The 70762-nt window shown below is 42.1% G+C and overlaps 3 protein-coding genes across 5 annotated transcripts in view; all 3 read left to right on the top strand.

The window, feature by feature from the left end:
• Positions 1–11181, top strand: part of LOC308227181 (myosin heavy chain, skeletal muscle, adult-like) — a gene marked incomplete at both ends in the record, with an annotated part of 16176 nt that extends 4995 nt beyond the window's left edge. Inside the window, 26 exons of the mRNA XM_080629564.1 lie at positions 38–208; positions 1345–1651; positions 1760–1836; positions 2276–2363; positions 2455–2572; positions 3105–3228; positions 3314–3450; positions 3547–3802; positions 5029–5271; positions 5482–5658; positions 5736–5881; positions 5971–6061; positions 6150–6539; positions 6657–6783; positions 7024–7142; positions 7426–7622; positions 7902–8085; positions 8172–8337; positions 8510–8634; positions 8834–9142; positions 9297–9500; positions 9862–9987; positions 10083–10253; positions 10340–10444; positions 10587–10682; positions 11023–11181. Coding sequence (XP_080485690.1) covers positions 38–208; positions 1345–1651; positions 1760–1836; positions 2276–2363; positions 2455–2572; positions 3105–3228; positions 3314–3450; positions 3547–3802; positions 5029–5271; positions 5482–5658; positions 5736–5881; positions 5971–6061; positions 6150–6539; positions 6657–6783; positions 7024–7142; positions 7426–7622; positions 7902–8085; positions 8172–8337; positions 8510–8634; positions 8834–9142; positions 9297–9500; positions 9862–9987; positions 10083–10253; positions 10340–10444; positions 10587–10682; positions 11023–11181 — 4413 coding nt within the window. The remainder of the gene's footprint in view (positions 1–37; positions 209–1344; positions 1652–1759; positions 1837–2275; positions 2364–2454; positions 2573–3104; positions 3229–3313; positions 3451–3546; positions 3803–5028; positions 5272–5481; positions 5659–5735; positions 5882–5970; positions 6062–6149; positions 6540–6656; positions 6784–7023; positions 7143–7425; positions 7623–7901; positions 8086–8171; positions 8338–8509; positions 8635–8833; positions 9143–9296; positions 9501–9861; positions 9988–10082; positions 10254–10339; positions 10445–10586; positions 10683–11022) is intronic.
• Positions 11182–39241: 28060 nt separating this feature from the next.
• LOC308227182 (myosin-1B) lies at positions 39242–57727 on the top strand (the record flags this gene model as incomplete). 2 transcript variants are annotated; one of them, XM_080629565.1, is made up of 38 exons in its annotated part: positions 39242–39445; positions 39534–39677; positions 39771–39927; positions 42038–42065; positions 42164–42278; positions 42358–42450; positions 42563–42626; positions 42708–42806; positions 42911–43014; positions 43091–43229; positions 44057–44175; positions 44265–44414; positions 45033–45203; positions 45458–45764; positions 46091–46170; positions 48065–48152; positions 48249–48366; positions 49650–49773; positions 49859–49995; positions 50092–50347; positions 51274–51516; positions 51623–51799; positions 51885–52030; positions 52120–52210; positions 52299–52688; positions 52806–52932; positions 53037–53155; positions 53374–53570; positions 53857–54040; positions 54127–54292; positions 54465–54589; positions 54844–55152; positions 55295–55498; positions 56164–56289; positions 56386–56556; positions 56643–56747; positions 56982–57077; positions 57572–57727. In XM_080629565.1, the coding sequence occupies 38 exons, from the start codon at positions 39242–39244 to the stop codon at positions 57725–57727; spliced, it is 5829 nt and encodes a 1942-aa protein (XP_080485691.1). The 2 variants fall into 2 exon arrangements, with proteins under 2 accessions (XP_080485691.1, XP_080485692.1); XM_080629566.1 differs by having other exon boundaries at positions 45458–45768; positions 46098–46170.
• A 6850-nt stretch (positions 57728–64577) lies between these two features.
• LOC308226943 (myosin-1B-like) overlaps positions 64578–70762 on the top strand; it is a gene marked incomplete at both ends in the record, with an annotated part of 18686 nt that continues 12501 nt past the window's right edge. Inside the window, 14 exons of one of the 2 annotated variants that reach the window (XM_080629105.1) lie at positions 64578–64781; positions 64875–65018; positions 65112–65268; positions 65870–65897; positions 65996–66113; positions 66193–66285; positions 66398–66461; positions 66543–66641; positions 66746–66849; positions 66931–67069; positions 68506–68624; positions 68722–68871; positions 69495–69665; positions 70321–70615. In XM_080629105.1, coding sequence (XP_080485231.1) covers positions 64578–64781; positions 64875–65018; positions 65112–65268; positions 65870–65897; positions 65996–66113; positions 66193–66285; positions 66398–66461; positions 66543–66641; positions 66746–66849; positions 66931–67069; positions 68506–68624; positions 68722–68871; positions 69495–69665; positions 70321–70615 — 1885 coding nt within the window. Of the gene's footprint in view, positions 64782–64874; positions 65019–65111; positions 65269–65869; positions 65898–65995; positions 66114–66192; positions 66286–66397; positions 66462–66542; positions 66642–66745; positions 66850–66930; positions 67070–68505; positions 68625–68721; positions 68872–69494; positions 69666–70320; positions 70631–70762 lie in introns of both variants that reach the window. The other variant, XM_080629104.1, reaches the window with a different exon arrangement.

Here is a 70762-nt window from a genome sequence, read left to right as displayed (position 1 = left end):
CTTGAGAATGAGTAAATCTTGTCTTTGCACTGAGCAGTTCAACAGCCTGGAGCAGCTGTGCATCAACTTCACCAATGAGAAACTGCAACAGTTCTTCAACCACCACATGTTTGTGCTGGAGCAAGAGGAGTACAAGAAGGAAGGAATTGAATGGACATTCATTGACTTTGGGATGGACCTGGCTGCCTGCATTGAGCTCATTGAAAAGGTATCCTTCCTGTTCACGTGCATTGTGCATTTGGGAATTTTTTTACTACTTGGCATCAGTTTTCAGAGGACTCTTCCACATTCCTGTCCAAATGAGTTATTCAAAATACCTGAATATGTAAGTTATTATCTGTGAGCTCATTGAAAAAGTGTGTTGATTACATTTAAGATTTTGTTATTTCTTCTTTGTGACAGAATTATAGGATTTTTCTTCAGCTTTATTTTTTCTTGCTCTAATGCTTCACAAAACTACCTATCATTATCCATCGTAGCCGTATCTGGCTCTTTGACTTCAAAAAAGCTTTGGGTACCTTTTAATTTCAAATACTGTTTTCATTCAGAAAGTAATTTCTGCGGACCCTTCTGATTAGGCTACAAATGAAATAACTTTAGATTACTTATTAGCTACATTATTATGCATTTAAAAAGGAAAAATAGCTATAATTTTTCTTGTTTGGCAAAGGCAATAGAAGAAATAATGTGATCACACATAATGTGATGACAAGGATTCATTGTAGGTGTGTTTTCTAGTCTACAAAGATGAAAGATCTCTTTTCAGAAATCCAGACACAGTTTTCAGTATTATGATAATAAGACTAATACTGTGATTTCTGAAACACAATTTCAGGTTGAAATCATAGGTGTATATAGAAAAAGGTACCGGATGAACTGGGATGAATAAAACCATCACTATGAGCTGACATCATTTTGTGTAACATCATTCTGTACAGGAATAAAGAGGCAAAGATATCTCATAAGAAATAACATCTCAGGAAGTAGCTGAAAAATCTGTTGATCTGTTGAACAAAGGACAGTTTTAGTATGACAGTTTCATCTACAAAAATCTACATCATGAAAGAATTAATGCAGAAAATAAAAATCTTTCTATTCATCAGTTTCTAAATTATTTAGAAAACTTTGTGTGATGATTGTGACACTATCACTTCTCAAATGCATTAGTTTCAGACACAAATTCATATCTTATCTAGAACTGCATATGCAAAGCTAAACAAAGATTTGATCCACTTTTTGGTCCAAAAATGTAATCTGTTTCTCAGTTCCCTGTGCTTTACTGCAGTCTCCTTCCAAAGGCAAATCTATATTTTATTGCTGCCATTTTTTTGCTGCTTCTCCCAGCCCATGGGCATCTTCTCCATCCTGGAAGAGGAGTGCATGTTCCCCAAGGCAACTGACACCTCTTTCAAGAACAAGCTCTATGACCAGCACCTGGGCAAGTCCAACAACTTCCAGAAGCCAAAGCCTGGCAAAGGCAAGGCTGAGGCTCACTTCTCTCTGGTGCACTATGCTGGCACAGTGGACTACAACATCACTGGCTGGCTTGAGAAGAACAAAGACCCCCTAAATGAAACAGTCATTGGGCTGTATCAGAAATCATCTGTAAAGACACTGGCTTTACTTTTCGCTTCTGTTGGTGGAGAGGCAGGTGAGTTTTCTAAAATCTCATCTTCTTGTTGCACAGTGGTTCTTCAAAATTGTGGAATCATGAATGAGTTCCAGAGCCATAAATGTTTCATTATCTTTACTTTATCAGAGGCTAGTGGTGGTGGAGGCAAGAAAGGTGGCAAGAAGAAGGGCTCTTCTTTCCAGACTGTGTCAGCTCTTTTCCGGGTAAGTAAACACTTCATCTTTTCAGCTATGCAATGAACAGCACTTTGAAATTACTCAACAACAGTAAAAAAAAAAAAAAAAAAAAAAAAAAAAAAAAAAAAATTTTGCTCGCATTATCATTAAAATAACCCACTCATGGACAGCAAAATGACTCTGTACTTTCCTAAACTTCCACTTGAAATGCACAAGAATTTTCTCATAAAACTAAGAAGTACACACCCTCTGTCATTCATTGGGTTGATAGTAACTTTTTTTCTTACTCTAAAAGATCATGTTCAATGTTCAGAATCAGAGGGCCTTGAGCTATTTTTCTGAGGTATCAGTTGATAATTTTAATCACAGTGCATCTTCACTGATAGCCTTTATGCTAAGTTCCCAGAATTTAAGAGTTAGTTTTTCCATATTTCATATAAACACACAATAAATAATGGTCCAACAGGAGAACCTAAACAAGCTGATGACCAATCTACGGAGCACTCACCCTCATTTTGTGCGTTGCATCATCCCAAATGAAACAAAAACACCTGGTAAGACACTCAGACAGAAAGAGAACTTGGTTGATACAGCTATTCCCCTCTGCACTGGAAACTGGTATTCATTTATGGTCTACACTGCTAGGTGCCATGGAGCATGAACTGGTACTTCACCAGCTGCGCTGTAACGGTGTGCTGGAAGGCATCAGGATTTGCAGGAAAGGTTTCCCCAGCAGAGTGCTCTATGCTGACTTCAAGCAGAGGTAGGAGTTATAAAATGAAGAGGTAAGTCAGTTTGCTATTCATCACACAGCCTTATCAGTGTCTTTGAATATGGAAGCACAATAAAGCTGTACAAACCAGGGATCACAAGATTTAAAAATGCAGATTGGCATGTGGCTACAACAAGTTCTCAAATAAAATTTCCAAACTCAGTATAGTGCTTTGGCCATTTGGTCAGCTGCAAGTTTCAGGGGAAGATGCTTTCTTCCTATACACATAGTAGCGATGTTCCTCTCTAGATGTTTTCTACAGCATAGGTTAAGTGAAAATGATCTCAGAATGAAACGGCTGGATATCTGTGTCCTCATCTATGATGGATTACCTAAAGACAATACAAGTTTCCTTAACTTTGTTATCAGATTAGAACTTCAGTATAACTGTACCTCTAAACAAGAAATGAATTTCCAACTTCCTCAGCCCGATTCTGCTGCACAGACTAATGGTAACTTCAATAAAATTTATACCATTGTGACTTGAGATTATCCTTATTCATATTTCCTCCTCATTCCACAGGTACAAGGTGCTTAATGCCAGTGCGATCCCAGAGGGACAGTTCATTGACAGCAAGAAGGCTTCTGAGAAGCTTCTTGCATCAATTGATGTGGACCATACCCAGTACAAATTTGGTCACACAAAGGTACAAATCTTTCTTGAGTCATTCACTGCATCTCTGTGCTCTGCTCTACCTGCCAGTGATGCGCAGCAACATTCCCTTTCTCAAGGTGTTCTTCAAAGCTGGGCTGCTGGGACTCCTGGAAGAGATGAGGGATGAGAAGCTGGCACAGCTCATCACCCGCACACAGGCTAGATGTAGGGGCTTCCTGATGAGAGTGGAGTACCAGAGAATGGTGGAGAGAAGGTAGACATTTCTCATCTTCAGTTGAAGTCACTTAGGGGAAAGTGTTGATGCTCATCCCCCTGAAAATATTTGATGTACATTTTCATTATTCTTCAGGGAGTCCATCTTCTGCATCCAGTACAATGTTAGGTCTTTCATGAATGTGAAGCACTGGCCCTGGATGAAGCTGTTCTTCAAGATCAAGCCCTTGCTGAAGAGTGCAGAATCTGAGAAGGAGATGGCCAACATGAAGGAAGAGTTTGAGAAAACCAAGGAAGAGCTTGCAAAGTCTGAGGCAAAGAGGAAGGAGCTGGAGGAGAAAATGGTGAAACTGGTGCAGGAGAAAAACGATCTGCAGCTCCAAGTGCAGGCTGTGAGTAACATTTTTATTTTTACAAAATATTTTACATTGCATACCATGTAAATAAAGGTAAAATTCAGGCCACCTTCTTTCCCACTCAGTCTCACTATTACAAAGTGGAGTTTAAGCCGAAGAATCACTTTTTCATCCTAATGCCTATACATCTTCATTCGAGTTCATGACATAAAGCCTCAGTGCAGTCACTGTTGTGCATTTAGTGGAGTAGGGACAGTGACTGGATTCACCAATTATGCCTTAATTCAATTGTCAACATGAAGATCCTAGTACCATTTCTTACAGCATATCTCACTCGGGCTCTTGTAGCTATTGCTCCAACAAGACTTGAAATATCGTGTGCTCAACATAAAAAGGACATGGAACTGTTGGAACAAGTCCAGAGGAGGCCACGAGGATGATCAGGAGACTGGAGCACCTCCCGTATGGAGATAGGCTGAGAAAGTTGCGGCTGTTCAGCCTGGAGAAGAGAAGGCTGCGTGGAGACCTCAGAGCAGCCTTCCAGTATCTGAAGGGGGCTACAAGGATGCTGGGGAGGGACTCTTCATTGGGGACTGTAGTGACAGGACAAGGGGTAAGGGGTTAAAACTTAAACAGGGGAAGTTTAGATTGGATCTAAGGAAGAAATTCTTTACTGAGAGGGTGGTGAGGCACTGGAATGGGTTGCCCAGGGAGGTTGTGAATGCTCCATCTTTGGCGGTGTTCAAGGCCAGGTTGGATGAGGCCTTGGGTGGCATGGTTTAGTGTGAGGTGTCCCTGCCCATGGCAGGGGGGTTGGAAGTAGATGATCTTAAGGTCCTTTCCAACCCTGACTGTTCCATGATTCAATTGACCAGGTACAAATCTACTAATAGGAGTTTCAAATATTTTCTCAGGGGTGGAATTATTTACATTTATCAGTGCTTTTATATAAAATTGAATATGTGGAATTATAAAATGCTATCACTCATAACTTTCTCAAGGAGAAAAGGAAAACATCAATTAAATCCAAGTAAGACACCCACATACCTGCAATAAACAAGGTGAAATGTAATGTACCTAGACACAGTATGTGATGATGAAAAAGGTCAGGTAAAACTAAAAGTGATCAAAACAATATTCAAAATTGCAAATTTGCAATGTAATTATGCAGTAATCTTTTCCCAAAAAGTAATCCCAAAGGTCTTGCTGATGCACACATGTTCCTTCAACATAAAATAAACTTCCTTGTATTTTCCCACCAGGAAGCTGATGCTTTAGCTGATGCTGAGGAAAGATGTGACCAGCTCATCAAAACAAAAATCCAGCTGGAAGCCAAAGTGAAGGAGGTGACTGAAAGGGCTGAGGATGAAGAAGAAATTAATGCTGAGTTGACAGCCAAGAAGAGGAAACTGGAGGATGAATGTTCAGAGCTGAAGAAAGATATTGATGACCTTGAGTTAACATTGGCCAAAGTGGAGAAGGAAAAGCATGCCACTGAAAACAAGGTACACACACAGGGAATCACATGAGGGATCAAAAAATCATTGCTTCTTGAAGCAAAAGAGACTGCTACCCAGGACATATTACCTTTGGAAGATCTTAGCTGGCCCTCACTTGAGTAGCAAAAGAAAAAATGAAACTCATGGCTAAGTACTCAAAGTGAATATTTCACTGCATGCTTTCCACCCCATTTTGACAATTGCTTATATCTGTAGGTGAAAAACCTCACAGAGGAGATGGCAGCCCTGGATGAGACCATTGTCAAGCTGACAAAAGAGAAGAAAGCCCTCCAAGAGGCTCATCAGCAGACACTGGATGACCTGCAGGCAGAAGAGGATAAAGTCAATACGCTGACCAAAGCTAAAACCAAGCTGGAGCAGCAAGTGGACGATGTAAGTAAAGATGCATATGAGAAGATTAAATACACAGTCAGACACTACCAGCAGAACACTGATGGTCTTTGCTTTAGCTGGAAGGGTCCCTGGAGCAAGAGAAGAAACTGCGCATGGACCTTGAGAGAGCCAAGAGGAAACTCGAAGGAGACCTGAAGCTGGCCCAGGACAACATCATGGATTTGGAAAATGATAAGCAGCAACTGGATGAGAAACTCAAGAAGTAAGTGTGGCTGTGGGGCACCTGAGCGCTGGCCTGTTGCACTTGTCTTTTTTTTCTTTCAGCTCTAACATGGTTTTCTTTGCCCAAAGGAAAGACTTTGAAATCAGCCAGATCCAGAGCAAAATTGAGGATGAGCAAACCCTGGGCATGCAATTGCAGAAGAAGATTAAAGAATTGCAGGCAAGTCTCTGTTCCTTCCGCTCTCTCAGCCATCCTCAGGTCGGGTAAGAGGAGGGGATGGGTGTGAATGGTCCCCGATGTTCCCCAGGCTCGTATTGAGGAACTGGAGGAGGAAATTGAGGCAGAGCGAACCTCTCGAGCAAAAGCAGAGAAGCATCGGTCTGACCTCTCGAGGGAGCTGGAGGAGATCAGCGAGCGCCTGGAAGAAGCAGGAGGGGCTACAGCAGCTCAGATCGAGATGAACAAGAAGCGTGAGGCCGAGTTCCAGAAGATGCGTCGTGACCTCGAAGAGGCCACGCTGCAGCACGAAGCCACGGCTGCTGCCCTGCGCAAGAAGCACGCGGACAGCACTGCTGAGCTTGGGGAGCAGATCGACAACCTGCAGCGAGTGAAGCAGAAGCTGGAGAAGGAGAAGAGTGAGCTGAAGATGGAGATTGACGACCTGGCCAGTAACATGGAGTCCGTCTCCAAAGCCAAGGTACACAAATACCTTTTAGATATTTCTGCCCCAACTGAATTCCATTAAATTTAAGGGTTTGCAGCTCCTATTATTAAGAATTAGCATCATTAACTACTTTCATGTATTTCCACACAGGCAAATCTGGAGAAGATGTGTCGCGCTCTGGAAGACCAGCTGAGTGAGATTAAGACAAAGGAAGAAGAGCATCAGCGCATGATCAATGACCTCAGTGCTCAAAGAGCTCGCCTGCAGACAGAAGCAGGTAAGACATACACATCACTGATGTGCAAATTAACAATGTCAGACAGTTAATTTAGAATGACCTTTCTGGGAACATAATTTGTTAAAGATGTTTTGTCTCCTTTGTAATGTTGAATGTGTGAAATGGCATCATAATGATTACCTTCTACAAGGTCTTCTAAGTGTCTGGTTTGTAGCCCCAAATGGCCACAATACTGTCATCGATGCAATAAAAAGCTTCTTTATCTGCTAACTTGTGCAGGTGAATATTCACGCCATTTGGAGGAGAAGGATGGTCTGGTTTCTCAGCTGTCAAGAGGAAAGCAGGCTTTCACCCAACAGATTGAGGAGCTCAAAAGGCACTTAGAGGAAGAGATAAAGGTGAGAAGGCATTCTGTATTCATTCTTATCTTTTAGATTCCTATTCTCTAACAGACTTTTTAGGCACACAACTGTAGAACTATCATAAAACCTCTTAGTTAATTCTTAGTGCTTCTTAGCTATTCACTGGAGTGTAAACATTATTTCTTTTGTCAATACAGCTTCTTTCTACATTCAACATACTGTTGCCATTTTGCATAGAAGAATAATCCAGTGTACAACATGCCAGTCAAGATATTTGCCTCGATGTGCATTCATTGTCACAATACTCTTGTTGCTGCAGGCCAAGAATGCGCTGGCCCACGCCTTGCAGTCTGCTCGCCATGACTGTGACTTGCTCCGGGAACAATATGAGGAGGAGCAGGAAGCCAAGGGGGAGCTGCAGCGTGCCCTGTCCAAGGCCAACAGCGAAGTGGCCCAGTGGAGAACCAAATATGAGACGGACGCTATTCAGCGCACGGAGGAGCTGGAGGAGGCCAAGTACGTGGCAAGTGGGATATAGAGAGAGAAGCGGAGAACACTGAGACTCTGCAGGGAGATGGAAGTCTCCAAAAACGGGTTAGGTCAGGGGAGGAAAAAAGTCTGGGAAGTACTATCTTTGTGGTAGAAGGCAGAGAAGGAAAAATGCATAGACTGGAAGGAGAAATGTCACCTTTATGGCTAGAATGGTTAAGACAGGCCTAATAATCAGTAGGTGCTGGGACACAGCTGTGGCAAACCTTTTACCCCTAACCTGCAGCTGTACTTACCACATTGCAGGAAGAAGCTGGCACAGCGCCTGCAGGATGCAGAGGAACATGTTGAAGCTGTCAATGCCAAATGTGCCTCCCTGGAAAAGACAAAGCAGAGGCTGCAGAATGAAGTGGAGGACTTGATGATTGATGTGGAGAGATCAAATGCTGCCTGTGCAGCTCTGGATAAGAAGCAGAAGAACTTTGACAAGGTCTTTCGGGCTCCAGACTGGGGGCCCCTGGGCAGAGCATCCCCTCCTCATTGTCACATCCATACTGACACCCCGTTTCTCTTCAGATCCTGGCAGAATGGAAGCAGAAGTATGAGGAAACACAGGCTGAGCTGGAAGCCTCCCAGAAGGAGGCCCGCTCTCTCAGCACGGAGCTGTTTAAGATGAAGAATGCCTATGAGGAGTCCTTGGACCACCTGGAAACGCTGAAGCGCGAGAACAAGAACTTGCAGCGTAAGTCCCTGGCCCTCTGCTCCTGGCAGGGCTTTCTCAGCACCCACCAGTACCTGCTGCTTCACATGGGTCTGTGCCTGCAGGTGGGCAAAGATGCCTGTCACGTTGGTGTGTGAGGGCCCTTCCCATTCTGCTCTGTGGCCAACCATGCCATTGGTCCTTGTTCCTACAGAGGAGATCTCCGACCTCACGGAGCAGATTGCCGAGGGAGGAAAAGCGATTCATGAGCTGGAGAAAGTCAAGAAGCAGATTGAGCAGGAGAAATTTGAAATCCAAGCCTCACTGGAGGAAGCTGAGGTACACACACATATTCATTGTTTTAGGGACAGGTCTACTGACAAGCAGTTTAAGATTGGGACGTCAAGGAACGTCAAAGCCTTCAGGTTCCACATCATCCAAAGAAAAACAGCCCCATTTTTGTTCATAAGAGGTAGTTTGAAATAGAACAAGTGCATATAAAATTATTTTATTGACACTCTGCTTGTTTCTTATTCAGGCTTCCCTAGAACATGAAGAAGGGAAGATCCTGCGCCTTCAACTTGAGCTCAACCAGGTCAAGGCTGAGATTGACAGGAAGATAGCAGAGAAAGATGAGGAAATTGACCAGATGAAGAGAAATCACCTCCGAATTGTGGAGTCCATGCAGAGCACCCTGGATGCTGAGATCAGGAGCAGGAATGAAGCCCTGCGGCTGAAGAAGAAGATGGAGGGAGACCTGAATGAAATGGAGATCCAGCTCAGCCATGCCAACCGCTTGGCTGCTGAGGCACAGAAGAACCTGAGAAACACACAAGGAGTGCTCAAGGTACAGCACAATGAAACAGATGCTCACTGGTTTATGAATCAACTAAATATTTCCCTGTTGTGCAATTCTGTCAGATCTATACTGATATAAAACCAGGAAATAGGAAAATAGGAAAGAAAAACCACCTCCCAATCTTTCTTATTTCCCTGTCCAGGATACACAGATACACTTGGACGATGCTTTGAGGACACAGGAGGACCTGAAGGAGCAGGTGGCCATGGTGGAGCGCAGAGCAAACCTGTTGCAGGCTGAAGTTGAGGAGCTACGGGCAGCCCTGGAGCAGACGGAGCGGTCAAGGAAGTTGGCTGAGCAGGAGCTTCTGGATGCCACTGAACGTGTGCAGCTCCTCCACACTCAGGTTGATTAATGCAATTCAGAATCTGAAGAGCCTTTTTTATTTCACTTTCCACATTTTTCATCTGTGTGAATTCTTGAATCACCTCTTGTAGCAAAAAGCTTAACCTGAACCAGAACTGCTACCCTTGTACAAAGAATTGGGTTATTGATAAATGAGTAGGATTGTACATACAGGAGTTAGAAATGTTTCTTAAAATTTCAAGAACACTCTGCTCTCTAGCTTTGTAAGACCTCACAGGATGCATCATTTGAAGGACAATGCTAATATTAGATACATAGATGATAACCTTAAATTTACACAATTACTAAACCCAGTGTTTGGTTCTGGAACTAAAGGGACAATATTTGTTGTTCTTCAACAGAACACCAGCTTGATCAACACCAAGAAAAAGCTGGAAACAGACATTGCCCAAATCCAGGGGGAAATGGAGGATACTATCCAGGAAGCCCGCAATGCTGAAGAGAAGGCCAAGAAGGCCATCACAGATGTGAGTTGGGGGCTCCTTTCATTGCTGATGATGGCTGTATTCTTCCCAAAAATGTCTCCAGCCCCAAAATGGCTTTGACCCTTTGCTCTCCTCAGGCAGCCATGATGGCAGAAGAGCTGAAGAAGGAGCAGGACACCAGCGCCCACCTGGAGAGGATGAAGAAGAACCTGGACCAGACGGTGAAGGACCTGCAGCTCCGTCTGGATGAGGCTGAGCAGTTGGCACTGAAAGGAGGCAAGAAGCAAATCCAGAAGCTGGAGGCCAGAGTGCGTAGGCCTGGTGTTTGTGCAAGAGTGAGCATGTCCCTTGGAGAGATAGCAGGGAAGCTCCAAAGATGGGCTTGTGATTGCAGGTGCGGGAGCTGGAAGGGGAGGTTGATGCTGAGCAGAAGCGCAGCGCTGAAGCCGTGAAGGGTGTGCGCAAGTATGAGAGGAGGGTGAAGGAGCTGACCTACCAGGTAAGGCAGGAGGTATCCATGGGGGCATACACCCTCATCCTGGAAAACCAAAGCTTTTCCAATGCTATCCAGGACTAAATGTTGTTCTGTGGTGTGGAGAAACTAGTAATTCACTTTCTTTTTTGTTTGCCAACCACTCTAGTCTGAGGAAGATCGAAAGAATATTCTCAGGCTCCAGGATCTGGTGGACAAGCTGCAAATGAAAGTGAAATCCTACAAGAGGCAAGCTGAGGAAGCTGTAAGTATTGCTTGGAGAATAGTCAAGCACTGCTTTCTGTGGATGTCTCATATGTGCTGAGGAGATGAATACCAGATATTTAGAAAATGCAAGTCATCAACATTCTAAGGTTTTGGGGTCTTTACATCCAGATAAGTGGGACAGTAAGTACACAAATGACTTGAGCAAGTGTGATACACTGCTGGTGAAGCTTGTCACAGTGGGATTCTGAATAAGGGACGTTGAGAAGGTCTGTGTAAGGCTTTTGTGTGGTGGGTTGGGGATGGAAGTTTGTGCCTTTCTGCAGAAGAGCCACAGCTCTGCAAGGCCTCCTCACCACCAGCTCCCTCTCTCCGCACAGGAGGAGCTGTCCAATGTCAACCTCTCCAAGTTCCGCAAGATCCAGCACGAGCTGGAGGAAGCTGAGGAGCGGGCTGACATTGCAGAGTCCCAGGTCAACAAGCTCCGAGTGAAAAGCCGGGAGGTATTTCACATCAAGAAGATAGGAGAGGAAGAGTGAGGCTGTCATGAAGCATCAAAGTGACCTGAGGGCTGCACAAGATGTGTACCCTCAGTCTTTTCTGTAGTTAGTCTTTTTAACCATGTCAATGTCTAGAGAATAAAGATTGTAGATTCCCTTGCATACACAGCAGAAGCAATGCTTTTGGTTGTTACAGTTCAATTTTGCAGTTACCTAAGTATTGGTTGTTTATAAGCAATTAATTTTCATAGTATCATAGAATCATAGAATACCATGTTGGAAGGGAAATCATGGATCACCTGGTTCAACTTTCATGGCAAATTCACAGTCTAGACTAGAAGTCCCAGCACCCTGTCCAGCCAAATCTTTAAAGTGTTCGATGTTGGGGAATCCATCACTTCCGTGGGGAGATTTTTCCCATGGCTCATTGTTCTCATTGTAGAAATTTTCTTCATGTGTCCAACCAGAACCTCACCAGGAGTAACTTGTACCCATTAACCCTCTTATTTTCCTTGTGACTCCCTGTAAAAAGGGAGTCTCTATCTTCATTAGGGATATCCATTAAATACTGGAGCAAGGGGATAAGGTCTTCCCTGAGCCTTCTTTTCTCTAGGCTGAACAAACACAATTCTCCCAGCCTTTCCTCACACAGCTTTCCAGTCCTTGGACCATCTTTGCGGCCCTCCTTTAGACCCTCTCCAGCCTGTTCACATAATTTTTGAATAGCAGGAACCAAAACTGAACACAATATTCCTGGTGTAGACTGCCAAGAGCCGAGTAGAATTGGACAATGACATCTTTATCTCTTCTGGTGATGCCCTTGTTGATGTAATCCAGAATCCTGTTGGCTTTCTTTACTGCAGCAGCACAGTAAGCTATTTAGCTTACTGTCCACCAGGACCCCACATTCCTTTCCACAGAGCAGCTCCCCAGCCAAGTAGATCCCAGCCTGTGCTGCACTCCTGGATTGGGTTTACCCAAGTGCAAGACCTTACATTTGTCCTTGTTGAACTTAATAAGTTCTTGTTAGCCCACTCATACAACCTATCCTGGTTATGCTCCAGAGAGACTGTTTCTTCCTAAGTGTCGACTTCTCCACTCCACTCTACTCAGTTCGATATCATTGTCAAACCTGGTCAGAGTGCACTTGATCCCACTTTCCAGATCATTTATGAAGATCTGAAAAGGTGCTAGGCCCCATATCAATCCCTGGGTAACCCCTCTAGTGAGAGGTCACCAGTTGGAATATAAGCATTGTGTGCAGCCGGTTAACCAGCTCCCCACCTACCACACAAACCATTTGTCTAGACCATAACACATCAGTTTCTCTAGGAGGAGGCTGTGTGAAACTGTATCAAAAGCATTGGAGAAGTCCAGGTGGATGATGGCCACTGCTCATCCCCACCAGCTGAACAGGTTACTTATTGTAGAAGGCGATCAGGTTTGTCAAGCACAATTTGCCCCTCATGAATCCATGCTGGCTTTTCCTAACATGTGCTTCATTTGACTTGTGATAGCCCCATGAGAATTTGCTTCATTACCTTCATGGAGACTGAAACACGACTGATGGGTCTGCAGCTTCCTGGATCCTTTTCTGAGCCTTTGTTGGGGTGATCGGGTGATATTTGCCTTCTTCCAGTCTTCTGGGACATACCCCTCTCTCCACAAATACTCAAAGATTATGGAAAGTGGCCTCACAACAACATCAGCCAGCTTTCTTAACACCCTTGCGTGGATATTGTTTGGGCCCATCAATCTGCAGGGATCAGGCTCCTTTAATAGTTCATATACCAACTCTTCCTTCACTGATGTTAGGTCTGTGTGTGCATCAACCCGAATTTTTGCTCCCAGGGCCTGGAGCTCAACGGTTGTGGTAAAGACAGAATTGGAGGAAGTGTTGAGAATCTCTGCTTTTTCAGTGCTGTTAAGCAGGTTCCCCCTACGTGCTTAACAGCAGCCGTTAATTTCCTTCTGTTTCTGCTTGCTTACATATCTGAAGTAGGAGTAAGCTCAAGAAATTAACTTATTTTCTAGAGTAAGATCCAGAAACTGTACTACTGTACTACAGCTGCTGTAACAGTTACAACCATCAGAGCAAACAAACTCTTTTTGCTCTACACTACAGTGTTTCCTAGCAACAGGATTACAATTTAAAGTTAGAATTATTTCCTGTAAAAACAGAAATTGTAAACCTGTGTTTTACAGGGTTTACAAAGGATATATAGCAAGAGGAACTGCTTTTGACTATCTAAGTATGGAAATGAGAAAACCTCTGGGATCACAACATCATGAGAGAAATCACAGGGTCTGACACTGTAATAGTACAGGGAAGAATTAAACATGGTAGCTCAACACTTCCAACCAGTGCTTCTTGTCTGCCTTTTGCAGCAATGGATGAGGTTTTTTGTGTAAGTGAACTGAACATTGGGAGGACAGAAATAGCCAACAGTCACTGACGGCTGTCTTTTGTTATCCTACATGGGGTAACTATACAAACAATTAAAACCAGAATAGCATGTGTGAACAGGATAAAAATAAGGAAAAGCTAACCATTAGGAAGAGTTTCAAGGCAGAAAGGATGGCTCCCAAACCCAGCTATTCTCATCAGTGCCACAAGGGGGCTGTGCAGCCTGAGCAGATGGCAACTGGCTACCACTGATACTTCCACCCAGAAGCAAAGACTGTTGTACCCACTAGGGAGATCGCAAAGACACATTAGTGCTTCGTTTATCTGGAAGAGGTGTTTAACAGACACAACTGCCTAACTAACTGCACAGGAACAAACAGTGCATCTTACAGTACGGAACAGCCATTCTGGCAGTACTGGACCACTCTGCATCACATAGCTGCTCAGGGCAGATTCTACAGCCAGATGTCAGGAATGGTAAAGGAGATTCTTCTCTCACACTGCAGGGACACTTATGGGTCTCTCGAGGTTCCTGGCTAGCTCTACGCTGCTGCATTTCCAGGGAGTACTTCAAGAAGCTGTGAAGTTGCTGGGGAAAGGGGCTGGGGTTGGAATTGCAGGAGGGGAGCTGCAGAGGAGGCAGCAGGAAGCAAATGTTTTGCAACTGATCACAGCTGTCAGCGTGTTTGCAGGATTAGGAGGTCCTCCTTCTCACAAACATGCTGAGGTTCAGACCCAAGGAATCCTCCCATGTTCTAAATATGGAAGTAGTTTGCTGGGCAACAGCTAAATATATTAAAGGAAAAGATGACACCCTGTGTTGATTCCTGCGTCACCTTAAGTGATGCTCTTGAGAGAGACCATCTTTATGGGTGAAGCTGTGAAAGCTGCATCAATGCCAGCAGTATCTGGGCATCAAAGGGAAACAACCTCTCTCCTCTCCCTCTTCACACACTATGATACCGTGAAGTAGGTGAGATCTTTTCTTTCCAGACAAAATCTCTGTTGTCAGAACTGGAAAGGAAGCAAAGGATTTTGTTTTACTACAGCACATAATCCTTCAAACAAACAAATGACCCCAAAAGCTTAATTTGGTGTATTGCAACTGTGGCTCAGTAAAAGACGAACAAGCATTTCTAACTCCATGGGTACCTTCTTTAACCTGTTGGCTGACTAGCAAATATCACAACAACTCTGGAGACCATGTTTTTGACCTAAAATCGCTGTTCACTTTGGAGAATATTGCAAGAACTATCTAAAATCAGCAGCCTGGTCTGACTGTGGAAGAATCAGGATGCTCGTGAAGCACTTGAAAATGCAGGGGTTCATCTCTCACCTGTAAGAAATCATGGCGTGAGAATTTGTTCCTAAATCATGTTCCAACTGATGAAAGGTGAGGCTACAGGTTCCTTACATGACACCATATTGGTCAGGTTATCTACTTCAAAATGCATGTGTGGGAAATGAAGAGAAGTCCCACATATTGCACTGGGCTGACCTGGCCTTGCCAACAGACATTCTAGAAATCATGACTGGAAACTTCTTGGAATCAGAGTGCAATATTAATGGGAGGGGTAAGGAAAGCAAGTTTCTCCTCACTTTGTGATTTGCTGCCTTAGCTGAGGACAGGAGTCATTTTGCATTGAGACACTATTTCTGGACTCAGAGGGCTTGTGACCTGATACATGCTGATGCACAAGTAACTGATCTTGGGAAAAACATGGATCCATAATAGGCATAAAGGAGCATTGCTAAGAGAAGGTTTAAAATAGATGCAGCTGATGAGCTCCACTAGAGCTGCTGCCGCATGCGGACTATGGAGTTCTCTGACCTTAAACAGCTTGGGCATGAAAGAGTGCAGTGTGTCTCCTGAGCACAAAAGCATCAGCCCTGTGAGAGGTGCTAAGACATGGAGAAAGTATTTCTGCCCTGCAGAAAGAAGCTCCTTAAGAGATTTCTTGCCAACAATGCCGAAGTCAGTTTTCAGTTCTGTAAGTACTTACAAGCTATGCCACAGAAACACCAAAATGTGCATTCTTACCCAGTGACAGAAAAGGAGAAGGACAGAGAGTGAACAATTACATGAACATCATCTAGCTTTTGGTACCTAACCTTGCTCCTTTTCATTCAGCTTTCCAGCTCTCTGAGTACTTACAGGCCATGCACTCCGGCCACAGAAACATTGACTTGACCAAGAAGTGCATTCCTCACTCTTGACAGAAAAGTGAGAAAGGGAGAGCAAGGAAGAGAGTGAAGGAGACTTCAGGAGATGTTTTGTGTGTTCAAACTGGTGTTTGGATCATAAGTAATTTGTGACAGTGCCTAAGAAAGGTACGGCCACAGCTCAGACAAAGGATGATATACATGTTCTTTCCACTCACAGCATTCAAGAGCAAGGCATCAAAACTTTGTTAATTAGCTGATATTATGGTACCTCTGTTACCTGTGTCACCTGTTGCATCTGATCCACATGTTCTCAGACCTTCTCTGGGGGAGTAGTCACTTTCTCAAGCTTAGACTATGCTAGTAACCCTGATTTCCCTTCACTCCAAATCCTCATTTTTCACATCTTTCTACCACCTGTTGTCTCTCTTCTTGCACTTTCTACCCAAAGAACACCCAGCTTACTCATCCCACTAACCTGCTCTGTAAGAGGAGCTCCTCAGCTGCTTTAGTGGGTGATGGAAAGGGCATCCTGAATGTCGCATCGTCATCCAAGACTCACTCTCCAGTTCTCTTCCACTGATGCTTGCCGGAAAGCTAGGAAGAGCCTAACTTCAACTTTGACATTCATTCAACACCTGCCCAGGTATTATTTTTTACCTTCTTCTCCACAATTAGGTGATGCTGAGCTATCTCTGGAGTTCCAGTTGCTCTCCTCCTGGTCTCTCTTCTGAAAGACATTTTAAGTGTGAAATACTGTACATACTTAGGTGGCATGCTTCTCCTTACTATTAAGCTATACCACAAATGCATTGGAAAAACTAACCCAGGAGCAGAGTCACAAGAGTACAACTAGGAGATAGAAAGATCTTCACAGTCTCTCCATGCTTTGGTGCATAGGGCAGGTCAGCCTTTACAAGTAACTTCTGGTCCCAGAAATGTTAGTCTACCTTTGCCATTGGCCAATGTCATGAAAAGCCAAAATTGCCCTTAACCCACCATGTATGTCTCCCCCCAGTAGTTCTGTTCATCAATCTGTTTCCCTCAAAGATACTTAATACCGCTAATTTTATTCCATGTTCATTAGAGGATTTTTTTTAACTACATAGCACATCACCACTTGGGACTAGATACTTCCTGAAGGGAATATTATAAGCATGCATTTCATTTGTCAACAGAAGAAACGGAGGTTTTCATAAGGGAAGTGTGTCCTACCATCTCCAGAGTCCAGTGGCCAGCTTCATCTTAGTGTTGGGAAGTCCTGGGATGAGAAAACTTGCTCTGAGCGATCAGTGTTTCAACAATTCTGTTTCTTTGGTGCTAACATTGCTGGGAGCTCTCATTTTACACAGAGGGCAGCAGAAATGCTGCTGTGGCAGAGGCTGGGCATTCTCTGTTAGGCAGCTCATCAGCGTTCACAGAGTGTACTGATCCCTTCAGCATGCCCTGCTCATACTGAGAGAATGGCCAACAATAGCATTTGCAAACTGCAAATCTCATGGGGAATGTTTCTCAAATAAAGTGTTGTACTGACAATCCATAGATTCATAAGATCTCACCACTTTACTTGATTTGGGTTTTTTTGTTTGGTTTTGTGTTTTTTTTTTTTCTGGAGATCTTGATAGTTTTATTTCCTTCTGAATCGCAGTATAGTCTTTATCTGGAAAGATTCATACCTGGTTTGGCTACTTAGCTAATTGCAAAGAAGGCAAAACATTGTTCATAGAAGGGAGTAAAATTGCTTCTGTGAGTAAGGTTAGCCATTACAAAGGTGCTGCAGCAAGAATAATTTTTATCAATATGACTTAAAGAAAATGATTTTTATATTAAAAGCAACTTTTGGCGCTAAGTCTAGATTATGAGAAACCCTCTGAAGTTGCTCGTAAGATTTTCAGTTGCAGTGAAGATTTCAGGAGAATTTAAAAAGCCAACAGACTATTAGGCTGAAAAAGAGCACAGAAGAAAATAAGACCTCTGCAGGAAAGCTGATTTTTCACTACAGAGAAATTAAGGATAGTCCCATTTTTTATACAAGATATTTTGAAATAAACAGAAGAGGAACAATGCACCAGGAATAGATGGTGTTCACCCAATATTGCTAAATGAATTAAAATCTTAAGAAACTGAATTATTTTCTGTGGTATATAACCAGTGCATAAATCAGTGCCGAAGAAACTGAAATGGCAAATACAGCATTAGGCTTTGAGAAGAATTCAGGAGTGAATCTGAGAACACATCCCAGCTTGTGTGATTTCTATATCAACAGATACTGCTAAAAAAGGAAGAAAGAAAATATACCACATAAATACCAGCACAGCTTTTGTAGAATAAAGTAATTTTTTAGAAGCCATTAGCTGTGGTAAAGACAAATTTGCACTTCTCTCACTAATAAGCCTCTGGATCCATGAAAGCTGGCTTTGCGCCTTGCACACTTCTGTATTGTTACGCCAGCTTTCAAGAAAGCGTTACTTATCTCACTTTTCTGCCACTAATGCAGGCATACAAATCAGAGCAATGCAAGGCATGGAAGAAGGTGCCCTGGGTTCAGCAGTAGCATTTTTCTCTTAGTAGCTGGTGCAGAGCTGTGGTTTTGACTTTCAGCCTGGGAACAATGCTGATAACACCGATGTTTTTGGTTGTTGCTCAGTAATGTTTACTCTGACCAAGGACTTTCTGAGTCTCATGCTCTGCCAGGGAAGAGGGGAAGCCGGGAAGAAGCAGAGACAGGACACTTGACCCAAACTGGCCAAAGAGGTATTCCATACCACAGCACATCATGCTCAGTATATAGACTGGGAGTAGTTACCCGGAAGGGCTAGATCACAGCTCAGGTCGGGCTGGGTATCAGTCAGTGGGTGGTGAGCAGTTGTATTCTCTTCCCTTGTTATTTCCCTTATCATTATTATTATTTGTGGTAGCAGCAGTGATTTGTGTTATACCTTAGTTACTGGACTGTTCTTATCTCAACCTGTGGGAGTTACATTCTTTGGATTCTCCTCCCCATCCTTCCAGGAGCAGGAGCAGGAAGGGGGGGAGTGAGTGAGTGGCTGCGTGGTTCTGGGTTGCCAGTTGGGTTAAACAAGGACAGAAGGTCATTGTTAGTCAGTACTTTCTGAAAATATGCCTCTGCTGGAAAAATTTGGTGGCAGCTGCATAAGGTTGCTGCCACCTTGAGTTGGCAGTAACCAGCTTACTTGGTTAAGGCCAGATCTCAGTCTGGTTGAGACCAGATCCACTCCAGAGCACAGCTGTGCCTGTTTAGATCTAAAATAAATTAAAAAGGTTATCAAGGAAAACAGAATTGTCCATTGATGGTAACTCATTATCACTCTATTTAGATGAGAAAGATTTGTGCACACTACTGTTATTTTCATCCCAGGCCTAAGATCCTTCTATTTGCTAGGACAGTAGGATTCAATGACAGCAGTCCAATTGTGAAGGAAGTAGAAAAGGTTATGAAAGATAAGCACCTTTTTTTTTTGGGGGGGGGCAAAGTTGTTTTTAACTATTTTAATCAGTTCATTTGCAGTATCAGAAATAAATAGCTCTTTTTACCTACACAGGAGAGCACAAGAATTTGCTTAACCAATATTGCTACCAAAGCACTTCACAACCATTATCAAAGTCTTGAGTGTGGATCAACCTAAGTAACTCCAAATCAGTGTTCCTAACATTATCATGGATTTCTATCCTGATTAGCACATGGGAAAGATTTGCAGGAAGGGGTTCCCAGTGGAATAACATCAGAAAGGATATGGGTATAAGAAGCTCAAAAAGAAAGAAGAAAAAAAAAGAAAGAAAAAAAGTGACATAGTTCACACTTCAAACTGTAAATCAACTGTAAGAAATCAACTGCATTTTAACAAAGGAATTAAGACATAAAGCAAATAAATAAAACAAAAATAGATATTTAGTCTCTCTCTGTAAAACGAAACCAGGCAGAAATTAAATGTAAGTTAGTGCAGCCTCTGGGTTGAAGAGCAGCAATAGGCTTGCAGTGCCAAAAAACCTTCTGACACCAAGGAAAAGTTTGTTGGGCACAGTGTAGCCACAGCAAAAATTTGCTATACAATTTCTGTAACCAGACATCACCATTAAAGACCTGGGAGAGAAAATCCTATGGGATACTCATGCAGGGATTGCCCAAAGGCAGTGATTTCAAATTCACAGATGTGTCCAGGTAGTCCCATTCTTTTTCTGAACTAAGGAAATAAGTAATGTTGTAATATTTAGGGGATCAGGGACAAGAAAGATGCCAATACACATCAGGCACCAACGCAGGAATAAGACTGACCTCCATCAAGAACGTACACACTGAAGCCAAGTCCAATGCAAGGGAAGGAATATGCAGCCCATGTTCATTTACTCCTCTGCATGATCCAGTAATCTAGCTCTTGCTGAACAATGTGGAAGAGTTTTACCCACAGGAATGAGAGCAACTGCCCCATCAGGTAGTACAGATAAGCAACGGCATGTCTCTTTTCATTCTAGAAAGGCGTTCCTAGAACAACAACCGATCTGATGATGACTGTAAAAAAAGTTCAGTCATCAGAGAACTGGAGCTGCTGGTGCTCAGACATACAAAATACTTGTGGAAACATCACAGGCTGCAGGTTCTGCAGACTTCAACAAGGTGTAACTCAAAGGAGCTGGGAAAGTCAGGGGTTTGCATGAGGAAAAAAATGACAAAAAAACCCCAAAATATATTTGAGGTGACCTGAAGGAAACAGGGAAGTCCTCCCATTCCTTTGGATATTTAACAGCTGTCCAGTCCACCTTCAGGAAGGATTTCCAGAGCTGCCTTCTTACAAACCATGAGGAACACATCATGGGGTCTGGGGGAGACTGGGAGCCAGGGATAGTTACTGGGCACACCGGGCATCTGTGCCCAGGTACTGGCAGGCTGGCTTTGTACTTATCTGTATCTATATTGCCACTACTGGAACTTCACCCTGAACTGTCAGATGGGAACAGGATGAGGCTGTTTGTTCTGTTTGTATTTGTGCGAGTGCTGAGTGTTCTTGTCTGTGCTGATCTGTGTGGCCAGCTGTGTATATATGTACATACATGTTATATATGTGTGCTCTATGTGCATTGTGCCTTCTGGGCACATGCTCAGCCTCACTGCTTGGCTGGACCTGGGCTTGGAACCGTGGCAGTCTTGCCCCTGTCACACTGCCAGATTCACCCTGTTGCCTTGCAAGAGCCACATCTGGAATAAAGCTGGCAGGGAAACTGCTGTTACAGTAGAAAACAGTCAGGTATTAAGCACTGTGAGGTGGGTAAAGGAGTGTTTCCCTACTGAAGAGCCAGCCTGCCAGCTGGCCCCCTCCAACTGATGCTTGAAATATTCTGGCAGTGTCTGAGATAACAAATGAATGATGAGACAAGAATATTTGGCAAGTTCCTCTGGCTGACCTGTCTGGGAGGGCACAAACCTCATTATTCCTTTGCTTTATTAGCCATGTTGTTACTTGCTCGGTGTTGACAAGGAGTAAGCTTGATGGAAAGCAAATCAATCAAAATAAAATGGAGAGGACCCAACCAAAATGGCACGTTTGTGATTAAATTATCTAGCTCAATATGCCCTCAAAGGATTATTTGTAAAAGCCCTTTTCCATAGGCCAACCAGCCTTGATCACTTGGGATATTTCCCAGTAGGAGAGATGGCACAGCATTTGGCTCAAAACAATAAAAAATGCAGGTGTCTGTGGGAATCCCTGCACATTGTCACAGAGACACACACACACATGCACACACTCTCTCGCACACTTTTGTATAGCCTGAAAAGATCTCTTTTTGGCACCTGCAATTTGACAGCCACAATTCAGGAAACACCTTTCCAGCATTTTCTCCTCTAAATCTTGAGGTCAACCCCCTCCCTTTCCCTTCTCCCTTCCGAGAAGACAGAGCTCACAAAGTCTGTACCCTGTCCTGGCTCTGAACTACTTATTCCATGCATGTCTCCCTGCTACCACACTGTATGGTTGGCCTGTGCTGGAAGTACCCTGGATGCTTTGCATAATGTGGAAGCCAAACTCCTAGGTGCCAAACTTCCTTGATATGCAGATAATCCACTGTTTAATAGATGCCATGCCACAGGCTATTCCCAAACAATCCAATAGCCCTTGCATGTGTGGATTGTTTCCTGAGCATGTTAACAAGCCCTTAGCTATTGGTGGACTGCCGCATGAACATCTCAGCTGAGGATAAGAGGGAACTGCTGCTCTGGCAAGAGTCCATTTGTGGAAGCCCAGCACCTTCTCCTGAGCTAAATGCAAGCCACTGTCAAAACCAGCCCAGTCTTTTCCAGTCGCTGTGGTACAACCTCAAGTTCTGATAACACAGCTTACTCTGCTGCAATACTTCTGTGACCACTGAGCACATGCTTTCTCTGGCACAGAGGTAGCATTCCTGGCTGAATAGAAAGAGGAGATAACTCATTTTAGCATGAAGCAGGTTACTAAGTGAAATATTCCATGATAACATTCAGATAGAAGGGATAAAACTTCCCTCCATAATTTTTCTGTTACTGCCTTTTAAGACCCCTGATATTGAAGACTTGGAAGACAGAGATGCTGCTGCAGACACTTCTCATGAGTCCACCACATGATGATCCTGGTTCCCTGTGGAAATCTGATACCACATAGGAGACCTTCAACAGAATGCGAGGACTCTTGTTTTTCTCTTCCTGCAGCTCCATAGCCACACTTCTGCTGTCAAAGAAGGAAATGAGTCTACTTCCCACTGCAAAAACAGGAGTGGAAATATCCCTCTCTGTAGAACAATTTTATCACATAACGAGAGGAAAACGTTTATTTTCTGGCACACAGGATCCTCTTTTCTTACCAGAAAGAGCTATGAATGTTGTTTCATGTACTTATGTGAGAACTGGGATGATGAAACAAAGGGTGATCATGGTCATGGTCAAGGTCAACAGTGTCCATAATTCTCTGAGGAAAAAACTAGTCTGTTTACACATTTACCCAGATATTTCTCCACAGGATTGCTTCAGACTCTGAACAGCAATGGCAAAGCAAATCTAGAGGAGAAACATTAGAATACCATAAATGGTGCATGGCAGGCATATGTAAGTATGGCTGTAAGGAGAACCATCACTTTAAATGAACTTGTAACATTTAAAACAAATGTATAAATCCCTGAGTTCTTATATTTGCCCCAGATCATATTCCCTGTGCAGCTGGTGGAGCCAAATGCTTCACTTATCCCCCAGAGACCTCTGACCACCCCCTCAAATTTTACAATGTCAGCGAAAAATTAGATTCTTTCTTCTGAAACCTGACCCCAGAGAGCAGTGATACCAATAACCATAAAAATAGGCACTTTAGCTGGGTGCTCAGAGATGTGTTGGTATTGGAATTGCTAAGCAAGGAGATTTCCATACAAATCAGGCTCCACTGGGTTCACCCAATATAGGAGAGTTCATTTTGAGGAGAACAGAATGCACTTTATGCATACTGAGGAGACAGATATCTTTTTCATCTCTTCAACACAAACATGAATCAGAATGAGAGACCTTTTTCAAGCACCCAGCAGGAGTTCATCCCACTGGAAAGAACATTCAGTGTCATCTGGCACAAGCGTCTGAAATGTCCTTTAGCACTTGAAAATGCCTAGTCAGCCTTGGGCCCTTCAAGCTGGAGAGGAGACAGCCAACAGGTGTAAGATAAGGTCCATAAACTCAAAAGAGGACAACGAGAGAAGTGGATGGATGAAGGAATTTTCCTGTGTGAGAAGTAAGGGCATCAAGTGAAATTAGCAGGCAATCAAAGACAGAAGAATGGGATCCTTCAAGCCACTCATAGTTACTCTGCACAGCTCCTCAGCATCAGTGGAGTGGCTACTGAATGTTCCCATTTGTTCAAGCTGCCACACAAATCCGTCAGAGGAGAACCAGGAGCAGTTTCCTGATCCCAAACACAACAAAAGCATCAGTATTGGGATGTGCCCAAGCCCAGAGCACCTGGGGAATGGGGCAGTGATCAAGGAAAGCCTCTGCACATGTGTCTGCACTCATAATTCCCGAACTTTGTCAGCCTCAGACACCAGTGAGGCTCTCAGCCACTGCCAGGGAGACACTGCTCAAGGCTGGCCTTTGGGTTGACCAAGGCCAACTGCCATGTCCTGACATGCCTGTCACAACAAGCCAACACACAGCAGCAAGGCAGGTAGGTCCCCTCAGGGACAGCACCTGGAAAAAAGCTGCACGATGGAGATCCTGGAGCCTGGGTGCTGCTGTGCCCTCATGGTAAAAATTATTTTTGTTTATATCTGATCTGAATTTCCTACATTCTAGCTTGTGTCCATTCTTATGATATCAGATAGCTGTAGATAGCAGTATGATCTCCCTTTAGCCTCCTTTTCATCAGATTGAACTAAACCATTTCTTTTAGCTTCTCATTATGTATAATATGCTGCAGTCCTCTGGCCATATTGGTGGCCCTAACTCTACAAAACCATCCTTAGAAACCAAATTCTCACCTAGAGCTACTTGTGACTATGTCATATTCTTGGAAGTTTTACAGTGCTTTTGTGAAGCAGTTCTTCACATCCAAACATTCTCTCCTTCCACTGGAATAAGCCCTCTTCATGTATACTTTTTCACTGCAAGTCTTGGTTTTGACTAGCCTAAACAAAACAAGCTGTTTTATTTGCTACTTCTTAAGTCAGTAGTTAGTTTTCCAGATCACTTTTTTCCTGTACCAGTTCCAGCCTGAATACGCCTCTTCTATTTGTGCAGAAATGGCAAGTATTCTAATGGGAAGAATCCAGTATTCTAGAGGGGCTTATACAGCAGCTTTAACATTTCCACAGTTGTACAAGAATTATTTCAAACTGATCATGTTAGGGATCATACTGGTGACTTACAATCCTGCTCTGACTTCCTAGGGCAGTGAGGCTGGAACATCCTCTTTATATCATGCCTAGAGAGGGGACAACATAGTCTTCCAAGGTCTGCACTTGCAGTGATCGAAAGACTAGAAGGCACTCTGTATTGAGATATCTTCCCATCTCCATAACATTTCACGTTTCTCTGTATCACAGCGAAATAAAGACACTAGATAAAACTCTTACATATTCACCTCCTTGCTGTGAGCTTTCCAATACTTGTAATGCAGATATCAACAGTGTAACTGAGTGAGGAATGATCAGTGGGTAGGGCTGCCTACACAAGTATCTCTGGCACACCAAGACAGGACCTACAGAGTGTCTGTGATTCCTTTAGTGTCAGAGGCAAAGCAAAACTAAGCTTGTTGGCCTCTGTGTCAAAGAACAGCTTGTGTCATATTTTTAGTTTAATAATACAGACAAAGTCTGAGTTTGTACCAAGTATCTATACTGTTTGGGGGCCATTACATCATCTATTCTAATATGATGCCACCCCCAAAGAAACTCTGCTGCTTGTGTAGTGTCCCAAGCACTGCACTCTTATAAGGCACTCGTGTCTACAATAGAGTTGTGTGAAATGTACTGTTGGAGATGGGAATGATGACAGTTCTGAGTTCTAGCCCATAACACAGCATCTAATTACCCACTCTTTCTGAAAAGCTTGTGTGGAATGATCAGAGTTGAGTAGACTGCTCACTTCTACCACTGCCAGAAACTTGTTCAAACCTAACTAAAAGTTACAGTTCTAACACCAAAAATTTCCTCATAAAGACCCAGTGAGCCTTGGAAAAATATGAAAATGTGCAAATCTAAAATCTGGCAAAGTCTCACAGAAAAGCTGTGATTCACAGATGATGAGGAGTGCCTGGGGCAGAACAGCAGTTCAGGAAAGGGCGGAGGGAACCCACAGACTCTCAGAGTATCTACACCTGGGCCACCTCCACCCACCCAGTAGTGCAGCTGCCCAAGCCAGCATTTGCATTGTAACCTGATGGCCATTATGGAGTGGGAAAATAACTCTCCTAGCATCATAGGAAGTGTGTTCCTTCCTGGCAGTTGGAAATGGCCAGCAATGATGAATATGTAGAGGTGGGTAACAGGAATCACATTTGGTTTGTGATTCAATTCTGTATTGCAATTGCTCTCCTGTGTTTGTATTGTGATTTCATCACACTGCTGTATCACTCTGCTATTTCCAAAACACATGTAGCATCAAATATCTTCAAATAAGTAAATTTGGTATTAAACATTAAAACCTCCTTATGTGGAATATCTAAAAGGACCAAAGAGTATTAGTCTCTGACATAAGCCCACAGGAGGTGCTCACACATGGATCTGTTGTGGGTAGGCATGGTGAGAATATGCTGCTTATCACAACAGGTAAAAAGGAAGTAGGCTTTGGTACAACTTATATTTACTGAGGAGCTGGTGATGTTGCTGAATCTGTATGGGATGCAAATCACTCTAGGAACTTCCCAACAGGGAAGAATATGAAAGAATTAATAAGAATTTGATGAAACCCAAGCTAGCAATTCACTTGCTTTTAGAATTCCAAACTACTGTATTCTGATGACTGCTGTGACTTAAATACTGGTCATGCTGTTTATTTTATCTGAATTTATCTTCATCACACCATAAAGCTGCTGGGGAAGGCTACAGCCCTTTATTTCTTCTTCACTCAGATTGATAAATCTACATCAATTTTTCCTACTCTCACTTCCTGATATAATAACTTGCTTCCACCAAAGGTAGGAAAGGCAGTTAAGTGAATTGTCCTAGCACACCATTATTTTTAATAGTAGAAACATTCTTAGAAAGAAAAAAAGCTTTTCAGATATTTATTTTTTGCTCCCCAAAAAAGAACATGCTCTTTCTAATTAGCCCCAAAGAAGGACTTTCACAGTAACTGAAGATGAAGTCATGGCCTGGGATGGGATGAGATGAGAACAAGCTGTAAAATCTCAATATCCAATGGTGTACAGCAAGGGGACGCAGGAGGGTGTAGACAATGCAGGTTGCTTTCTGTATCTCAGTAAGAAAGGTCCAACAACAAATGCCTTAATAAAGAAGACAGTTGAATAAGATAGAATAAAAAGATGAACACAGATGCTGAGTAAAACTTACATCCCTTCAGGTGCTGGGCACCCTGTCTTCATGCAACGTTGGAAGGATTTTCCCATGGTACATTGCACAAATACCATCTGTGGAGAGGTTCTTTGTTTTCAGGTCATTTGTGCTACTACAATTTTCTTGCAAATAACAACTCTATTCATAAAGGATGAAGAGCCCTCTTGAGAACTTTTTGCGCTTTTAGATACAGGCAAGGCCAGGCAGGTTTTGTAATCACCAGCACTGAGAGAGAGCTGCCTGCAGGGTGCTCCCTTACCATGATGTGGCTGAGTGTGCCCTGAAGCCAAGAGATCTGTGTAGCACAGGTCCAAAGGCCACGCTGGATGGGCAGCACGGCGCAGCACGGGTCTGAGTATGCTCAGGTTGACTGTGATGTGGATCACCAAGTCCTTTATATACAGGGAGTTCCTGATCAGCATCAAGGCATTCCACCCCTTGATGAAGATACAGTTTACCTTTCTCTTAGATATAATAAGTTAAAGCTTATGTTAATAAGATATGGAATTCTCAAGCCCTAAGTACAAGGACCAACAGAGTAGACATGGCTTGTTCAAGATCACTGACTCCTTGAATACAGTGTCTTACACAAGGTTCCAAACAAGATTTGTATTTCAGCCCATCACCCCAAATCAAATCTCTGTCACAGCTCTTGGGTGAATTTCATTGGAAATGAAATGTAACTGAGGAGTATGAAAATAAAGGAACTGATTACTGTGATTACTGATTACTGTGAAAAACTTTGATGACTGTAGAAAAATATTGTTAGGGTTTTTTCACATAATTACAGAACAGAACATCACCTAATTCCTCCTATAGAAATAGAGAGACAGGCTGAGTAATGGCCTAAATAGACATTAGTGAACCTTGGAAAGGTTGGTAGGGAAAAGTGAGTACTGACAGAGCCAGTGCACAAAATTTAGATTCCAGATTCCCACTCACCTTCTGCCTAATTCTGAAACTGAGGCTTATGGGAACAGACACAAAGCATGCAGGATTCAGCATCCCAAAGTAGAGAATGGTTTAGCAGAAAACACGTATGTTACCCCAACCACCAGCTATCAAAGTTAAGGTTCTTAAACTTCTGTCTTCTCCACACACTCTCCCTACTCCACCAGACACTGCTTAACCGCTCTATGTGAGACCGATATTTAATGTGATATTTGTCTCCCACACTCTCAGAAATTAGGTTCTCCAGGGTCTGTATCTAGTAGGAGTGGGGAGGGAAAGAAGGAGGGGAAGAGAGGACATGAGGAGAACTTATAGAAAATAGTCTGGAGAGGTGCAATGTAGAGTTTGAAGGCTCTGCCTAGGAAGAAGAGATTAAGAAGATGGATCACCTATCAATGCTGCAGCTGCCTTATCCCATACAGTAGCTTTCTCCTGCTTTCCAATCCCAGAGCCTCTGCCTGTACAGACTGCTAGGTGTTTTCAGATGCTGTAGGTCCTCTCATTACTTTTCTCCCACTCCTGTCCCTTTCCCCTTATGTGTCTTGGAAAATTCATATAGCATGAAAAAAACTGTTTCTGAGGGCATAAATTTCTTTAACATGATTGCTAATCTCTTCATGGAAGTTCTTTAAGTCCTTCTATGTCTCTGCACCCAAAAGCAGGGGAATATTTTGAATAAAAAAATTAAAGTCTTCCCCTCATCCTCAGGTGATATCAAGTGTATAGAATGGGACTGATCATGCAAAAGAACCTGTTTGGACCAACCAGAGATACATCACTTACTGCTACATTGCAGTGCCTACATGCAGTTGGTTAGAGTTGCCACCTGTCCTGGGACACTTGTCATGTGTTTTTCTTGAGCCCATGTTGAGATAGATGCTGCTGCACTCTTACAGGCTCAAGCTTCAAACCCTCTCCTCTTGGCAGATATGACTAGGCAAAGTAGAGAAGCTTCAGATCACAGCAGTGAAGAGCAAGATCAGAATTTACAGCATGGAAAAAAGACCACAAGATGGAAACTCTAAGAGTCCAGCAATAACATTAGACATGGGGAAAAAGGAAAAAGCACCTAATCCATTAACGAAAGAGCTTAATGTAAGCTAGAGTCCAAATACAAAATGCATTAGTGAGAATTTTAGGGGTACAGAAGGCATTATTGTGGGCATGCCAGAGCTGGCAAGAATTATTTTCTTGCACCTACATATAATGAGCCTTCATAGATTTCTTGCAAGTATTACAGCAATGTTGACTTTTCTGTCTTTGACTGTCTAGTGTGCTAACTTAAAATCAGTGGCTAATATCAGATGAGGATAGTAGTATAACAATTGTATTGCTTATGAATAAATGCTCTTTTCAGAACAGTGCATTGTTCATATCAGTTATTTATTCCTAATTGGAATACAAATGTAACCTCCAAAGCACAATGAACAGGAGGGAGATAATTTCTTTCAGGGGTCTTGGAAAAAGCAGGCCATAAACTGAGAATTTGAGATACTTCAAATTTATGTTACTTGAACTGCTGAAAATACCTGTCTGTCCTTTCTGGTGCTTCTCAGTATGGGGGAAGGGAAGTAATATCTTCAGAGCTGGGGGAAAGTAAGGCAGCTGCCTGATCTCCATCTCAAGAAAGATCTATTTTCAGCATACCAAATCCCCCCTCCTCTGTAGGAATGTCAGCACTCCAGTGCCTTGCTGTGCAGGATATTCTATACCCAGAGATGGCTTTCAATCAACCAGTTGGCTTTGGCTGTGTTTTGCTTCTAGGGCCAGTGGTGTCCAGCCCTGCATAGATGGGAACAGAAATGGCAGAAGGTCAATTAGGGGCTGGCTCCCTACTTGGTTTTCTTTTCGCATACAAACCTTGCTGGCTCTTTCAGGACTGTCCTCATCATCAAGCTGGATCTTTACTAGATATGGTATGTGAATTCACAGACTGAATGCAAACTCATTGCATATTTCAGAAGCTAATCTGTATTTCTGCTCATAATCACCTTCTCTTTTGTAGGCACACTTCTTGTATTTTATTTTGTGGGTGTTTTGAGTGATTGTCAGCTTTCTTTGGAATGTACCTACCTGACACTAACCTGTGCACATTATTTGCATTTCCCTTTGTTGAATATCATGAAATTCCTATCTTCCCATTTCTCCAGCCTGCCAAGGTCCTTCTGAATAGAAGCATACATTACAGTAAGAGCATTCAATAACATCATTTCAAGCAACAGTCTGAGTGACTGATCAACAAGAAGGCTCAGACCTGGTAAGCAAAGATGCTGTGCCCAGGAAGCTCAGAAAAGAATGTAGGAAGTGATAACAGCAATCCTAAAGGGAGCTGAAGTTAACACAAAGATAAATAGCCGTACCAGTTGAGTGGCACATCTGTTTATGTAAATGATTTTCCTGAAAACAACCAGTAGAAAGTATAATCCTCCTGAGCCACTGAGACCAAGCAGGAAGGGAGAAGGGGTGGGGCAAGTGTGTATGTGGCTCAGGCCAACACAGAATATAAAAGTCAAATAATAAAACAAAACTTTGAAGAGAGCAATGGGCTTGGACTGGCTTCAACCCTCATATTCCTTCCCAATGACTGGGAATGCCCAGAATCATGATGGTGAGAACCTAGAGATATAACAGGAATCATGCTTGTATTGTGATTCAACTGTGTATTATAGGTGCTATGTTGTGATTTTGTGTATTGTGATTCAACTGTGTATTATAGGTGCTATATTGTGATTTTGTGATCACCATATTTTGAAGTCTGCTAAATAAAAATAATGTGTAATGACAAATACCTTCAAATAGCTAAATCTGCTATTAAAACTTTAAAAACCCTTTGTGTGAATTATCCAACAGAGCCTGGTCAGAGAAGTTTAGAACATAACCATCTAGAAATTTCCCTTTAAAGGACCTTTTCTCTTTTTTTTAACCAAAAAGAAATTAAAGTTATTCAAGTGTTAAAGTAAAACAAATGGCTAAAATTAATCCCTAATGCTTTCCCAAATTAACCTTCTTTTTAGATTTGTTTAAAAACATGTTCCTGGGTACCTGCTGTAACAGGAGAGCTAACAGGATCAAGTAGGTACACAGCATAGCACTGATGTTATGCTCCCCTGGTGTGGAAACACAGCAACTGCTTTGATGTTAGTTTTCCAATTCATAGACCCCAGTACAATAAGAGTAAGTTGCAGCTCACTACAGTGGCACAGTGTGATAAGGAAAGCATGTGTTACACCGTGTTACATTAGGATATAGGTGGCCTATTCTGTAGCTATATTGTCTGTCTGGAACAGAATCGGCAGTGTGCTTAATATACAACATTGTGCCACAGCTGCCAGGTTGGAGAGAACCAGCCGGTGTGCTCCAGACTGGATTCTGGGAGCAAAGTGTCACATCTGTATGTGGAGTCACATTGAAAAGAACAATAAGACATGCTGACAGTAACAACAGTTTTAAAGAAATCTCATCAAATTTCTCCATCACCTCTACTTAGCCCTGCAAAGAATAAGGTGCAACTCCCCTAAACTATTCATTTGACATCTCTTGAGATGAAAGGTTTAATACTTTCGAGAAGAAGGCTGTGATTATGCAATGCTCTAGACTGAGAAAAGGATCTTTACCTAGGAATCCAAAGAGTGGAAAATGGCATTGCATAGGTGGGAGTTAACTGTAGGCTGTTTAGGCAAGATGTTATCCTGATGCTCCCATGGAAGAAGCATTATCACCAGCTCCGAATAGTCCCATGTTAAGCACGATATCCAGTGACATCTCTGAGATAAAGAAGTTTATTTGGGATCCCCTAGTTTAACAAAAAAGAAAAATGTGTGTAACTGAAAAACCAAAAAAAAACATATGTAAAAGAGGGACAGAAAGGTTCAATAGTGTTTAACATCATCATTAGTAACCTGAATGACACGACAAAAAACATGCTTAGCTAAGTTTGCACACAATACAAAATTGGGAGAGGCAGTTTATAGGAACTTCAGCTTCAACTTATACTTCAAAATACTTCAACTAATACTTCAACATACTTCAACTATAGATTGGAGTAAAGGGCTGACATGAAGTCCAAAAACGGGAAGCTTGAATTCTTGCACCTGAGAAGGAATTGTCACACGCACCAGCGCAGGCTGAGAACCAACTCTCTGGAAAGCAGTTTTGCACAGAAGGACCAGGAGTCCTAGTAGACAATGATGTGCCCTTGCAACAAAGAAGGCTAAGCAACCAGAGCTGCATTAGGAAGAGCATCATAATTAAGTTGAGGGAGGTGATCTTTTCCCACTGCTTAGTACTGGGAATGAAGTAAAACGAACTGCAGACATCAGAACAGGGAGTGGAGAAACAGAAAACAACAACAAAACCCACAAAATAAACACAAAACAAAGCAACAAAAAAACCCAAACGAGTCCCCAGATTTTTGCTGCATTGCAATATAAGTCTGTAATACCTGAATACAGTGGCTCTCCTAATCCCTAATGTCAAAGAGGAGATAGCAGAACAAGTCAGAACTATTTAGTTCTATCTAGTTCTAGCAGGAACAGAGAGAGCAATAAAGATAGTGGATTAGATTTGAACAGGATGGTTTACCTGGACTCATATGAATAATTGCTTCTTACGGACTTATTCTCCAATAATTAGTCTAAATTTTTATGTAATTAAAAAAAAAATCAACGAAAAGAAAAAAAACAACCAAAAGAAAGCTTTTTAATTCTTTTTAATCTCATTTACCCTTTGACCCTCACAGTGTTATGTGGAAATTATTTCTATGGTTAAATTGCACACTCTAAGAAAAAATATTTCATTAGTCCTGGGTATCCCTTAGCTATTTTTCCATACTTATTTTTGCATGCCTGACATTATTTTCCAGATTTCTTTGAGACCTAAGTGTAATCAGCCACTCCCAAAAAAGAAGGGTTCTGTCCTATGTAGTATCCTTTATGTGAAGGCCACTCCTGATCCCTGGTCACTAACCGTGGTGAGTTTTGGGCACGGGGGGATTCTACTATTTAGATCAGTTTTTAAGTGAAGTGACTACACGGACTCCCATGCCTAATTGTGGGTGCCCATTCAATTTATCAGCATATCAGACTAATGTCTCCTTGTCTTAGATTCTATTAATGTTTTGAGTGCTGCCAAGCTCTGACCCATTTTTTTCTTTTTTTTTTTTTTTTTAAATCACATTTTTTACTTCCTTTTTCTGAAGTCTCTGAGATGTCTGATTCTGCCAGGACCCTGAACTGATCAAAACTTTGCAGCTGATTTTTATAAGGGACTCCATGTGACACTGTTTACATTGGGTTGGCTTATCAAATTAGAAACAAAATCTGACATTTACATAGCTCGTCTGTTCACTGCGGAGTTGGCAAAACTGTGTCCAACAGGGAGGCGGCTCCTGGTCTCTTCTCACAGAGGTCATCCCTGCAGCTCCTGCTACAAAAACCTTGCCACAGACACCCAATACATACAGTTAAGTCATTAGTACTGGGTTGTTTTTTTCTTGTAGTGGAAAATGTTTGTGCTGTATGTTTAAAGAAGGATCAAATTATACTTTTCTAAGCATTTTTTACTTCATTTATCTTTCTTTTTTTTATCCTCTCTGTAACTTTGAAAAACATAAGAAGCCCTCAAAAGTTACAGGACACTTACTGAAGCAAAGAAAAGAAGGGAGGAAAAATAATTGTGCTGGAAAATATTGCTTCCATGAATAAACAAATAGTTAGAGGGATGAGGGGAAAAAACAGGTGAACTTTAGTAAGGATCTTATATTGTATTCTGCAGCAGTCTTGCTCAGGCAATGCATTGGATAGATGGACTATTAGGTTTGTTGAATTTTGGCTGGACCTCTGAGTTCAAGAGACAGTTATGAATGGCTTGATATTCAGTTAGCTGTCAATAACAAGCACTGTGGTTCAACACTGTGGCCCATATTATTCAACATTCTCATCAGCATCCCGGACAATGATGATGCAGGGAAATCCTTGAGAAATCTTCAGATGACAGATGTGAATATGAGCCAGCAGTGCACTCTTACTGTAAAGGAAAGAAACCCTATATTAGGTTACATTAGGAAGAGTGTCACCATCATACTGAAGGAAGCTATTCTTTCCCCTCTGTTCAAGAAGGGCGTGGAGTAACTGGAGAGTGCAGTAGTAGGGTAACAACTTGATCAGCACACACAACCTGCAAGGAGTTTAGTCTGGCAAAGAGGCTTGGGAGTGGTACAGCAGCCTGTAACTACTCGGCATGTTGTTAAAAAAGTGATGAAGGCAAACTCTTGGTAGTGTCAGATGATAAAACACAAGTAGAGGCTTGGAAGTTTCAGCCTTGACATTTTTTTTCAGTATGACAATAGTGAACCATGGCAACAGATTTTTGAAAGATGTGGAGTATCTTCCTGACTCAAAAACATGACTAGGGCCCTCCAGAGGTCCTTTACCACCAACATGTCTGTGGTTCTATGGAGTTACTATTCTTTTTCTACTGCAGACAGATGAGTCTGGGGAGCGAAGATCTACAAAGCATCAAGCTGGAGAAGGAGAAAAATGAGTTAAAGATTAAGATCAATGATTTGGCCAGTAACATGAAGTCCACCTCTACAACCAATCACAGGACAAGTATAACCATCACTCTGTTGTATTTATGAATTCTTTTCCATCCACAAGTGAAAAATTTTCATGTAATTTTTTTCCAAAACTTTAAAAATAGGAGAGAGCATCTGAAGTGCAGGTTGACATTATACCATCCCAGTTGAACAAATTCTGTAAAATGTTTTGAGTTTAATGGGCTCAGGGAATGTCACAAAAATGAAAAATTATTCAAAAGATTGACAGAACATTAAATTGATGCTTTTCTGTAATAATAACTTTCTGTTTTCTTATTTTCTAGACACTGAAGATAACAGAGATCACTGCAAGTAATAAAAATCCAAATTTGGGGGTGTACTATGGATCCGTCCAGCTTTGACTTGCATTCTACAGGTACTTGCATTATGATATTGTCTACTATTTCTGTAACATTTGTTTATCCTCTATTTTATTAACATTTGTTCACCCTTATGTTGTTGTCTGTGGGGAAAAAAAACCCATCAGTTTACCACAGAAATTAGAAAAATCTTGACTTGAAAAATTCCCAGACCTACTTTTGATAGTTGTGCCTTTCCATCAACTGTTTTAGGCCCAGAAAGTGCTGATTATAGGGTTGTGACCTTGTTTAGGAAAGCCTTTATCTGACCATAAGCTTTGCAACAACAACAGCAGTCTCCTCAGGAATAGGAAATTTGATGTTGAAGACTAGAGCAGTACTTCCTGGCTAGGACTGAGGGTGCCTTCTGTGACTGTCATCCTTTCCTGTGTTCTGACCTTGCATTAACACCCCAAGGAGAATCAGCCTCACTCAGAAGATGGACCAGGGATCTTTAGGCCAAATATCCTGTGCAATGTAGGGACAGCTCACTTACTGCTCTTTATACTAGAAGTAATAGGAATACCTCAACTCTTATGCAGCAAAGTGAGCAGAAATGCTTCTGCCTTGGCAAGTTGTCTTTCTAGACAGGTAATGGATAGAACCTTTTCCCAGAGAGGTTAGAGTCTCCCCATTCTCACTTTTCCAAGCTAAATGGAGGGGCAAGGCAGACCACAAGAATTCAGGGCTTCAGGATGGCAAGTGTACTTGCTGTGGGGCGAATATATGTGAGGTGCTATTTCTTGAGCTAGGCAGAGGAAAGCCGTGTATTATAGAAGGTGGACCTTTATCAGCAGCTTTCTAGGAAGGGAAGTTAAAGGCACAGGGAACAGAAAAACAAGTCAGCTGTCATTCCTTCTGTTGCCCTCTCAGATGATTTCCATTACCCTACAAGTTGAAACAAAACACAAGAAGTCAAACTGACAGAGAAGATGATATACTTCAAGTGTGATCTTTGAACTAGTGTCCTGGAATTCAAGTCATCTGCTTTAACATGTGCAGAGGACCCAAGAAGGAAACTGAAATAATAAGAATCATTTTGCAATTACTACTAGAAACATAAGCAAATTAATTACTGTAACAGTGGATATTGCCAGGGTCAGAGAGAGCCTTTATCAGAATTAAAAAGGTTAGAAATTTCTTACAGCTAGGTGGATGTCAGCTGCTAAGTTTTCTGTTCCTGAACAATTTGGAAGTCACTATGTCAACAGTCAGAGGCAAATTTAAGAAAGAACTGCAGATCTAACTTGGAGTTAGTTTCATGTGTCATAGAAAGAACAGTCAAGTCTATTCTTTGCTGAACAATTATTAGAGCTATCAATAACTTTTTAATTTGCTAAACAATTAGAAGAGCTATCCTTTCTTTCCCTCCCTTTATCCTGTTTTGCAATAAGACTTTTCCATTTTCTTCAATGACATTTCTACAAGTATTCAATATTATTTTTCAAACAGAAACAAAATCTCTACATTTATTGTTCAAAAAGACATTGGCAGTCTCATAAAAGAATACTTGATCTCAGCTATTTCAGTTGTATGTGTTCATCAAAGCAGTGAGTTGAGAAGACTGGTCATCCTCTCTGACCCTTCTTAGACTGCTTCACTTCCCGGACATCTGAAAGAGAGTGTGAATTCCAGAACATGACAGCTCTGCAGGACCCAGAAAGTATTTCCATATACCTCATGAATCTCAAACTTTTATTATATAAAACAGCTAGAGCGTTCTACTTCTGCCTTTTCCCTCTGCACCCTTCCCACAAGATATGATACAAATTTTCTGCTGTATGGTAAATATCTGCAGCACCAGAGGTTATGGCCGCACCACCGTAAAGTGGCCACAGACTTATAAGACCCTATGAATTGCTAAAAGCCATGAGTGGCTTTTTTTTCCCATTACTCAATGCATCTCTTTGTAGGTTTACCTTAAGTTCACCTTCACTGAGAACTATCATGCTTAGTTTAAAAGATGTCTATAAAAATAAACTTGTTTGTCCATAGATAAGCAACATGCTTCTCTTAAGGTACAATTCATTGTCATAGATGTATCAAAACAGGGCAAGTGCTCTTCTTTCTCTGTGCATCCAAACAACATCAAAAACTTTTGTGAATTTTGCTTAAACTAATTATTTTTTGGTTTTTTTTTTGTTTGTTTTAGAAATTTCAAGGCATTTTAAGATTAAGAAAAAATTTCCTTCTTCATCGTGATTTGTATTTTTAAGGTAAAGTTTAGGTTGCTTTTGTTAATACTTTCTGTTGAATGAAGCTCTGACAGAATAAACCTACCTAGAATACCTAGGATTTTCACTGGATTGATGCGGGGAGAAGGGGAAAATAAAATCATCTCTACACCCACAGGTGAGACATGTCAAGACCCAGAGACTCTCAGGGGTTCTCTGAATTTCTGTGGAGTTCGTGTTTGGGAAGGCTGGAGGAGGTGTGTTTGTTATCTAAACCCTATTCTTGCATTTGTTAACTATAGCTACTGTCCAAGGTCTCTACAATAGCAACAAATTGGTGACTTAAAACTGACAATTAACATAAAAGATGAAGGACACAAAATGCCAGTGAGCACAGCTAATGTGACCATACCCAATACTTCTGCTAGAAATACATCTGAGCAAACCAGCACAGCCAGATATGAAGAACAGCAAAACAATGTTTTTAAAATCCAATTTAAAATTCTATCCAATTGGCAATACTTCAGAAGAAGGAAAAAGATTTAATTAAATTATGAATCAAGAGGGATAAACAGTCTTCTCTGATCTTTTGGAAGTAGCCAGGAAATAGCTAAGGAGTTGTAAACAGGTGCAGTAACACAAGGGTGATATGGTTGTCCAAACTTTCAATTAAGACTAGACTAGATTGTTTCTGTTCTTTATTTCCAGGATATTTCAGAATAGAGTCTCCCCAAAGCTCTTTATAACAGTAATCCTGCCCACTACTGCTGAGTCCTGAGACACATGAATCTTTAATGTCAAACAGCAATTCAGAGTCAGGAGAAGAGAAGCCAACTGTTTCAAGTCCCAGTGTCCTGCTCTATTTGCTGGACAGCACTTCCTCCTTTCAGATTCCTAGTCAAAATATTTATAGGAGATTTATTCACATAGCTAGTAAGACTTCATATATTTCTAAATATATCCATTAGCACGAATGGGAATCATGCACTCGGTCAAGTTTGCCAAACAATGCTTTGCCAAAAATTTTTTGACCTAAGAAAGAGGAGGAGGGAGTTGTATATGCAGACCAGAATCTATAAAAGTGCTGGTATGACCAAGTGTGTTCTGTCTCCACGGAAAGCTTCAAGGTAAGAGTATGGAGGGCTGGGTGCTAGCAGAATGCCTCTGCAATCCTGCTGCTTGTGGGACTGCTTTCATCAAAGGACTGTCTGTATCAATAGATTTTCTTTCCACTTTCAAGTCACCAGCATATTTTTGCCCTTGGGATTCCATGCAAAATAGGAAGGAAGTTGTCATTTCTGTTTTTCAGTATTGACCAGCTCCAGCCTGAGAGGCAGCTGGTATCAGAAGAGGTAAGACTGATTTACCTACTCTATAGGAATAGATATCCCTGTCAGTGCCAGGTTGGATGGGGGTCTGAGCAAGCTGTTCTAGCGGACGGTGTCCCTGCCCATGACAGGGTGTTGAAACTAGATGAGCTTTAAGGCTCCTTAAAAACCAAACTATTCTGTGATTCTATGATTCTATTGTTTTTATATTTTTTATGCAGTAGTAAGGGCACTTCCCACACCCCTTTACATCTGTGCACGCTAATGCAGTGCAATTCTATCTGAGGTGTACTGCCTAAAATAGCATAACTGAGTTGGACACGTTTGTTTCGTACCTGATGGAAAATAGATGACCTTTTATCACACATGGAACTATTTAAAGGAGATTGACTGTAAACAGAAATCCAGGAAAAAGAAGATGAATGAACAGTGCACACAGAGAGATTTTGTCAAATGCCTCTAAGTATTTTTTATCGAGAAGTTTTCCTCTTTTGATACAAGTTGATCTTCAAGGATCAGCTTGAAATGGGAAACAGAAAAACCAGAGAAGCTAGCTGTCTGATTTCTGAGAAAAAGCTTTGCATAGACAATTCACACCTGTGCCTCTGCTTATTTAACACATTTTTTCTTAAAGTTGCTCATCTTCTATATTTGATGAAAATTACATGGTATAAAATGTGCAAGAAAGAAAGGTTATAAGTGGGTTTTCAAGATTTCAATAAGATTAGTTCCCTTGGTATCTGCTGCTTTATATTAAAAATGTTTATATTATGCCAATCGGTCTAATTTTTCTGCAGAGCATACTAACACACTATAAGATCTAAAGAAATGAACACATAAACAGGACTAAGGGAAAGAAAGTTAGTACAAATCAAAGACACATATCTTATTTAGGATCTAAATAAATTAAAAGATATCTAGAGTGAAAAATGGTAAGACAAAGAGCGAAGTTGTAAGAATAGGCAGAGAACACTCCAGAGAGGCAGTCAGGTGTGTGGTGCTAAGGCACTGCTTCCTTCACTCAACGCTGTACCATGTCTCTCCACTTCAGCCCTGTGCTGTGCTGCACTCAATAAACTGCAGCCATGTCGACAGATGCCGAGATGGCCATCTTTGGAGAGGCAGCTCCTTACCTCCGAAAATCAGAAAAGGAGAGAATTGCTGCCCAGAACAAGCCTTTCGATGCTAAGACATCAGTCTTTGTGGTGCATTCTAAGGAATCCTATGTGAAAAGCACAATCCAGAGCAAAGAATCAGGGAAGGTCACTGTCAAGACTGAAGCTGGAGAGGTTGGTAAAATGCAAGATTTATAAACAACATGAAATTCCCATGTTGAGCTCCTAGATGACACGCATGTACCTTTCTTTCCTCTGTCAGACCCTGACCGTGAAGGATGATCAGGTCTTTCCCATGAACCCTCCCAAGTATGATAAAATTGAGGACATGGCCATGATGACCCACCTCCATGAACCCGCTGTGCTGTACAACCTCAAAGAGCGTTATGCAGCCTGGATGATCTATGTAAGTACCAGCAGCAGTCTTCCTCTGGGTAGCTGGGAGGAACTGCTCTGCCAAGCTAAGTGGAAGCCAACATGCTGTCTCCCTTCCCCACAGACCTACTCGGGTCTCTTCTGTGTCACCGTCAACCCCTACAAGTGGCTGCCGGTGTACAACCCGGAGGTGGTGTTGGCTTACCGAGGCAAGAAGCGCCAGGAGGCCCCTCCACACATCTTCTCCATCTCTGATAATGCCTATCAGTTCATGCTGACTGGTGAGTGGTTCTTTCTGTCTCAGTAATACTCTGTCACAGTAATGTGAAGAGACTTTTTGAAAGCTTTCATGGTTCTGATGCATACATACATTGTGTGCTTTACTATCTTCATGCCGTTGTTTCTACTGTTCTAAGTGAAAGACACCTCTGCACTCAGTGAGGTGCTCTGTCATTTGCTTGTTTAAGTTCACTCTAACAGGTGAGTGGCTGTCAGAGGGATTCTATCAAAAAGATATTTTAACAGTAATCACAGAGTTTCCTTTTCTTAAGGCATCACTAGAGTTTTATTCCAGCCATAGCATTAATTACTGATAATTTAAACAGGAATTTTTCATTCTAATATTTCTAAAAAGGAAATATATTTCCACAGACAATTTTCAGGAAGACCAATAAGCCAAATGGACTAGGTGGAGCAGGGAATATAATTATGCTTGTAATGAAATATTGAAACTGAGCAGATGGTGTGAAATTACTGGCTAGTGTTGTCAAATTATTTCACCAGAGCACAGAAAACATCTATATCACAAATTCAGATTTGTCTTGATAAAACCATGACATGAAAATTTAAATAGAATTATATATTGCTGCTAGTTTTGCTTCCACCATTTCATTCCTTTCTTTCCCTGTGCAGTCAAGTTCAGAACTATTAACCAGTCTCAGGATTCTTTTGTCATGTGCTCTTACTATCCCTCTCTAAATACAGTCTGTGTCACAGAAAATTAATGCAGAAGAAAAAAAAAAAGACCATAGAGTGGAGTAAGAAGGAACCGTATAACTTTCCAAGGTTTTTCAATGTCCATAGAAAACTACTATAGAGTCATAGAATCATAGAACTCTTTGGGCTGGAAAGAGTATATAAAAATCATGTAGTCCTTCCCTCTGGGATTGGAAGGGGCATCTCCCACTAGATTAGGTTGCTCAAAGTTCTCTCCAGCCTGACCTGAAGCACATGTAATGATGGGGCATCCACAACTTCTCTAAGCAACCTGTTCCACTGTCTCACAATGCTCATCAAAAAATATTTGTTCCTTATATCCAAATGAAATCTACCCTCTTTCAATTTAGAACTGTTTCCTCTTGTTCTGTCACTACAGGCCATCATCCTGTCACTATAGATCGTGGTAAAAAGTTTCTCTCTGTCATTCTTATAAACTCCCTTTAAGTACTGAAAGGCCACAATAAAGTCTCCCTGGAGCCTTCTCTTCTCCAGTCTGAGCACCTCCAACTCTCTCAGCCTTTCATCATAGGAGAGGTGCTCCAGACCTCAATTCATTTTCGTGGCCCTCATCTGAACCAGCTCTACTAGGTCCATGTCTTTCTTGTGTTGTAGACCCAAGGGAATATTTCAGGTGGAGTTTCACAAGAGCAAAGCAGAAGGACACAATTATGTACCTTGCCCTGCTGGCCACACTTCTTTTAATGGAGCCCAGGATCTGGTTGACTGCCTGGGCTGTAAGTGCACATTGCCAGCTCATCCACCAGTATCCCCAAATCCTTCTCTACAGGGCTGCTCTCATGGCAGCCATCCCGCAGTCTAGACTGATATTGGAGATTCCCACAATTGAGAGCAGGACATTGCACTTCACCTTGCTGAACTTCATGATGTCCACATGGGCCCACTCCTGAAGCTTCTAAAGGTAATTCTGGATGGAAAACCTTCCCACCAGTGCATTAATTGCACCACTCAGCTTGGTGTCATCTGCAAACTTGCTAAGTCTGCACTCAATCCCACTATGTATGTCATTGATGGAGTTATTATATAGTACTGGTCCAGTACAAAACCTTGTATGACACAACTCATTAACCATTTGGGCATTGAGCCTTTGACTGCAACACTCTGGATCAAGCCAATTACTTAACCATCTGACAGTTCACCCATCAAACCCATACCTCTCTAGCTTAGAGGCAAAAGTGTTGTGAGTATGGTTAGAGGTAAGAATATGGTACAAATTACTTTGCAAGGAATTGAAATAGGAAAAAAAAATCAGCAAAAAGCAAAGAAAACCATGCAGAATTCTTTTCTTGTTATAACTTGCACGGTACTACATTAATTTTCAGTCTTTTTTTGTTCTTCATTTACAAAATCTATTTCTTTCTGCCTCCTTCACAGATCGCGAGAACCAGTCGATCCTGATCACGTATGTACACTCTCTGCTCTGGTCCCTGTGGGGCTGCCCAGCGCCAGGGAACCTCCTGCCTGACCACACGCTCTCTGCTTCTCTCTTTGGTTGCACAGCGGAGAATCCGGAGCAGGGAAGACTGTGAACACAAAGCGTGTCATCCAGTACTTTGCAACAATTGCAGCGAGTGGGGACAAGAAGAAGGAAGAGCAGACATCAGGCAAAATGCAGGTGAGATCCTAGAGGTAGGAACCTGTAACTATCAAATTCATTGATGAGCTATATCATGACAACAAGATTTCTATTTTAGGGGACACTTGAGGATCAAATCATCAGTGCCAACCCACTGCTGGAGGCTTTTGGAAATGCCAAGACCGTGAGGAATGACAACTCCTCACGCTTTGTAAGCTGTCGCCTGGCACTAAATTACTTATAGCTGTCAGCACGCTGACTCAAATATTCTTGCTATCAGGACTGGTCAAATAAATCTCCATTGGCTTTTCTGCTTCTTTCAGGGTAAGTTCATCAGAATCCATTTTGGTGCCACAGGGAAACTGGCTTCTGCAGACATTGAAACATGTAAGTGTCCCTTCTGGCCTCATCCCTTGCCTTCCAGCCTTCCTCAGTTCTTGCTCTAACTCTGTCCTACCATCCTTGCAGATCTGCTGGAGAAGTCCAGAGTCACTTTCCAGCTCAAGGCAGAAAGAAGCTACCACATATTCTATCAGATCATGTCCAACAAGAAGCCAGAGCTAATTGGTAGGAAAGATCACTAACTTCTACAGACAAAGCTCATGGAACAACATTGAACTCTTTATGTGCCAAATACCATTGATCTGTATGTGTTTTGCCCTTCTTTCCAGAGATGTTACTGATCACCACAAACCCATACGACTATCTGTATGTGAGTCAAGGTGAGATCACGGTTCCCAGCATTAACGACCAGGAAGAGCTGATGGCCACAGACGTAAGTAATGCACTGAAGTTATCAGGCAGATTATGACCTTTACCAGGCATGGTATTTACCATAATTCTTTTGTTAGAGTGCCATTGACATCCTGGGCTTCACTCCTGATGAGAAGACAGCCATCTACAAGCTCACAGGGGCTGTCATGCACTATGGCAACCTCAAGTTTAAGCAGAAGCAGCGTGAGGAGCAGGCAGAGCCGGATGGCACAGAAGGTACCAGCACAAACTATACCAGAGCACAGTATAGACCAGAGCGCTCATCAACACAGGCAGTAAAATTCATGGTTGGAATCATTGATTCAGCCTGCACGTTTCCGCACATGCTAGTATTGTACTGTATTTTAAAATGACTAGGAGTAAAATTGAAAGGAATCTCATAATGATGAACAGTAGTAGTAGAATAGGCTACAAATAATAGCTGTAACTTTACTTAGGTGATAGGATTTTGCAGTGGAAATATTTGGAGTAGTGTGCACTGATTCCATTGAAATCAATTCTGTTGCAGAGACACTGGAATCCTCTTCTGAGGCTTACTCAGAACCTATGAACAAATTTCTCAGTGTGACAAAGTCATCTTTTATTTTGCTTGTTTTATTTGCTTATGAAGCTGTGAGTGAAGTGTGGCAGTGCATCTTCTCCACCTCCTGTGGACCCTGCTTACTATGCCATCTTTCCATCTGCTTTTGAAAACATTGAGGAAAACATGCAACCTATTCTAGTATTTCACTATCCTTACTCATTGGAAACTTTTTCCCAGTTTCTAGCCTAAATGTTTCTTGACACAATTTCAGACTCTTAGATCATGTCCAACATTCATGCATGAATCTACTATAGTTTTGTATGATGATTACATACTATGCCTGCTGGCAGCATTAAAAGCAATAGCAGAAAGTTAAATGCCAAACTTTATTTCAGGCTCATATATTTATTTGTAAAGGCATAATTTGCACTTTTTACCTTTTTTTCTTTACCAGAATTGAGTTTTAATACTTGTTTTAAAGGAACACTAATGTCTGCTGGTACCTTATTTTGATCTTTAGTTGCTGACAAGGCTGCCTATTTGATGGGTCTGAACTCAGCTGACCTGCTGAAGGCCCTTTGCTACCCCCGAGTCAAAGTTGGGAATGAATATGTGACCAAGGGTCAAACTGTGCAGCAGGTAACAAAACTCCCCATTTTGTTGACGAATCCTCTCGCCTTCCTCTTTTGATTTACATAATAACTATGAGCCTTTTGTTTTTATTTTAGGTCTACAATTCAGTTGGTGCCCTGGCAAAAGCCGTCTTTGAGAAGATGTTCTTGTGGATGGTTGTTCGCATCAACCAACAACTGGACACCAAACAACCCAGACAGTACTTCATTGGTGTCCTTGACATTGCCGGCTTTGAGATCTTTGATGTAAGAACAGTGTTTTATTACCATGCCTTTAGAAGTAACTCCATTATATGCCAAAGTACTTTAGAAGAAATTATGTGCTTTTTTTTTTCTCAGAAATGGGCTGATCCTTTGAGATTGCACCTAAAGTGTCATGATTCTCACAGATTTTTAATTAGAATGAGTTTTGGTGTTGCACATATCCCAGTGGAAATCTATAAATGCAGGGGTTTTTACTGTTTACAAACAGTAGACTAACATTGCATTTCATACCTATGTGCAGAGAATCAGTTCCTTAGTCAAAACTTGTGATTAGAATTCTTGTGACATGCTTTGAAATCAGCATTTGAAAATGTTGGATAAACTGTTGCACTTTGGACTCTCCAATATCTGAATTAGCCCAGTCTAGTAGCTATCAAAACTGACAAGTCTGACAAGTGGCCCAAACTTCCAGAGGTCATAAACATTCAGATAAAGTTTAGATTGACAAAAGAGACACTGACAGCAGTTCCAAACTCCTGGTTGAGCAAAGAAGAAACCATTGCAGATCCTGCTGTGACTTAATACAAAAAGCCAGTACTGTTCTTTATCCCTAACTTTTAAAATTTACATTAATAGTAATCCTTATTTGCAATTCTGCAGTTCAACAGCCTGGAGCAGCTGTGCATCAACTTCACCAATGAGAAACTGCAACAGTTCTTCAACCACCACATGTTCGTGCTGGAGCAAGAGGAGTATAAGAAGGAAGGAATTGAATGGGAATTCATTGACTTTGGGATGGACCTGGCTGCCTGCATTGAGCTCATTGAGAAGGTATTTGTGCAATTCAAACCTAATATTTCAGAAATGCATTAATTTTTTGTATCTTTATAAATGTGGCTTGAAAGGGTAAGTATGATATTGTAAATACATTACAAATACATTGTAAGCTTAGATTATTTTACAATTTGCTCTGCTGAGAAGAAAAATCCTTGGGAGCGGGGATATGATGTTGTCCCCCTCAGGAAACTTTATCTGTGATTCTTTCTGCCTTTTCACCTTTTCCTTCTTCCTTCTGCTTCTCCCAGCCCATGGGCATCTTCTCCATCCTGGAAGAGGAGTGCATGTTCCCCAAGGCAACTGACACCTCTTTCAAGAACAAGCTCTATGACCAGCACCTGGGCAAGTCCAACAACTTCCAGAAGCCAAAGCCTGGCAAAGGCAAGGCTGAGGCTCACTTCTCCCTGGTACACTATGCTGGCACGGTGGACTACAACATCACCGGCTGGCTTGACAAGAACAAGGACCCCCTGAATGAAACTGTTGTGGGGCTGTATCAGAAATCATCCATGAAGACACTGGCCTTACTTTTTGCATCTGCTGGAGGAGAAGCAGGTCAGTTCTGAGAAATTCATATTTTTATCAGCTAGAGTGTTTTAAAGGAACTGTGTGTTGTTCAGAGTCTTCCATGTCTCCAATTTTTCAGTAAAGGAAAAGATTAAAACTATTTCAGACCTTCCACTCAGACATGATAATCTCTTGGATTACCACACACCTTTGGTCCTGTGCTCCTTTAGAGAGAGTATTGACTCTGTTTCTTACTGCTTCCTAGGTTCCTTTCTTAGCATGACTGACACATATAAGGAAGGTTCTTGGAGTCTCATAGAGAAAAAATTTACAAAACAAAGTTTTAAAACCATCTTTTTTTTGCTGCTCTTCAGAGGCTAGTGGTGGTGGCGGTGGCAAGAAGGGAGGCAAGAAGAAGGGTTCTTCTTTCCAGACTGTATCAGCTCTTTTCAGGGTAAGTACACAAGTCATTCTCTCTATCTTCTCCATCTCTCTCTCTATTTTAATTTTAATTTTGGTTAAAGATTGCAAAACCTCATACTAACTCCAACAAGGCTGTTTTACTGCACCTATGAACATTTTTCTGCACCAAGACACCAAGAACATTTCTTCATTTCCTTATAAAAGAACTGACTGCAAGTCAGCTGAAGTCAGCTCAGGAAGATACATCTTGATCTAGCCTTTCTTCCAATGTTAGAAAAAGCACTTAGGTCAGGCTACAGTTTCCTTTACATGGAATCTCAAGTCTGGAGCTGGATTTGAGCATGATTATACGTATGAAGACAAGGCAATAGGGAAATGCCACCAATGAACAGAGCTTAAGGCAGATGAAAACACGTTTCAGCACCTTGCATGCATCTATGTACTGTCTGGCATCCTGAACAGTTTTTCACACTATAAAAAAAGTACTTGAGAAGCTTTACTCCTGCACCAGAACAGGGCTAAACTGGGAAATGTTAGGACCTAGCTAGTAAAGGGAATTGCTAAAATCAGAGAGAGATCATGGGTTTGCTTTTAGAAGCACTTCTAGAAAGTGGTGCTCTGGGACCTGTCACTCATGCCTTTTCTCTATGATTTGTGGCCCCATTCTAACTGAACAGGGAGTCTTTCTTGTCTTCCCAGATCAACCAAATATATCTTCACAAGTAGCACCTAATGCCATTAACCTTCCCCTTCCCATCCCTTTCTGCAAAACTAGTCCTTGCCCCTCTTACCTTTTGTCCTATTTTTGGTTTTGTATCCATGCCCTTCAATAGTCAGCATCTTCCGTTCATTGAGAATCATCTTTCACTCAGAATCATGATTTTTGCCATGAACTTCTCGTCACTATTCTCAAGAGGTGTCCTGTCCGAGTATGTGTATCCCTCAGTCACATGAGAACACATTACACAGTTTTGTGACTTTCTCTCATGCTTAAGACTGAAAGGCAGAAGAAAACATATGGCTATATGTGGGAAAAATAAATTCATTGTAGCTTTCTAACAGTTTTCTCACATTTGACAGTGTAACTGTGGAGGTATCATTTGTTACTGAAAAAGCTTTACTCATGAAAAAGCAATAATGAAAAATTTACTCCTGAAAAATTTGTTGGAGTAATCCCAGGCACAGCTACAGGTTGAGCAGAGAAGAGATTCAGAGTAGCCCTGCAGACAAGGACTTGGGGGTGTTGGTCGATGGGAAAACGAACATGAGCCGGCTTCAGTGTGCACTCGCAGCCCAGAAACAACCGTATCCTGGGCTGCATCAAAAGGAGTGTGACCAGCAGGGACCAGCAGGTTGAAGGAGGTGATCCTGCCCCTCTGCTCTGCTCTCATGAGACCTCACTTGGAGCACTGTGTGCAGTTCTGGAGTCCTCAACATAAGAAGGACATGGAACTGTTGGAACAAGTCCAGAGGAGGCCATGAGGATGATCAGGGGACTGGAGCACCTCCTGTATGAAGACAGGCTGAGAAAGTTGGGGCTGTTCAGCCTGGAAGAGAAGGCTGCGTGGAGACCTCAGAGCAGCCTTCCAGTATCTGAAGGGGGCCTATAAGGGTGTTGGGGAGGGACTATTCATTAGGGACTGTAGTGACAGGACAAGGGGTAACGGGTTAAAACTTAAACAAGGGAAGTTTAGATTGGATATAAGGAAGAAATTCTTTACTGTTAGGGTGGTGAGGCACTGGAATGGGTTGCCCAGGGGAGTTGTGAATGCTGCATCCCTGGAGGTGTCCAAGGCCAGGCTGGACAGAGCCTTGGGTGACATGGTTTAGTGTGAGGTGTCCCTGCCCATGGCAGGGGGGTTGGAAGTAGATGATCTTAAGGTCCTTTCCAACCCTAACTATTCTATGATTCTATGAGCCCACAGGAGAACCTAAACAAGCTGATGACCAATCTACGGAGCACTCACCCCCATTTTGTGCGCTGTATCATCCCCAATGAAACAAAAACACCTGGTAAGAACCTCAAGTAAAGACAAACAATACTGCAATGCAACCGTTATTCTCTATGCTTTAACATGAAGTATCAAATAATTGTCTTATTTGCTTAAGGTGCAATGGAGCACGAACTGGTGCTACACCAGCTACGCTGTAACGGCGTGCTGGAAGGCATCAGGATTTGCAGGAAGGGATTTCCCAGCAGAATCCTCTATGCTGACTTCAAACAGAGGTCAGTCTCTTTTCTGCTATTCCTTCTGTCTTTACTGCATAAGTTGTAATTCCTAACAATTTTAACATTTGTCTGCTCTCGTGAGACCTCACTTGGAGCATTGTGTGCAGTTCTGGTGTCCTCAACATAAAAAGGACATGGAACTGTTGGAACAAGTGCAGAGGAGGGCCACGAGGATGATCAGGGGACTGGAGGACCTCCTGTATGAAGACAGGCTGAGAAAGTTGGGGCTGTTCAGCCTGGAGAAGAGAAGCTGCGTGGAGACCTCAGAGCAGCTTCCAGTGTCTGCAGGGGGGCTACAAGGATGCTGGGGAGGGACTATTCATCAGGGACTGTAGTGACAGGACAAGGGGTAACGGGTTAAAACTTAAACAAGGGAAGTTTAGATTGGATATAAGGAAGAAATTCTTTACTGAGAGGGTGGTGAGGCGCTGGAATGGGTTGCCCAGGGAGGTTGTGAATGCTCCATCCTTGGCGGTGTTCAAGGCCAGGTTGGATGAGGCCTTGGGTGCCATGGTTTAGTGCAGGGTGCCCCTGCCCATGGCAGGGGGGTTGGAAGTAGATGATCTCAAGGTCCTTTCCAACCCTAACTATTCTATGATTCTATGATTCTATGATTACTTTTTAATGCCAAATATCTGAAAGATAAATATCACAAGATAAATATCAAAAAACTGAAAGAGGAAAATAATGAAATGCATAAACAAAGTGTAACATGTAAGGCTAGGAAAAGAGAAATTGTTGAGAAATTAAGAGATGTCAGGTATCCTCACTATTTGCTGGTTATCACACAACTGAACTTTGCTAGTGTCTCTGAATATGAAAGCACAATAAAGCTATACAAACCAGTGATCACAAGATTTAAAAAATCAGATTGGCATGTGGCTACAACAAGTTCTCAAATCAAATTTCCAAACTCAGTCGAGTGCTTTGGCCATTGTATCAGCTGCAGGTTTCAGGGGAAGATGCTTTCTTCCTATATACATAGTGGCAATGCTCTTCTCTAGAAATTTTCTACAGCATAGCTTAAGTGAAAAAGATCTCAGAATGAAATGGCTGGAGATCAGCGTCCTCTTATCATCTACGACAGATCACCTGAAGACAGTAAAAGTTTCCCTAACTTTGTTGTCAGATTAGAACTTCAGTATAACTATCTCTAAACAAGAGATGAAATTCAAACTTCCTCAGCCCAATTCTGCTGCACAGACTGATAGTAATTTCAATAAACATTATACCCTTATGTCTGAGATTGCCTTCATTCATATTTCCTTCTCATTCCACAGGTATAAGGTGCTTAATGCCAGCGCAATCCCAGAGGGACAGTTCATTGACAGCAAGAAGGCTTCTGAGAAGCTACTTGGGTCAATTGATGTGGACCATACCCAGTACAAATTTGGTCACACCAAGGTACAAACCTTTCTTGAGTCATTCACTGCATCTCTGTGCTCTGCTCTACCTGCCAGTGATGCGCAGCAACATTCCCTTTCTCAAGGTGTTCTTCAAAGCTGGGCTGCTGGGACTCCTGGAAGAGATGAGGGATGAGAAGCTGGCACAGCTCATCACCCGCACACAGGCTAGATGTAGGGGCTTCCTGATGAGAGTGGAGTACCAGAGAATGGTGGAGAGAAGGTAGACATTTCTCATCTTCAGTTGAAGTCACTTAGGGGAAAGTGTTGATGCTCATCCCCCTGAAAATATTTGATGTACATTTTCATTATTCTTCAGGGAGTCCATCTTCTGCATCCAGTACAATGTTAGGTCTTTCATGAATGTGAAGCACTGGCCCTGGATGAAGCTGTTCTTCAAGATCAAGCCCTTGCTGAAGAGTGCAGAATCTGAGAAGGAGATGGCCAACATGAAGGAAGAGTTTGAGAAAACCAAGGAAGAGCTTGCAAAGTCTGAGGCAAAGAGGAAGGAGCTGGAGGAGAAAATGGTGAAACTTGTGCAGGAGAAAAACGATCTGCAGCTCCAAGTGCAGGCTGTAAGTATTACTAGCACATTTCTTGCAGGGGAAAATGCATAAGGTCTAAGTCCTCCCTCAGAGTTTGGAACTCTCACACTGCATACTAAGTTTCCTTAGCAAGTATTTTGATCTGAATCACTAAAGGTAAAATACAGATCACTCAGCGTCAGATTCTAACTTGAGAATGACTTTTTAAGTCTCTTTGTCTACAGGAATGTTTCTGAATGCAAGCTCACAATGTAATGTTCAACTGCAGTCGCTAGAGACATAGTACATATTACCAGAGCCTGGAAATCAATTTAGTTCACTCCTGACTATGGTTTTAATCAGTTACCTTAAATAAAAGAGCCTTATGGTTTTTCTTATGTGCATGTTATTTCACCTGTCCTACTCAGCTACTATCCCAGAAAGACTCACAAACCCACTACATCCTAACTGTGAGCCCTATGTGTGTTTCAAATGTTCCTTGGAAGATCAAAAGATTTGGCAACATTTACACAATACTCTTCTGTCTTTAAGTGTCTGCTTCACAGCTTCAAGACAAAGTCAGGTTCAAACGAAAACCACCAATTGCAAATAAATTATGTACCACTTTATCTGGAACAAGAACAATACTAAGTCAGTCTTGGCAAGGGAAGGTTTTACAGAGATAAAACAAAAAGATCTGTGCACAATTATATTCAGGTATTAACTTTCAGGGAAAACAATCAAAATCCTTAAGAAAATAAGTGTATTTAGATACTTACAAGTCTCCAAATAAGCAAGAGAGAATAATTAGAGAGAGTAAAAAATTAGAATAATATCCTACTCTAATTTAAAAGAGGTTGTGCAAAAAATAATAAAAAATGGGAATTCCATGGGGATTTTTCGATAGGAAATACCATTTTCTATTCACCTTTTGAGAAAACCTGCAGTTAGCAAACAATACAATGTTTCTCTAACAGGAAGCTGATGCTTTAGCTGATGCTGAAGAAAGGTGCGACCAGCTAATCAAAACCAAAATCCAGTTGGAAGCAAAAGTTAAAGAGGTGACTGAAAGAGCTGAGGATGAGGAGGAAATAAATGCTGAGCTGACAGCCAAGAAGCGGAAACTGGAGGATGAATGCTCAGAGCTGAAGAAAGATATTGATGACCTTGAGTTAACACTGGCCAAGGTTGAGAAGGAAAAACATGCCACTGAAAACAAGGTATGAAGCAGAAACCTGTCACTCATGCTCCAGAAAAGAATGCTGTTCTGTCACAGGACTTCTGTACCTACTTCCTTTGTTTTCACTTCCTCCTTTCTTCTCAAAGGTGAAAAACCTCACAGAGGAGATGGCAGCCTTGGACGAGACCATTGCCAAGCTGACTAAAGAGAAGAAAGCCCTCCAAGAGGCCCATCAGCAGACACTGGATGACCTGCAGGCAGAAGAGGACAAAGTCAATACACTGACCAAAGCTAAGACCAAGCTGGAGCAACAAGTGGACGATGTAAGCAGACAGGCATATAGCAAGAACAAGGCAGGTATGGGGTTTGATCTGGTGGGCAGAGTATTGATGGTCTTGTTAATTTCAGCTGGAAGGGTCCCTGGAGCAAGAGAAGAAACTGCGCATGGACCTTGAGAGAGCCAAGAGGAAACTCGAAGGAGACCTGAAGCTGGCCCAGGACAACATCATGGATTTGGAAAATGATAAGCAGCAACTGGATGAGAAACTCAAGAAGTAAGTGTGGCTGTGGGGCACCTGAGCGCTGGCCTGTTGCACTTGTCTTTTTTTTCTTTCAGCTCTAACACGGTTTTCTTTGCCCAAAGGAAAGACTTTGAAATCAGCCAGATCCAGAGCAAAATTGAGGATGAGCAAACCCTGGGCATGCAATTGCAGAAGAAGATTAAAGAATTGCAGGCAAGTCTCTGTTCCTTCCGCTCTCTCAGCCATCCTCAGGTCGGGTAAGAGGAGGGGATGGGTGTGAATGGTCCCCGATGTTCCCCAGGCTCGTATTGAGGAACTGGAGGAGGAAATTGAGGCAGAGCGAACCTCTCGAGCAAAAGCAGAGAAGCATCGGTCTGACCTCTCGAGGGAGCTGGAGGAGATCAGCGAGCGCCTGGAAGAAGCAGGAGGAGCTACAGCAGCTCAGATCGAGATGAACAAGAAGCGTGAGGCCGAGTTCCAGAAGATGCGTCGTGACCTCGAAGAGGCCACGCTGCAGCACGAAGCCACGGCTGCTGCCCTGCGCAAGAAGCACGCGGACAGCACTGCTGAGCTTGGGGAGCAGATCGACAACCTGCAGCGAGTGAAGCAGAAGCTGGAGAAGGAGAAGAGTGAGCTGAAGATGGAGATCGATGACCTGGCCAGTAACATGGAGTCCGTCTCCAAAGCCAAGGTACACAAATACCTTTTAGATATTTCTGCCCCAACTGAATTCCATTAAATTTAAGGGTTTGCAGCTCCTATTATTAAGATTTAGCATCATTAACTACTTTCATGTATTTCCACACAGGCAAATCTGGAGAAGATGTGTCGCGCTCTGGAAGACCAGCTGAGTGAGATTAAGACAAAGGAAGAAGAGCATCAGCGCATGATCAATGACCTCAGTGCTCAAAGAGCTCGCCTGCAGACAGAATCAGGTGAGAGAACCTCCTCTATGTCCTTGAATGGGAGAGCATCCCAAAAGAGCTATTTTGGCTCACAAATTACATCGTATGTATTTTCTTTCTTTGTGCTTTTCTAGGTGAATATTCACGCCAAGTGGAGGAGAAAGAATCACTGATTTCTCAGCTGTCAAGAGGCAAGCAGGCTTTCACCCAGCAGATTGAGGAGCTCAAGAGGCACTTAGAGGAAGAGATAAAGGTGAAAAGATATTATCAGAAATGTATGAAATCACAGAATTTACAAGATGAGAGGGAGAAAAATAACTACTTCGGTAGTGCTGTGCTTTCCAGCCTGGAAAGAGTCTTTCAGTCCTACAGCCGTTAATTCTCTTTACAGTGTCCATCAATATTGGAGATTTTTCAGGATGTTTCCATTCACTGTCACAATAAAATTTTTCCCTGCTCTTGTTGCTGCAGGCCAAGAACGCGCTGGCCCATGCCTTGCAGTCTGCTCGCCACGACTGTGACTTGCTCCGGGAACAATATGAGGAGGAGCAGGAAGCCAAAGGGGAGCTGCAGCGTGCCCTGTCCAAGGCCAACAGTGAGGTGGCCCAGTGGAGAACCAAATATGAGACGGACGCTATTCAGCGCACGGAGGAGCTGGAGGAGGCCAAGTACGTGGCAAGTGGGATATAGAACGACTGGAGAAGACTTAGAATCTGCAGGGAAATGGGAGTCTCTGAGACTGGGTTATGACAGGGAAATGAAGGCTGGGATGTATTTGCAGTAGAGGGCAGAGAGGGAGAGAGTAAAAGTGTCCTGTGGAAGGATGGACTGGAAAGACAAATGTCACCTTTATGGCTAGAACAGTTAAGACAGGCCTAATAATCAGTAAGTGCTGGGACACAGCTGTGGCAGACCCTTTACCCCTAACCTGCAGCTGTACTTACCACATTACAGGAAGAAGCTGGCACAGCGCCTGCAGGATGCAGAAGAACATGTTGAAGCTGTCAATGCCAAATGTGCCTCCCTGGAAAAGACAAAGCAGAGGCTGCAGAATGAAGTGGAGGACCTGATGATTGACGTGGAGAGATCAAATGCTGCCTGTGCAGCTCTGGATAAGAAGCAGAAAAACTTCGACAAGGTCTTTCGGGCTCCAGACTGGGGGCCCCTGGGCAGAGCATCCCCTCCTCATTGTCACGTCCATACTGACACCCCGTTTCTCTTCAGATCCTGGCAGAATGGAAGCAGAAGTATGAGGAAACACAGGCTGAGCTGGAAGCCTCCCAGAAGGAGGCCCGCTCTCTCAGCACGGAGCTGTTTAAGATGAAGAATGCCTATGAGGAGTCCTTGGACCACCTGGAAACGCTGAAGCGCGAGAACAAGAACTTGCAGCGTAAGTCCCTGGCCCTCTGCTCCTGGCAGGGCTTTCTCAGCACCCACCAGTACCCATCACTTCACATGGGTCTGTGCCTGCAGGTGGGCAAAGATGCCTGTCACGTTGGTGTGTGAGGGCCCTTCCCATTCTGCTCTGTGGCCAACCATGCCATTGGTCCTTGTTCCTACAGAGGAGATTTCTGACCTCACGGAGCAGATTGCAGAGGGAGGAAAAGCGATTCATGAGCTGGAGAAAGTCAAGAAGCAGATTGAGCAGGAGAAATCTGAGCTCCAAGCCTCACTGGAGGAAGCTGAGGTACAGCCTTCTGTTCTTAATTCTTCACTTACAACACAGTTTAGCAACCTCAGATACAAATTATGAAATTATATGCATAGAGAATAATCTCCAGGCACAAGAGGTAGGGAACCTAGGACATCATTAAAGTCTTTGGATATAAAATACAGAAATCTCTCCTACACTGTCAAACCTCATACTACGCATTATTCTTCAAGAATGAAGAGACTGACATTGGTATTTATATAATTAAAAAATATTAACTTTTTTTTCAGGCCTCCTTAGAACATGAAGAGGGGAAGATCCTGCGCCTCCAACTTGAGCTCAACCAGGTGAAGACTGAGATTGACAGGAAGATAGCAGAGAAAGATGAGGAAATTGACCAGATGAAGAGAAATCACCTCAGAATTGTGGAGTCCATGCAGAGCACCCTGGATGCTGAGATCAGGAGCAGGAATGAAGCCCTGCGGCTGAAGAAGAAGATGGAGGGAGACCTGAATGAAATGGAGATCCAGCTCAGCCATGCCAACCGCTTGGCTGCTGAGGCACAGAAGAACCTGAGAAACACACAGGGAGTGCTCAAGGTACAGCACAACAAAACAGGTGATCACTGGTTTATGAATAAGAGAAATATTTTCCTGTTGTACAATTCTATCAGGTCTATAATCATGCGAATATAAAGAATCAAAAAATATACTTCATAGTCTTTCTTGTCTTTCCTTCCAGGATACTCAGATACACTTGGATGATGCTCTCAGGGCACAGGAGGACCTCAAGGAGCAGGTGGCCATGGTGGAGCGCAGAGCAAACCTGTTGCAGGCTGAAATTGAGGAGCTACGGGCAGCTCTGGAGCAGACGGAGCGGTCCAGGAAATTGGCTGAGCAGGAACTGATGGATGCAAGTGAGAGAGTTCAGCTCCTCCATACCCAGGTCAGTGTAGAAATATATTTAGTATTTATACTTTTTCTCCATACAGATAAAATAACTGAAGACTGGCTGAACTGTAACATTGCTAAAATACACTGTAATTTTCACACTGTGGATAACAAATATTAAATGTGATTTTGCAACTCTAGATACAAATCCCACTAGACTACAGTGCAGATACCTTAAAAGTAATACATTTTAGAGATATGTGAAATTCTTACCCTACAACTCAGTTAAGTTCAGCAGGTTTCATGTCTACTTTTGACTGTAAAGTCAAAGATTAATCATTAAAAAACCAGAAATACACTAATGCAGTTACTGACGTCATTTAACAATATCATTATAAGCATTCTGTATCACCATTTAAAACTTTTACTGCCACAAGATTGAAAACTGTAAGGAAATATTACATCTTTTATCTTTATAAGTCTAAATTCCTTCTCTGTTGATTGGAAAATTTTGAGGAAAGACTTTACGGAGGATGTTCCTGAAATACTGAAGCACATCACGGCTGAGAAACTAACAGCTGCCACAGCAGATCCTTTAGAACAGAATCCCACGTGACCTGATGGTGCAATTTACATTAAAAAACAATATTTATGCAATATTCTTGATATAATATCACAAGGTAACAAAAAGAAAATGGTCATCTTGATGCTCTTCAACAGAACACCAGCTTGATCAACACCAAGAAGAAGCTGGAAACAGACATTGCCCAAATTCAGGGTGAGATGGAAGATACTATCCAGGAAGCCCGCAATGCTGAAGAGAAGGCCAAGAAGGCCATCACAGATGTGAGTTGGGGGCTCCTTTCATTGCTGATGATGGCTGTATTCTTCCCCAAAAATGTCTCCAGCCCCAAAATGCCATTGGCCCATTGCTCTCCTCAGGCAGCCATGATGGCAGAAGAGCTGAAGAAGGAGCAGGACACCAGTGCCCACCTGGAGAGGATGAAGAAGAACCTGGACCAGACGGTGAAGGACCTGCAGCACCGTCTGGATGAGGCTGAGCAGTTGGCACTGAAGGGAGGCAAGAAGCAAATCCAGAAGCTGGAGGCCAGAGTGCGTAGGCCTGGTGTTTGTGCAAATGTGAGCATGTCCCTTGGAGAGATAGCAGGGAAGCTCCAAAGATGGGCTTGTGATTGCAGGTGCGGGAGCTGGAAGGGGAGGTTGATGCTGAGCAGAAGCGCAGCGCTGAAGCCGTGAAGGGTGTGCGCAAGTATGAGAGGAGGGTGAAGGAGCTGACCTACCAGGTAAGGCAGGAGGCTTCTTTGTGTGGGCATACTCTTTTCCAGGAAGTCAAAATGTTGGCACATTGCCTTTCAGAGGGGTTTCTTTCTATACCTCTCTCAGTGACACACTTCCCAAGATTTTGGCCTCTGTCTTTGTGGACAGCAGTGCTCCATAAGGAATGTTATCTGTTTCACATTTGTGAATTCTGTAGAAAGAGGCAAATGATGCTTTCTATCACTTCCCATTCTCTGTAGTCTGAGGAAGACCGGAAGAATGTCCTCAGGCTCCAAGATCTGGTGGACAAGCTGCAAATGAAAGTGAAGTCCTATAAGAGACAAGCTGAGGAGGCTGTAAGTACCAGCCTGGCTAAAGTCAGAATTCCTTCTGGTAGAAGTGGAATTTTAGTGTTTTTTTCTGTCTAACTTTTTAAAACCTTGACTGTTTTGATGCATTTGCTGCTACAAGAGAGTGGGGAATGTAAAATTAAGAATTTCTGGCTTTGTGAGGAACTCTACTTCCCCGTCTCTATTTTTTTTCCTCTAAGCCTCACTTTTCACCTCTATTTCTTCCCCCCTGTGCTACTCTGGGTGTCAGAGGCAGCTTCTAGTCTGATTGTTGGGAACTCTGCTGTTAATACTGCCTAGACAAGGCTGTGTGTTATGTGGCCTTTTTGACCTTCCATTGTTCTTTGTCTTCTGGCAAACTTAACATTCTGAGCAGCTTCTTACCTTGTCTTTGAACCTGCCCTGCTCACCCAGCCGTGGCATTTGAATGTTTGTTTGCCCAATTTTCAGATATTAAATCTCACTGCCTGTTTTTTTCATAACTCCCTGTCCCTGCACAGGAGGAGCTGTCCAATGTCAACCTCTCCAAGTTCCGCAAGATCCAGCACGAGCTGGAGGAAGCTGAGGAGCGGGCTGACATTGCAGAGTCCCAGGTCAACAAGCTCCGAGCAAAGAGCCGGGAGTTTCATGGCAAGAAGATAGAAGAGGAAGAGTAAGGCTGTCATGAGGCAGCCAAGTGACCTGGGGGCTGCACAAAATGTGAACCTTTTGGTCGCTTTGTCCTGTAATTAGTCTTTGTAGCCATGTCAATGTCTAGAGAATAAAGACCATAGATTCCTCTGCATATACAGCAGAAGCAGTGCTTTTGGTTGTTACAGTTCAATTCTGTGAAAAAGCTCCATGCCAAGAGCCAAGAGGTTCATAAGAAGATAGAATAGGAAGAATGAGGGTCCCAAGGCTAAAAAGTGACCTGAGGCATGCATAAAATGTGAACCTCAGTGTTGCTGTTTCTGTAACTATCATTTATGTCTAGGTAATAAAGACAGTACAGATTTTTGCAAAGAACAGAGATCAGCTTGCAAAAAAATCTCTCTCCTCCTGGTTAAGAACTCATCCTTACCTCTCTTACCTGCGTGCATGCCCTTCCGCTCCACAACCAATCTTACACAGGCCAGCCTCACATATACTTCTAAGATATTTCAGCCAAAGTTCAAGGAATTTCATGCAAAGGCCTAACAAAAACATTCCTTTCTCCAAGCTATTACATCACAGTTTGTGTAATATTGGACAGTAAAGCTGCACTGAAGCACAGCTGGGTGATCAGCTTAGTGGGACAACTGAGTGAAGACTATTAAACACACACAGTACATATCTCAAATATAGTGGTGTGTACCTGTACCATCAAAGGAGGAGAAAGATCAGTGGAGAGCTGTTCTGTTTCAGTTGTGAGAGGCAATCCCCATGATTCATATCCCAAAAATCATAAAATAAATCAGATATAATCATCACGTTGATATGCTTTGGCAGCTAGCAATGCTGTCTTAGAAGAATGTGTCAGAGTAGGAAAGTACCAAGGCGGATTCCTGAAAGCACATCTGTTCCCTTAATTGTCTATACAAGCAGAATAGTCACTTTAAGCTGATACCTGCTCAGGCCAGTCTCCTAAAGGTCTCCTGCTCTCACAGACCAACATCTTTGCTATGAAATATCCTGTGTTGTCCAGAATATAGGGGACCAGAAGAGATTGGATTCCCTGATGGGGGGGAATATAAGGGACATTGTAACCATAGCTGGAGGCTCTTTCTACCAGGCACTGTGTGGGAACACAGCAGAACCAGGGTGGATAAAGGAGTGATACTTGCCACAGCTTCTGGATTCAGACCCCTTTCACCAAAGGGAAGACTTACTGTGTAAATAAGTGGAAAAAAACATATGGTGATTTTCCTCAAGCCCCTCCTTTGTTTTTCACACTCCATTGCTATTTATTTCACAAGACCCTTAGAGGAGCTGAAGGGCACCCTAGAGTTGGTGGGCATTTGATTTGGCCATCATAGTATATCTAACCTATTTATAATTTGAGTCAAGCTCTCCTTTGCCTTTCTAGGAGCCTTCACTCTGTCCAGGGAAAGTCTAATGCAGAGTCATCCAAGAACAGGCCTTGGAAACAGTGTTTTTTCCAGTCTCCAGATCCATAGCAAAGGCATAGATGCCTCCTCACGGAATTCCTGTAGTTCTGCCACCATGCAGAGCAAATCATCAACATGGTCACATCTTGCACAGCTACCATCCAACAACACTGACAGGCTCTGGCACTCACTACAGCCTGGATGGCTATGTGTTTCTGAGGGATCTCTGTCTGGGTCACCACATCCTTTCTGGCCAGCAGAGATGACCTTGTTTTCTTTGCCTTCCGCCAAGAGAATACTGTCCTTGAGCACCTTCTCAGTGACCACTGGCTGAGCTTAACTCTTAAACTTGCTGGACTTCTGGATCCTGCCTGGTGGTCACCACTCCTGGTGCTGCCTGTTGTGAGGCCCGTCAGGGCAACAGAGCATACTGGGCCTGTTAATTAACCTAAAACTAGATCGTTAGCCAAAACATAGTATTCTGACTTAAGCTGAACTAGACATTCAACATTTACATGTTGATTGCAAATATACAAATGATCAAGTACAGCACTGATTGTATAAGGTATCTAATTACTATCACCTTTTACAGATGGGTAAGGAAATTAGATGGTTTGGGACTACATTCAGTATGACTAAGGGCTCTGATAAATTAGAAGTGAAACTGTATAGGGACTACCGCAACTGTTAAATAAATTTTCTTTTGGGAAGCCACAAAGAAAACGTGTGAGATTGACTTGGTTAGTATTTTTGGCATATGTGACAAGCTTCAGCAGCTACCTTCAAACTTGCTGTTTATTTAAAGCAAGTGCTAAGCATCTTTGGTCATCCCGTCAGATTTGTCAATCCCTAGCTGACCTTCATGAGTCCTTTTTGGATATCTTTTCGAGTCCTCCAGCCAGTCTTCAAGTGCTGTGAAAGAACACTGTTGCATGGGGATGAAATTGTTTATCAATAAAGAAAAAGGTCCCACTGACCTCTACATCATTCCCCTACTTGTGCTGTTGCTGTTGCTGAATATATGTATCCCCCTCCTTAATGCAGGTGGAGAACACCCCAGGAATCAGCAAAGTAGATGGCATTTTTTGCATGGTGTTCAGTTCCTTCTGACTATAACTGCCTGTCCTCTAGACTAGCGTAGGGCATGATTGATGCTTCTCTAGATAATGCAGATTTATTAATCCTTTCCTTCTGTTTAGCACTCTCACCCAGCAAAAATAGTGCTGAATGACTCCTCTATGTCAAGACACCACCTATTTCTGCTGCTTCATACAGGATACATGTCTTCAGTTCAGTACAGTGGTTCCATAGTTCTGTTCATACGATTTTTGAAACCCTCCAGCCCCAGAAACAAGCGTTGAATTTCTGTGCCTTTCCTCTGGGATCTAAACTTAGTGACTTCAGTCTTAGAGACTTCTATCTTCAGCTCTAGACTTAACTTGTTTTGCCCTTTTATTGGCCCCTCTGTCTTGCTGTTATCCCCTTGGAATCACACCCCTATTTACTTCCTATTCCTTAATCAATAACCTTCTGTTGTGGTTTTCCCCCACCTGGCAGCTAAGCCCCACACAGCCACTCACCCCCTCCCCAGTGGGATGGGGAAGAGAATAAGAAGAGTAAAAGTGAGAAAACTCATGGGTTGAGATAAAGGCACTTTAATAAGTAAAACAAAAGCTGCACACACAAACAAAACAAAGCAAAGCAGGTAATTCCTTCACCACTTCCCATGGTCAGGCAGGTGTTCAGCCATCTCCAGGAAAGCAGGGTTCCATCAAGCATAGTGGTTACTTGGGAAGACAAGCATTGTTAACAATGAATGTTTCCCTTTTCCTTCTCCCATCCCCCCATATGATGAGCATGTTGTTATTATGGTGTGAAATATCCCTTTGGTCAGCTGAGGTCAACCGTCCATCCTGTGTTCCCTCCCAACTCAATCAGCCTGCTTGCTGGTGGGGTGGGGTAGGCTAGGAAGCAGAAAAGCCCTTGACCCTGTGCAAACGTTGTTCAGCAATAAGGAAAACATTCTTGTATTACTAACACTCTTCTCAGCACAAACCCAAAATAACAGCTTCATACTAGTCACTGTGAATAAAATTAATTCTATCCCAGCCTAAACCATCACACCTTCCTTATCATTACCTTCAGACCCATCCTTCCCCCTGCTTCTCTTGTTTTGGCTATGGTCCATTTTACTGCTTGGTCATTCGTATCATCCCTTGATTCTCACTCTTGAGACTTTTGTTCCTATTCAGATTCTTCCTCTTACATACGGATTTCCTTCCTCTAACAGTGATCCTGCACCTCAGTAGGACTCCTCATGCTCTTCCACATCGCAGATTCAGAGCATTTGCAGCATGCACTCTGTGCCTTCACCTCTCCATCCCTGTGTTTGCTATTACAATACACAGCCTCTTACTCTTCACTTTGTCTGCTCCAGTCAGCATCTGATGGATTACAGTACCAATGTAGCCCTTTTCATCTCCTTTAGCACAGCCTTCTGCCTCCCCCCACCCCCTTCTCAGACTCTCTTGTCAAATTATTTATAGGAGATTGATTCACAGATCTGTTATGTCTAATTATATCCATTTACTTCTAATATGAATGGCAATTCTGCTAGCAGTTAAGTTTGCCAAAAATGTTTTGACCTAAGACAGAGGAGGTGGTGGCTACGTATGCAGATCAGACCCTATAAAAGTACCCTGGGATCAGTGTGTCTTGTCCTTCCTCAGAAATCTCTAAGGTAAGAGTCTCAAAGGCTTTGGACTGGGGAGGTGGGGGATGAAGGGAAACTGGCCCTGCATTTCACAAGCCCCAGTGCATTCCTACAGATGCTCACTTTCATTCTATGGGGTCTGTCAATGTCAGTTGTGATTTTCAGTTGGCTTTGAAGGCATCCATATGTTTTCTGTCTTTAAATTTTCTCTGTGCAAAAGTAAGAAGGAAGTTGCTATATTCTACTATACTGAACAGCTTCCAGACCGTAAGCCATTCATCTTATACCATAAAAGGTAAGATACTGATTTATTCACTCTTCAGGGATAGAGATGGTAGGACTTCTGCAGAGGTGTGCTGGCAATCCCTGGATCCTTATATTTATGTTTGTTGTATAAATATAGTGTAATAATAGGGCTGGATTGCTTTTATCTTTGCCACAAGATTCTCAAAGACAGGTCTTATTACTAATCACTGCTGCATTGTCAACATTCTCCCTAGGATTCTCCCATAGAGAGCAAATTCCTACATTAACAGACATTAAGTCCTAAGCTTAGGAGAAACTGTCCTGAGAAGAAAAGCCCCATCAGGAAATAGTTTTCACTTACTTGTCTGTAAATTAAATATATTCGTTACCTCAAACATCAAGGGTCACTGGCACTAGCTGTTGAATGCCATATAAATACGTGTTTAAATACATATGTAATTTAATATTCTTAATGTTTTCTGTTTTTTCACAGGGAAGCTTGGGGAATGGGGTTAGAATGTTGTGTATCAAAACATCAAAGTGCTAAAAGAAAACATTTCAGTCTGAGCTTCCTTATAGGTTTACTTATACCTATAAAAATATTACACAATTGTGATATAATTATATAGGCAAATATTCATAGTCACAGGGAAATGAAGAAAGGATGACACCTTCTTGGATAACTAAGGAAAGAGATGGAACAGCAACTATATTTAAAGTTTTAAATATTTGCACCCAGGAAAATTAGCTGGTAAAGTTTACTTTTGACATTAATTTGTATAAATTTTGACAAATATTGTCACTGAATTATATCTCTCAAAATAATAAAATGCCAACAAGCTACGATGTGTAAAGAACATAACTAGCATGCCTTGAGTAAGTGGAGGAAAGTTAGCAAATCACTGACTTCAGGGGAAAAAAAACTCATATAAAATAGTAAAAAAATACTTCAAAAAGGCAGTCTACTGACATGTATTACATACTAAGATAACATATACAAACCTACTATATATACTATGAATTGTAATAATACCATAAAGATATATTGTAATAATAGTGTACAATATCTAAATAAAAGAAATACAATATACAATATATATGCAATTTAGATAATACACATTACTGTACTATAGTATCTCCTAATATATATAATATGCTACTGTTATTCCTGTTAAGAATCTTGTAAGAAAATGTGAGATATTACAGGCAACGATAAAAATGCTGGTGAAAAACTGGGTCCATTTTACAACCTTACCTAATTATTTTGTGAAATTGTCTCATTTGGTTAATAACACTTTGATGAAGTGAAAAACCACATAGTTAGAAACAAAATCATCAGTCAGGAGATTGTACCCATGCATTTGAATTTATGACACTAAGTTGTGTCACAAAGTCTGTCTTTGCTAGCTAAGAAGGCAAAGCAATTCTGTTCATGTGTAAGCAGTGGAATGCTGAGTGGAACAAGGTTTACAAAGTGCAAAAAAACTGTGATCATTAATAAGATATTATTTCTGTTAGGCTGGACATACTGTAATGAGGAGTTTGCTAGATGGTAAGAGGTTCAGAAACTAGTTTAAAAATATTCTAAGTTCAGAATGTCTTTCTTGCAATCAAAGTGAAACTGTTTTGAAAGGAAAAGTTAACCAATTTTTTGGTTTTCACCTAGAGGTCTGCCATAGGTGAAGAACATAGAAATTAGCTTCTTAATTCAGAAAAGCTCCTCAAAATCCAGATTCTAGGTGATGAACTAGATAAAATCAGGCTAGAAAAATATATACATATAAATCTGTAGCAGTATTAATTTTGGAACAATAGGAAGTCCAGCTTTTCATGAAACATTTGCATTAAACTTTTCAGTCAAGACAATTATTTGGCAATAATAAACTGGGTTATTGTTTTGTTTGGGGGTTTCTTTTAAAGTAGTGAAGGAATACAAGATTACTTGGTTTCTGTTACAAAAAAAAAAGATCAAAGCAGAGGATATCAGCTTTGTTTGCTAGCAGACGGATCTGTGGAATAATTAAAATATATGACAACTTGAGCTATTATATTACAGGGTAATGTCTTTAGTGAGAAGTGCTAGTAATATTAGCTCTCTGCATATCCAGTGTGCTGTGCCTCTTCCAGTGTTCTACTGTAAACAAATCTCAGAGTCTGAAAGGTGGTAAACAAAAAAGACATGAGAGAGATTTCACAGTACCAGAATCGGTAATATCTAGTGAATGCACAGAAAGCATTCCTCTGTAAAAGCTGTCATCCAGGAGGTGTGGACTACATAAAACAGAAACAAAGGCAAGAAAATTATAGAACATTGCTATGACTTAGCAGAAAAATGAGGGAGTCAATTCAAGCAGTTGATGCCTACAGCAAAGCAGCATTTGATCCACTGTGCTGTGGGAGTGTTTCTTCCACCATGTGATATTGTGTTGTATTTTCTACCCTCTCAGATACTTGTTGCATTACCCCTAGTAAAGAGCAGCCATGTCATCAGATGCTGAGATGGCAGCCTTTGGGGAGGCAGCTCCCTACCTCCGAAAGTCAGAAAAGGAGAGAATAGAGGCCCAGAACAAGCCTTTCGATGCTAAGACATCGGTCTTTGTGGTGCATTCTAAGGAAGCCTATGTGAAAGGTAAAATCCAGAGCAAAGAACCAGGGAAGATCACTGTCAAGACTGAAGATGAAGAGGTGAGTTAAATAAAAATTCATAGCTTAAGAATACCAATTAATCATACTGTGGACTTTTAGATGTCAGTTGTTAATCCTTCTATTCTTTGACAGACCCTGACTGTGAAGGAAGACCAAGTCTTTCCCATGAACCCTCCCAAGTATGATAAAATCGAGGACATGGCCATGATGACCCACCTCCATGAACCTGCTGTGCTGTACAACCTCAAAGAGCGTTACGCAGCCTGGATGATCTACGTAAGTACCAGCAGCAGTCTTCCTCTGGGTAGCTGGGAGGAACTGCTCTGCCAGGCTAAGTGGAAGCCAACGTGCTGTCTCCCTTCCCCACAGACCTACTCGGGTCTTTTCTGTGTCACCGTCAACCCCTACAAGTGGCTGCCGGTGTACAACCCGGAGGTGGTGTTGGCCTACCGAGGCAAGAAGCGCCAGGAGGCCCCTCCACACATCTTCTCCATCTCTGACAATGCCTATCAGTTCATGCTGACTGGTGAGTGCTTGATTCCCTCACAGCAGTGAAGACCAAAGCCCCCACTGACCTCACTGGGGCATGTGACAAGCCAGCTAAAGCCACCTCTGAGCTGTATGACTGAAAGCTTGAGTGAGTTATGCAGGAATTAATTTTAAGTGACCCAGAAGCAAGCCTGGACTCAGCAATGTGTATTATTTACACTTTATTGTATGAAATTAATCATTCTCCCACTGCAGAAACTACTACTGCACTTCATTATTTTTTTTCCCTGATGGGACAGAAAGACTTATTCTATATAATTCTCTATTTTGGATGCATACAGCCAATATGATTAGATTTCTTGATGAGAACTATGTGAAGGGCAAGAGGGTACACAGATTATGAGGACCATATGCTTCTTACAGCTCAATTGCAGTAAGAGGCATGCTTCAATGCATTCATTTCAGTTTATACTTTATACTGTTGGGATCTGGAAGGGAATTAGGTAGTCTTGGACTGCTTGGACTACCACACTGGACTTGGGGAAGACCCAACTTCCATTTACAGCTTTATTTCTCATTCAGCTTGGTGTCCCTTAGGACAACAACTAACACTATGATTGATTTTGCCTCTTTCACAGATCGCGAGAACCAGTCAGTCCTGATCACGTATGTACACTCTCTGCTCTGGTCCCTGTGGGGCTGCCCAGTGCCAGGGAACCTCCTGCCTGACCACACGCTCTCTGTTTCTCTTGTTGGTTGCACAGCGGAGAATCCGGAGCAGGGAAGACTGTGAACACAAAGCGTGTCATCCAGTACTTTGCAACAATTGCAGCGAGTGGGGACAAGAAGAAGGGAGAGCAGCAGACGTCAGGCAAAATGCAGGTGAGATCCTAGAGGTAGGAACCTGTAACTATCAAATTCATTGATGAGCTATATCATGACAACAAGATTTCTATTTTAGGGGACACTTGAGGATCAAATCATCAGTGCCAACCCACTGCTGGAGGCTTTTGGAAATGCCAAGACCGTGAGGAATGACAACTCCTCACGCTTTGTAAGCTGTCGCCTGGCACTAAATTACTTATAGCTGTCAGCACGCTGACTCAAATATTCTTGCTATCAGGACTGGTCAAATAAATCTCCATTGGCTTTTCTGCTTCTTTCAGGGTAAGTTCATCAGAATCCATTTTGGTGCCACAGGGAAACTGGCTTCTGCAGACATTGAAACATGTAAGTGTCCCTTCTGGCCTCATCCCTTGCCTTCCAGCCTTCCTCAGTTCTTGCTCTAACTCTGTCCTACCATCCTTGCAGATCTGCTGGAGAAGTCCAGAGTCACTTTCCAGCTCAAGGCAGAAAGAAGCTACCACATATTCTATCAGATCATGTCCAACAAGAAGCCAGAGCTAATTGGTAGGAAAGATCACTAACTTCTACAGACAAAGCTCATGGAACAACATTGAACTCTTTATGTGCCAAATACCATTGATCTGTATGTGTTTTGCCCTTCTTTCCAGAGATGTTACTGATCACCACAAACCCATACGACTATCTGTATGTGAGTCAAGGTGAGATCACGGTTCCCAGCATTAACGACCAGGAAGAGCTGGTGGCCACAGATGTGAGTGATGTAATGAAGTTATCTTAGGCAGATTATGACCTTTACCAGGCATGGTATTTACTCTTATGATTCTTTTGTTAGACTGCCATTGACATCCTGGGTTTCGCTCTTGATGAGAAGACAGCCATCTACAAGCTCACAGGGGCTGTCATGCACTATGGCAACCTCAAGTTTAAGCAGAAGCAGCGTGAGGAGCAGGCAGAGCCGGATGGCACAGAAGGTACCAGCACAAACTATACCAGAGCACAGTATAGACCAGGGCACTCACTAACACAGGCAGTAAAATTCATGGTTGGAATCATTGACCCAGCCTGCCAAGAAGCCAGAATCCTGAAACTGCTCCTCTTTGAGGCTGAAAACAAGTCACAATGCCTGAATTGAGCATTGTGCTACTTCATTTTACATGGGGTTGTTAAAAAGGAACATCACTTTATGCTGCATCTGTGGCTTATATGTTCTGCATTTTCTGTAGAGTCTCAACATGTCTCAATACATTCATGTTTGAAACATAGGCAATTAAAGATATGTCTGTCACATTCGCTTTGCCTATAATTGTTCACAGCTGCATTCCTTTAAAAGTTTAGGGAAGTATTTTTATGAAAACAGAGTTACATGTATCGAAAACATGAACTATCAAGGAGTCTTTTCTTCAGTTGTTTTTTAATGTGTGTGGTTTGAGTTTCTTTTAGAAAAGTTAAGACAAACGAAAATGGCTGGCAGAAATACAGTTGCAATGAATCTGATAATGATGAACAGTGATAGTAAAATAGGTTACAAATAATAACCGATCATTGCATGAATATAACCAAAAGAAAGAATTACAGATGAATATAATAGTGTTAGATTACTATATAATTATAAACATATAACTCTTCAAAAGTGAAATAAAATGTAAGTTCCAATTTTGTTCTTGTTTCATACCTTACTTTTTCTATTGATAAATGTACATTAAGTAGTTATAAATAACACATAAAATAGAAGCAGCTCAAAATTAGCATCTGTAAATACATATTTATAATGAGGTCTGGGCTTCTTATGTTAATGACTCTGTAAATAATACTGTTGCTTGCTATCATCTTTGCTGTGAGAAGACAGGAAGCAAATTGGAAAGTGATGACAGTGTATATCCAGTGCTACAGTGCTTGTATTTTATAGTTTAGTTTCAGATAAAATGAGAGCTGAAAAAGACCTATGAATGTCTCCTTAGGAAGAAATGTGGACCCACTATAAAAGTTGTATGAGATACTGTATTCATGCTTTTGCCGTAATACGTCACTAATCTCTCTCTCTCACTAATGACAGTACAGTTTCACTGACTACAATTTTCAGTACAGTATACTTCAATACCAACCAGTTCCCTTTTCTATTTGTCCAGAAATTTTGACTTGTTTGACCTGCATTCATGGCCCTATGCCCTTTTGTCTGTCTGGTCATTTGTTTCAAAAACTTACATGTTCATCGTAAAGGCATTTAGAAGAATCTTTACATTTACAAATTGTCTAAACTAAATGGGAAAAAAATCCGTAAATCAAGAAAAATTACAATATTTTGAAGTATGTGACAAATATATGTAGCTTCTGCAGAAATTATTCTGAATGACAAGATAGGTCTACTGGAGAGTTAATACTCAATCCTGCTGTATGCTTGGTTCCTTAGTTGCTGATAAGGCTGCTTATCTGATGGGTCTGAACTCAGCTGAACTGCTGAAGGCCCTCTGCTACCCACGAGTCAAAGTTGGGAATGAATATGTGACCAAGGGTCAAACCGTGCAGCAAGTAAGAAACAAATGATGATAGAAAAAAATGACGAGTTAAAAATTTCGATCTTCCTCTTTTGCTCTGGATGGTAACTTTTCTTTTACTTTTCTTTTAGGTATACAATTCAGTGGGTGCCTTGGCAAAAGCTGTCTTTGAGAAGATGTTCCTGTGGATGGTTGTTCGTATCAACCAACAGCTGGATACGAAGCAGCCCAGACAGTACTTCATTGGTGTCCTGGACATTGCTGGCTTTGAGATCTTTGATGTAAGGGGAGCATCTTTATACAGGTTTCCTGAAAGCGGCATTAAGAAATGGGAATAGTATTGGGTTGGATTTGTTTGTTTTTAATTAGGGATTGTCTTTATTTATTGGATAATCCTGACATTCCTATGAGAATAGCACTCTTCTGGTTCTCATAGTATGTATTATCCCACTAGGGCTGCAGATTTCTAGAGATATCTATTGCTGCATGCAAAAGTGCAAATTGTATTGAAAAGTGATATGTGGATGTAGAACAGCTGATAGGTAATAGCAGAAACAGATTTTGAGGAAGTTAAAATATGCCATCTTGAAGGAAAATTTTTTCAATGCTGAAGCCATTGGGAACTCTCTGAATGCTTGCAAATAGATTGACCGTATAGACAAATTCAAGCAGATGAAAAGCTGGACTTGGACTAAGTTCTGTAAATCGTTTCATAACTCAGAGATACATTAAGACAACGCTAGGGTCTGAAAGGGTAGATCAGAGAATGGACTGTGCCAGACACCTGTCCAGTCCCATGACTAGAAATTCAGGACCTCAAACATGAGTTAAAAATAAAACCTATTGGAAGATGAAAAGTGTTTCTGAAACCAAACACAAGTAAGTAAATCTCTGCATTATGCAGTTCAACAGCCTGGAGCAGCTGTGCATCAACTTCACCAATGAGAAACTGCAACAGTTCTTCAACCACCACATGTTTGTGCTGGAGCAGGAGGAGTACAAGAAGGAAGGAATTGATTGGGAGTTCATCGACTTTGGGATGGACCTGGCTGCCTGCATTGAGCTCATTGAGAAGGTTCTGGGCCCTACACACTTAATAGTCTTTCAGATGTAAAATGTAAAAGAAGTCTTCTGTGCTCAAATTAGACCACTCTAATGTGTGGCATCCACACTTAATGCAGCAATTAACATCATTTTTTCACATACATTTTAATTTGTCTGTTACTACACTGCTTGTGGGATAGTACGTATGACCTAAATGGGGCAAAAATGTCAGTCCTAGCCACTGTTCTGGAGTTCATACTCAAATGTGTGTATTTTTTAATGCATGCTGAGTGAGTAAATGCACTGAGCAACTTCTGGTTTAATATATACATAAGGAATTTTTTTTGTTTTCTTTCCAAGAAGAAGCATTAGGAAAGTGTAAACCCTTATGTCTGAATGCTGCTAATTTCATTTCTTTTGACTTCCATCTTCAACTGTCATGCACATAGTGTATTTCTAGATGCTAGATCTTTATTTCATCACAAGTCTGAAACTTACTGGTGAACTTGTTTTCATATAACTGATGGTATATCCACTAACAAAATGCCAATTCTGGAAAAACATAAGATTACACATTCTGAGGAGGGTTTTTTATATGATTTTTATCTTCCATTCCTCTCTCATATACATTCTGTCTGCTTCTTGCTTCCACGCTTTCATTCATCACGTGTTGCTACTTCTTCCAGCCCATGGGCATCTTCTCCATCCTGGAAGAGGAGTGCATGTTCCCCAAGGCAACTGACACCTCTTTCAAGAACAAGCTCTATGACCAACACCTGGGCAAGTCCAACAATTTCCAGAAGCCTAAACCTGCCAAAGGCAAGGCTGAGGCTCACTTCTCGCTGGTGCACTATGCTGGCACGGTGGACTACAACATCACTGGCTGGCTTGAGAAGAACAAGGATCCCTTGAATGAAAGCGTTGTGGGGCTCTACCAGAAGTCATCCCTGAAGACACTGGCCTTACTCTTTGCCTCTGTTGGTGGGGGGGAAGCAGGTGATTCCTTTTTAAATCAGTTGTACTATAATTTTTTAAAAAAAGAAAATGCTACATTTTGAAATAACATTTAAGTTTTAAAAACTGAAAACCCCAAATATCATCTAACTTTTGGTACTCAGTCACTCAGAC

This window comes from Psittacula echo, assembly GCF_963264785.1.
Source record: "Psittacula echo genome assembly, chromosome: 14".
In the NCBI taxonomy this organism is placed as follows: domain Eukaryota; kingdom Metazoa; phylum Chordata; class Aves; order Psittaciformes; family Psittacidae; genus Psittacula; species Psittacula echo.
This window is presented reverse-complemented; position numbering and strand designations above follow the sequence as displayed.